This window comes from Cupressus sempervirens, chromosome 7, assembly GCF_028749045.1.
Source record: "Cupressus sempervirens isolate cs-2001-9-10 chromosome 7, ASM2874904v1, whole genome shotgun sequence".
Taxonomy (NCBI): Eukaryota; Viridiplantae; Streptophyta; class Pinopsida; order Cupressales; family Cupressaceae; genus Cupressus; species Cupressus sempervirens.
The window spans coordinates 282656815-282728903 of record NC_143124.1 but is presented as its reverse complement, the minus strand read 5'-3'; positions in this window follow the sequence as shown (position 1 = coordinate 282728903).

The following is a 72089-nucleotide window of genomic DNA, read 5'->3' as shown; positions in this document are numbered from 1 at the left end:
TGACCTATCACCCCCTTCAACCAATTACATGATAACATATGTCCCTAGGACCCCTAGGGACATATAAGAATCATTCTTATGGGTCTAAGGGGGTCATAGGTTGACTTATGACCCCCTTCGACCCATTACATGATGACATATGTCCCTAAGGGGTCCTAAAAACCCTAGGGACATATTAGAATCGTTCTTATGGGTCAAGGGGCCCATAGGAGTACCTATGATCCCCTTCGACCTATTAAATGATGACATATGTTCTTAGGGAAGACCCATATGAATGATTCTTATATGTCCCTAGGGATCCTAGGACCACTAGGGACATATGTCATCATGTAATGTGTCGAAGAGGGTCATAGGTCAAACTATGACTCCATTTGACCCATATGAACAATTCTAATATGTCCCTAGGGGTCTCAAGACACCTAGGGACATATTTCATCATGTAATCTGTTGAAGGGGGTCATAGGGGTCATAGTTCAACCTATGACCCTCTTGAATCCATTAGAATGATTCCAATATGTCTCTAGGGGTCCTAGGACCCCTAGGGACATATGTCATCATTTAAAGGGTCAAAGGGGGTCATAGCACAACCTATGACCCTCTTTGACCCATAAGAACAATTCTAATATGTCCCTAAGGGTCCTGGGACCGCTAGATACTTATGTCATCATTTAATGGGTTGAAGGGGGTCATAAGTCAACCTTTGACCCATATGAAGCATTCTAATATGTCCCTAAGGGTCTTAGGACTCCTAAGGACATATGTTATCATGTAATGGGTCGAAATGGGTCATAAGTCAACTTATGACCCCCCTACACCCATAAGAATGATTTTAATATATCCCTAAGACATATGTCATTATGTAATGGGTTGAAGGAGGTCATAAGTCACCCTATTAGCCCCTTTGACCCATAAGAACTATTCTAATATGTCTCTAGGGTTTCCAGGACCCCTAGGGACATATGTCATCATGTAATGTGTCCAAGGGGGTCATAGGTCAAGCTATGACCCCCTTTGACCTATAAGAACGATTCGAATAAGTCCCTAGGACCCCCTTTGACCTATAAAAATGATTCGAATAAGTCCTTAAGACCCCCTTTGACCCATATATACGATTCTAATATGTCCCAAGGGATCCTAGGACCCCTGGGGACATATGTCATCATGTAATGGGTCCAACGAGGTCATAGGTCAACCTATGACCCCTTTTAACCCATATGAATGATTCTAATATGTCTTGAGGGATCCTAGAACCCCTGGGGACATATGTTGTCATGTAATGGGTCAAAGATTCTAATATCTCCCTAAGGGTCCTAGCACCCCTAAGAATATATGTTGTCATTTAATGGGTTGAAGGGGGTCATAGGTTGACCTATGACTCCCTTTGACCCATATGAAGGATTCTAATATGTCCCTACGGGTTCGAAGACCCCTAAGGACATATGTCGTCATGTAATGGGTCAGAGGGGGTTATAGCTCAACATATGACTCCCTTTCACCCATAAGAACGATTGTAATATGTCCCTAGGGGTCCTACAACCCCTAGCTATATATGTCATCATTTAATGAGTCGAAGGGGATCATATGTCAACCTATGACACCCTTTGACCCATATGAAGCATTCTAATATGTCTCTAGGTGTCCTAGGACCCCTAGGGACATATGTTGTCATGTAATGTGTCGAAGTGGGTCATAAGTCAACCTATGACCTCTTTTGACCTATAAGAATGATTCTAATATGTCCCTATAGGTCCTAGGATCCCTAGGGACATATGTCGTCATGTAATGGGTCGAAGGGGGTCATAAGTCAACCTATGACCCCCTTAGACCCATATGAATGAATCTAATATGTTTCTAAGGATCCTAGGACCCTTATGAAAATATGTCATCATGTAATATGTCGAAAGGTGTCATAGGTTAACATATCACCCCCTTTGAGCTATAAGAATGATTCTAATATGTCCCTAGGGGTCCTATGTCATCATTTAATGGGTTGAAGGAGGTCATAGATTAACCTATGACCCCCTTTGACCCATATGAAGCATTCTAATATGTCCCTAGGGGTCCTAGGACCCCTATGGACATATGTCTTTACATAATGGGTCGAAGGGGGTGATAGGTCACCCTATGACCCCTTTTGACCTATTAAAAAAATTTTAATATGTCCCTTGGGATCTTAGAACTCCTAGGGACATATTTCATCATGTAATGGGTCGAAGGGAATCATAGGTCAACCTATGACCCCCTTTGACCCATAAGAATGATTCTAATATGTCCCTAGGGGTCATATGATTCTAATAGGACCCCTAGGGATATATGTCATCATTTAATGGGTCGAAGGGGGTCATAGGTCAACCTATGACCCTTTTTGACCCATAAGAATGATTCTAATATGTCTCTAGGGGTCCTAGGACACCTAGGGACATATGTCATCATTTAATGGGTCAACTGGGGTCATACGTTACCCTATAACCCCTTTTGACCCATAAGAACGATTCTAATATGTCCCTAGGGGTCCTAGGACCCCTAGGGATATATGTCGTCATTAAATGGGTCGAAGGGAGTCATAGGTCAACCTATGACACCCTTTGACCCATATGAAACATTCTAATATGTCCCTAGGTGTCCTAGGACACCTAGGGACATATGTCATCATTTAATGGGTCAAAGGGGGTCATAGGTCAACCTATGAACCCTTTTGACCCATATGAAGCATTCTAATATGTCTGTAGGGGTCCTAGGATCCCTAAAGACATATGTCGTCATGTAATGGTTTGACCTATGACCCCCTTTGACCCATAAGAACAATTCTAATATGTCCCTAGGGGTCCTTGGACCCCTAGGGACATATCTTGTCATTTAATGGGTAAAAGGGGATCATAGGTCATCATATGACCCCGTTTGAACCATATGAAGCATTCTAATAGGTCCCTAAGGGTCCTAGGACCCCTAGGGACATATGTCATCATGTAATGTGTCGAAGGTGGTCATAGGTCAACCTATGACCCCCTTTGACCCATACGAACGATTCTAATATGTCCTTAGGGGTCCTAAGATCCCTAAGAACATATGTCATCATTTAATAGGTCGAATCGGGTCATAGGTCAACCTATGACCCCCTTTGATCCATATAAATGATTCTAATATGTCTCTATGGGTCCTAGGACCCCTAGGGACATATGTCATCATATAATGCATCGAAGGGGGTCATAGGTCAACCTATGACCCCCTTAAACCCATATGAAAGATTCTAATATGTCAGGGACATATGTCATCATGTAATGGGATGAACCCACAATAATGGGTTCCACTTTAGTGGGATGAACAAAAATGAAAAAAATTGCAAAATGAGAAATTGAGTTTACCATATGTTCGCACGAACACACTTATTGTGTTCGCAAAAACTTTTTTTTAAATCATGTTCGCGCAAACATCTTTCATATGTTTGCGCGAACATATGTGATAAATATGTTCACACAAACATGATTTTCATGTTCGCGCGAACATACATTCGCGCAAACATGGTAAACGTGTTCGCGCGAACGCCATGTTCGCGCGAACACGCAAAATCACAAAAAATTCAACCTTTTTTTCCTTTCTTTTTTTTTTGCTCTTTTGACTGCCATAATTGTAGGAGAATGATCTCCTACTGTAAAATAAAAAAATGTCAAAATGTACTGCTCGGAGCAAGCTTTCCAACGACTATAATTTTAATACATAATTTAATCATTAAGACTTTCAAATATGAGTTTAACTCATTATAGGTTCATTACCGATTGAATATCAACTGACTTTGACACCTCGAGAAAATTAGTAAATTAGGTCAAATTTTTTTTGAAAAATATGGAGGCTTTGGCTTATTGAGATACCTTTCTATTAAAAAAAAACAAAAATGGTTTATGATAAATTGACTTTAAATTATCTGTGTCAAACGAAACATATGTCTGAATTACGGTTCATGTCACTTCAAAACTTCATAAACTATACAATATTCAACAAAAATAAATCAAACCAAATGCAGACACTGGATATTGATGTTACAAATCCAACGCCAAAAGAATTACTTCATTATCATTTCTAGAAAAAAAGTTGTGTGTCAAACAGATTGTCACTCTTTAAAATATTGAATTTTATTGTGTACCACTTTTCAGAGGAGATAAAAAAAAATTGACATAAATAATTGATTAAAAAATAGAGTTATAAAGTAGGAACAAAGTATTCAAAATCACTAGTTTATGTCATCTTGAAATTATTTATAGTTTTGGAGATATAGTCACTTGAACGTGACGTTTGTTGCAAAAATATTAATTTTAGTGTCAAAATTGGTCAAAATGTGGAACCCATTATTGTGGGATCACCCAATGGGTCATGAACAATTTTGAGACATTCCTAGGGGTCTTAGGGAAATATGTCATTATGTAATTGGTCAAAGGGGGTCATAGGTCAACCTATGACTCCCTTTGACCCATAAGAATGATTCTAATATGTCCCTAGGGCTCCTAGGACCCCTAAGGACATATGTCATGATTTAATGGGTCAACCTCTAACCCCTTTTGACCCATATGAACGAATCTAATATGTTTCTAGGGGTCCTAGGACCCCTAGGGACATATGTCATCATGTAATATGTCGAAGTGGGTCAGAGGTTAACCTGTGACCCCCTTTGAGCTATAAAAATGATTCTAATATGTCCCTAGGGGTCCTAGGACCCCTAGGGAGATATTTCATCATTTGATGGGTTGAAGGGGGCCATATGTCAACCTATGACCCACCTTGACCCATATGAAGCATTCTAATATGTTCGTAGGGGTCCTAAGACCCCTATGGACATATGTCGTCAGGTAATGGGTCGAAGGGGGTCATAGGGTATGACCCCCTTTGACCGATTAGAAGGATTCTAATATAAGACCCCTAGGGACATATTTTGTCATGTAATGGGTCGAAGGGGGTTATAGGTTAACCTATGAACCCCTTTGACCCATAAGAACAATTCTAATATGTCCTTAGGGGTCCTAGCACCCTTAGGGACAAATGTCATCATTTAATGGGTTGAAGGGGGTCATAGGTCAACCTATGACCCCCGTTGATCCATAAGAACAATTCTAATATGTCCTTAGGGGTCCTCGGACCGATAGGGACATATGTCATCATTTAATGGGTCAAAGGGGGTCATTGGTAAACCTATGACCCCTTTTGACCCATATGAATGAGTCTAATATGTTGGAGTTGAAGAAAGCCAACTTCGAAGACGCCAAGATCACCTACATGCGAAACCTGTCAAAGAGAAGCCATAGAATGGGAGAGCATGGAGCAAGGGCAAAAACCCTAAACGGACATGAGAGAAAATTATGCAAACACAATAAGAAATGTATTTACAATATGCAATATGATTTTGATGTTGTGATTTGATTGTTGTTTTTTTAAAATACAAAGAGGAGAGCTCGAATATAAAGAGCTCATGGAAGCTTGTAGAACAAGCTGGAAAGTGGTAGAAGATAAGTGTGACAACTAGAAGGGAACAAACTCCCGTGTTGTCACCAACTAACCACAACATGCATTAAATATAAAATATTAAATAAATGCATGACCTAAGTAAGCTTAAGCAATAGAATAAATAATTAACAATTAATTATTTACTCTAACACCCCCCCTTAAGTGCAACTTAGGGAAATGCCTTAAGCTCACAAAGCTAAGATGAATGCATAATGGGTCCCGACAACGAGGCCATTTTAGGTACCCAAGTACAATGCAAGAAGATGCAACCTCTGTAAGCAGGGAAAGAGAGAAAACCACATGGGAAAAACCCTCCCCCAAAAAGAGGTAAGAACCTAGTGAAGAGCTGAAGAAGTCTCCAACTAGGGAAATTGTCCCCTAAAACAGGAACAAGAAGTGATCATGAAGAAGGAGCATCACTGAAGCAAGAAGAAGCCACAAAATCTTCCAAACTGCTAATCTGAAGAACCTCCATGGAAGAAGAAGGCACGAACCGAGCATGTCTATATGGTAGATGATCCATCTCACCAAAATGCATAGGTAGCCAGCCACTGCAATCGCCTTGTATATAGGATCAACCACTGAATGCATAGTTCACACTATCGAACCATCGAACCACGGATGCATTAGAACAACAACATAACCCCCCCCTTAATGTAGATGGGGTGTGATGACAGGCAACTGAGAAAGTGGGCCAAAGTCTCCTGCAGACGAACCAAGAACGAGGAGAGAGGAAAAGAGGTACAGATATCGATAAAGACATGGTCTAACTGACTCTGCATGGGGCTAATGTCGTGGAAGGGACACTCACTTGACAAAGGGAGAATGCCTAAAATAGCAAACAATAATCCCCCCCATGGTGCTTTATGAAGTAGTGCAAGTATAACTGACTCAAAGCAACGTTCATGACTCCTAGAGTGCAAAAGTGACACTTTATCTCAGCGCAAAAATAAAAAATGCTTCAAAATGATAGCTACAATGATCAAAATTGAAAAAGAGCTGAACCAAAAGAAAGTACAGCCGAAAAGAAAGGAAACCATGCTAGGAAAATGATCCTCGGGCCTAAAACACTCAAAATATCCACCATAGAGCAAAAAAGCCAAAACTATGATAGAAAGAGCAAAGGTCAAAAACAAAAAAAAAGGACTACTTTTCTGAAAAGTACACAGAACCAACTTTCCAGAAATATAAAGTTTTCAAAAAACAGACATTGGACGCAAAAGATATGCATGCCGGAGTCAAAAATAGGACTTCGGACTTCAATAGGAAAAAAGAGCAATAAAAAAGCATCAAAACCAAAAAATACCTACACCAAAATCTCTGTCTCGGAACCAGCTTTCCGGCGCTTCTTTCGGATCGAAAAAATACCTCCGTATGCAAAAGTTATGGTCAAAAAACCAAAGGTAGGTCCAAAATGACCCTAGGAGAGGTGCAAGGATGGATGATGCAATGATGACGTCATGCTGACGTCATCAAATCACAAGTTTAAAATTGACGGTTTGGAGGTCGTCTCAGCAAAAAAGAGTGCCACGTGGCAAAACTGACGTGGCAGGGGTGACGTGGTGGGTCCACGTGGCAAGGTGCCACGTGGCGCCCAAGCCACCTGTCACCCCCGCAGTGGCTGCAAAGGTGCTGACGCGGCTGCAGAGTGGTCTACACAGCTGGTGGGCGGAGGCGGCCACAAGGTGGCGGAGGCAGGTTGCACCGCTGGTGGAGGTGGCCGTAGAGCGGCGCTAGAGGATGAGCCGCCGGCGGACAGGAGGCGGCCGGGCCGCGGTGGAGCCCGGGCGGCGCTGCCTGCTGCGGCCGCTGTGGGCGGCGGTGCGCTCGAAAAACTGTTTTTAAAAATTTTTTTACGCTCTGCGTCCATACAATCCGTACAGCAGCAACCCTAGAAGCTTCAAAAAATCCCCAAAATTGCCCTGTGTCCAAAAACGACAAATTTTATATGAATCCTGACTGCAAACGGCCTTCCGGATCCAATGGTGATGTCCGTTTGGGCCCAAAGTGCTCCGAAAATTCACTGACCCCCTGATTTGAAGAAAAAATGCATAAACAAACTAGGGTTTGTGACTTCAAATCACGGCTTCAAAATTATTCAACAAAGCTGCAGCAGGAAGGCTCTGATACCATGTTGGAGTTGAAGAAAGCCAACTTCGAAGACGCCAAGATCACCTGCATGCGAAACTTGTCAAAGAGAAGCCATAGAAGGGGAGAGCATGGAGCAAGGGTAAAAACCTTAAACGGACATGAGAGCAAATTATGCAAACACAATAAGAAATGTATTTACAATATGCAATATGATCTTGATGTTGTGATTTGATTATTGTTTTTTTAAAATACAAAGAGGAGAGCTCGAATATAAAGAGCTCATGGAAGCTTGTAGAACAAGCTGGAAAGTGGTAGAAGATAAGTGTGACAACTAGAAGGGAACAAACTCCCGTGTTGTCACCAACTAACCACAACATGCATTAAATATAAAATATTAAATAAATGCATGACCTAAGTAAGCTTAAGCAATAGAATAAATAATTAACAATTAATTATTTACTCTAACACCCCCCCTTAAGTGCAACTTAGGGAAATGCCTTAAGCTCACAAAGCTAAGATGAATGCATAATGGGTCCCGGCAACGAGGCCATTTTAGGTACCCAAGTACAATGCAAGAAGATGCAACCTCTGTAAGCAGGGAAAGAGAGAAAACCACATGAGAAAAACCCTCCCCCAAAAAGAGGTAAGAACCTAGTGAAGAGCTGAAGAAGTCTCCAACTAGGGAAATTGTCCCCTAAAACAGGAACAAGAAGTGATCATGAAGAAGGAGCATCACTGAAGCAAGAAGAAGCCGCAAAATCTGCCAAACTGCTGATCTGAAGAACCTCCATGGAAGAAGAAGGCACGAACCGAGCATGTCTATATGGTAGATGATCCATCTCACCGAAATGCATAGGTAGCCAGCCACTGCAATCGCCTTGTATATAGGATCAACCACTGAATACATAGTTCACACTATCGAACCATCAAACCACGGATGCATTAGAACAACATAACCCCCCCTTAATGTAGACGGGGTGTGATGACAGGCAACTGAGAAAGTGGGCCAAAGTCTCCTGCAGATGAACCAAGAACGAGGAGAGAGGAAAAGAGGTACAGACACCGATAAAGACACGGTCTAACTGACTCTGCATGGGGCTAATGTCGTGGAAGGGACACTCACTTGAAAAAGGGAGAATGCCTAAAATAGCAAACAATAATCCCCCCATGGTGCTTTATGAAGTAGTGCAAGTACAACTGACTCAAAGCAACGTTCATGACTCCTAGAGTGCAAAAGTGACACTTTATCTCAGCGCGAAAATAAAAAATGCTTCAAAATGATAGCTACAATGATCAGAATTGAAAAAGAGCTGAACCAAAAGAAAGTACAGCCAAAAAGAAAGCAAACCATGCCAAGAAAACGATCCTCGGGCCTAAAACACTCAAAATATCCACCATAGAGAAAAAATGCCAAAACTATGATAGAAAGAGTAGAGGTCAAAAACAAAGAAAAAGGACTACTTTTCTGAAAATTACACAGAACCAGCATTCCAGAAATATAAAGTTTTCTAAAAACAGACATGGGACGCAAAAGATATGCATGCCGGAGTCAAAAACAGGACTTCGGACTTCAACAAAAAAAAGAGCAATAAAAATGCATCAAAACCAAAAAATACGTGGACCAAAATCTTCGTCTCGGAACCAGCTTTCCGGCGCTTCTTTCAGATCGAAAAAATACCTCCGTATGCAAAAGTTATGGTCAAAAAACCAAAGGTAGGTCCAAAATGACCCTAGGAGAGGTGCAAGGATGGATGATGCAGCGATGACATCATGCTGACGTCATCAAATCACAAGTTTAAAATTGATGGTTTGGAGGCCGTCGCAGCAAAAAAGAGTGCCACGTGGCAAAACTGACGTGGCAGGGGTGACGTGGTGGGTCCACGTGGCAAGGTGCCACGTGGCGCCCAGGCCAAGTGTCACCCCCGCAGTGGCTGCAAAGGTGCTGACGCGGCTGCAGAGTGGTCTGCACAGCTGGCGGGCAGAGGCTGCCATAGGGCGGCGGAGGCAGGTTGCGCCGCTGGTGGAGGTGGCCGCAAAGCGGCGCCAGAGGATGAGCCGCCGGCGGACGGGAGGCGGTTGGGCCGCGGTGGAGCCCGGGCGGCGCTGCCTGCTGCGGCCGCTGCGGGTGGCGCTGCGGGCGGCGCGCGGGTGGCGCTGCGCTCGAAAAACCATTTTTAAAATTTTTTTAACGCTCTGCGTCCGTACGATCCGTACAGCAGCAACCCTAGAAGCTTCAAAAAATCCCCAAAATTGCCCTATGTCCAAAAACGACAAATTTTATATGAATCCTGACTGCAAACGGCCTTCCGGATCCAATGGTGATGTCCGTTGGGGCCCAAAGTGCTCCGAAAATTCGCTGACCCCCTGATTTGAAGAAAAAATGCACAAACAAACTAGGGTTTGTGACTTCAAATCACGGCTTCAAAATTATTCAACAAAGCTGCAGCAGGAAGGCTCTGATACCATGTTGGAGTTGAAGAAAGCCAACTCCGAAGACGCCAAGATCACCTGCATGCGAAACCTGTCAAAGAGAAGCCATAGAAGGGGAGAGCATGGAGCAAGGGCAAAAACCCTAAACGGACATGAGAGCAAATTATGCAAACACAATAAGAAATGTATTTACAATATGCAATATGATCTTGATGTTGTGATTTGATTGTTGTTTTTTTAAAATACAAAGAGGAGAGCTCGAATATAAAGAGCTCATGGAAGCTTGTAGAACAAGCTGGAAAGTGGTAGAAGATAAGTGTGACAACTAGAAGGGAACAAACTCCCGTGTTGTCACCAACTAACCACAACATGCATTAAATATAAAATATTAAATAAATGCATGACCTAAGTAAGCTTAAGCAATAGAATAAATAATTAACAATTAATTATTTACTCTAACACCCCCCCTTAAGTGCAACTTAGGGAAATTCCTTAAGCTTAAAAAGCTAAGATGAATGCATAATGGGTCCCGGCAACGAGGCCATTTTAGGTACCCAAGTACAATGCAAGAAGATGCAACCTCTGTAAGCAGGGAAAGAGAGAAAACCACATGGGAAAAACCCTCCCCCAAAAAGAGGTAAGAACCTAGTGAAGAGCTGAAGAAGTCTCCAACTAAGAAAATTGTCCCCTAAAACAGGAACAAGAAGTGATCATGAAGAAGGAGCATCACTGAAGCAAGAAGAAGCCGCAAAATCTGCCAAACTGCTGATCTGAAGAACCTCCATGGAAGAAGAAGGCACGAACCGAGCATGTCTATATGGTAGATGATCCATCTCACCGAAATGCATAGGTAGCCAGCCACTGCAATCGCCTTGTATATAGGATCAACCACTGAATACATAGTTCACACTATCGAACCATCGAACCACGGATACATTAGAATAACAACATAACCCCCCCCTTAATGTAGATGGGGTGTGATGACAGGCAACTGAGAAAGTGGGCCAAAGTCTCCTGCAGACGAACCAAGAACGAGGAGAGAGGAAAAGAGGTACAGACACCGATAAAGACACGGTCTAACTGACTCTGCATGGGGCTAATGTCGTGGAAGGGACACTCACTTGACAAAGGGAGAATGCCTAAAATAGCAAACAATAATCCACCCCATGGTGCTTTATGAAGTAGTGCAAGTACAACTGACTCAAAGCAACGTTCATGACTCCTAGAGTGCAAAAGTGACACTTTATCTCAGCGCAAAAATAAAAAATGCTTCAAAATGATAGCTACAATGATCAGAACTGAAAAAGAGCTAAACCAAAAGAAAGTACAGCTGAAAAGAAAGCAAACCATGCCAGGAAAACGATCCTCGAGCCTAAAACACTCAAAATATCCACCATAGAGAAAAAATGCCAAAACTATGATAGAAAGAGCAGAGGCCAAAAACAAAGAAAAAGGACTACTTTTCTGAAAATTACACAGAACCAGCTTTCCAGAAATATAAAGTTTTCAAAAAACAGACATGGGACGCAAAAGATATGCATGCCGGAGTAAAAAACAAGACTTCAGACTTCAACAGAAAAAAAGAGCAATAAAAAAGCATCAAAACCAAAAAATACCTGCACCATAATCTCTGTCTCGGAACCAGCTTTTCGGCGCTTCTTTCGGATCGAAAAAATACCTCCGTATGCAAAAGTTATGGTCAAAAAACCAAAGGTAGGTCCAAAATGACCCTAGGAGAGGTGCAAGGATGGATGATGCAACGATGATGTCATGCTGACGTCATCAAATCACAAGTTTAAAATTGATGGTTTGGAGGCTGTCCTAGCAAAAAAGAGTGCCACGTGGCAAAATTGATGTGGCAGGGGTGACGTGGTGGGTCCACGTGGCAAGGTGCCACGTGGCGCCCAGGCCACGTGTCACCCCCGCAGTGGCTGCAAAGGTGCTGACGCGGCTGCAGAGTGGTCTGCACAGCTGGCGGGCGGAGGCGGCCACAGGGCGGTGGAGACAGGTTCCGCCGCTGGTGGAGGTGGCCATAGAGTGGTGCCACAGGATGAGCCGCCGGCGGACGGGAGGCGGTCGGGCCGCGATGGAGCCCGGGCGGCGCCGCTTGCTGCGGCTGCTGCGGGCGGCGTACGGGTGGCTCGGCGGCGGTGCGCTCGAAAAACTATTTTTAAAATTTTTTTTATGCTCTGCGTCCGTACGATCCGTACAGCAGCAACCTTGGAAGCTTCAAAAAATCCCCAAAATTGCCCTGTGTCCAAAAACGACAAATTTTATATGAATCCTGACTGCAAACGGCCTTCCAGATCCAATGGTGATGTTCGTTTGGGCCCAAAGTGCTTCAAAAATTCGCTGACCCCCTGATTTGAAGAAAAAATGCACAAACAAACTAGGGTTTGTGACTTCAAATCACGGCTTCAAAATTATTCAACAAAGCTGCAGCAGAAAGGCTCTGATACCATGTTGGAGTTGAAGAAAGCCAACTCCAAAGATGCCAAGATCACCTGCATGCGAAACCTGTCAAAGAGAAGCCATAGAAGGGGAGAGCATGGAGCAAGGGCAAAAACCCTAAACGGACATGAGAGCAAATTATGCAAACACAATAAAAAATGTATTTACAATATGCAATACGATCTTGATGTTGTGATTTGATTGTTGTTTTTTTAAAATACAAAGAGGAGAGCTCGAATATAAAGAGCTCATGGAAGCTTGTAGAACAAGCTGGAAAGTGGTAGAAGATAAGTGTGACAACTAGAAGGGAACAAACTCTCATGTTGTCACCAACTAACCACAACATGCATTAAATATAAAATATTAAATAAATGCATGACCTAAGTAAGCTTAAGCAATAGAATAAATAATTAACAATTAATTATTTACTCTAACATAATATGTTCCGAGGGATCCTAGGACCCCTGGGGACATATGTCATCATGTAATGGGTCGAATGGGGTCATAGGTCAATCTACGACCCCTTTTAACCCATATGAATGATTCTAATATGTCCTTAGGGATCTTAGGACCCTTGGGGACATATATCATCATATAATGGGTCGAAGATTCTAATATGTTCCTAGGGGTCCTAGGACCCCTATGGATATATGTTGTCATTTAATGTCAACCCCCTTTGACCCATATGAAACATTTTAATATGTCACTAGGGTTCTTAGGACCCCTAGGGACATATGTTGTCATGTAATGAGTCAGAGGGGGTTATAAGTCAACTTATGACCCCCTTTGACCCATAAGAACGATTGTAATATGTCCCTAGGGTTCCTAGGACCCCTAGCTATATATGTCATTATTTAATGGGTCAAAAGGGGTCATAGGTCAACCTATGACACTATTTGACCCATATGAAGCATTCTAATATGTCCCTAGGTGTCTTAGGACCCCTAGGGACATATGTCATCATGTAATGTGTCGAAGAGGATCATAAGTCAACCTATGACCCCCTTTGACCCATAAGAATGGTTCTAATATGTCCCTAGGGGTCCTAGGACCCCTAGGGACATATGTCGTCATCTAATGGGTCAAAGGGGGTCATAGGTCACCCTATGAGCCCCTTTGACCGTTAAGAATGATTCTAATACGTCCTTAGGGGTCCTAGGACCCCTAGAGACATATGTCATCATTTAATGTGTGAAAGGGGGTCATAGGTCAACTTATGACCCCCTTTGACCCATATGAAGCATTCTAATATGTCCCTAAGTGTCCTAGGACCCCTAGAGAAATATGTCGTCATGTAATGTGTTGAAGGGGGTCATAGTTCACCCTATGACCCCCTTCAAATCATATGATAGATTCTAATATGTCCCTAGGGGCCTTAGGACCCTTAGGGACATATGTCATTGTGGAATGTGTCGAAGGGGGTCATATGTCACCCTATGATCCCCTTCGACCCATATGAGTGATTCTAATATGTCCTTGGCGGTCTTAGGACCCCTAAGGACATATGTCATCGTGGAATGTATTGAAGGTGGTCATTGGTCACCCTATGACCCCATTCGACTCATATGAATGATTCTAATATGTCCCTAAGTGTCTTAGGATCCCTAGGGACAAATGTTGTCTTGTAATATGTCGAAAGGGTTCATAGGTCATCCTGTGACCCCCTTCGAACCATATAAACTATTCTAATATGTCCTTAGGGGTCCTAGGATCCCTTAGGGACATATGTCGTCATGGAATATGTCAAAAGGGGTCATAAGTCATCTTGTGAGCTCTTTTGACCCATATAAATGACTCCACTAGAAATAATATAGTAAAAATAATAATAATATAGTATAACAATCATATATATATATATATATATATATATATATATATATATATATATATAATTTATAGATTATAATAATAATAACATAATATATTATATATTATAATTTACATATGATAATAATAATAATAATAATATTATATAATAATATATATTATATTTATAGATAATAATAATAATAATAACATAATATATTATTATATATTAATAGATTATATATTATATCTTTACATTACGTTATATATATAATATAATATTATATTATTATATAATATATAGATTATATATTATTTTATATATAATAGTTATGTTATTATATTATATATTTATAGGTTATATATTATATCTTTACACATTTCATAACTCAAATTAGTTATATCACTTACAAATTTATTTTTCCCTCTAATTTTTGTGTCTTTTCCCTCCAATTTTTATGCCGCCGATATCGAATATCGAATATCCGATATGAGATCTGATATCCGATCTCATATCGGATATCTAATCTCAAATCGGATATCCGATCTCAAATCGGATATCCGATAAGGCTTGGGCCTTACTTTCCAGGTTTGGTACCTGGATAGGTGAAAAAAAGTCAGAGCAGATTTTGAAGCGCTTTTAGACGTGTTCAAACTCTATTTTTTTCACATTGCCACTTTTTGGCACACCATGATCCTGCACATACCCGAGTTAGAGTTTTCACACAGATATGCTAAGCGGGGACAGTTGTGAATATTGAAGAGGCAGACGCACAAAAGATTACTGTGTTTCATTTCATGAAATTTCGTTTGTAATTATTGGTCTACGAAAGGAGAACAAAAAATAAAGGAAACTAAGTCTTGTTTGATTTGGAAACTTTTGTTTTTTTTGGTAGTTCAGTAGGTTAATTCTGCACTCAACGACTTTCGACTACTAAACGTGTACGACCACACACCACGCGTCTTCCATAGGAAGAGTGCATTTAATATATTCTGCACTTCCAATCAAATGAAGGGTAGTGACTAATAAACTAAAACATCCAAGATGTAGCCTAATGGACGCTTGCAAAAAATGAAGTGCCTCATTGGTTTTAAGTTTCTTGTTGGGTGTACTATTAAATTTTCTTTGGCCCAGTTCACATCATTTCCATATTCTCGAAGCAATCTCACTTACACAAAAATTATTATTTCTAATTAAGGTCATGTCAATCAAGCACAAATTAAATGGACGTGACTAAATGTATCTTTGATCAAAATTGAAAGTACAATAGATTTTTTTGAAAATTTTAATATTTGTTGATTATGATTTGCATGTTTTAAATATAAAATAATAATAAAATTGAGAAAAAATCACTATATTTTCATAAATCTGGAAAAAAAATTGTTTGACTTTTGGTATATTCTATCTAGAGGATAGTTGACGCCAAACTAAATTTGCATTTCATAAGATGAAATTGTCCCTACGATCCTCTATAATGATCAATAGTGCACTATCTAATATGGATTAATAAACCTGTAATAATATTTAAGCAATAAATGAGGATTGAGGATTTAGCACTTAAATTATTTATAATGAATAATTAGTGATGTTATGAATTCATTTGTTTTACTAAAAAAAAGTTTTTAGCGCAAGTATAAAAATCTTACAATTTAATATCAAGCATTCTAAACATGATCTTAATTATTGCGGATATGAATTAGGAAAAGTTGGAATCTATTAACCTAGTCTCTAATAGTTGAACTCTACAATTGATTTGTCATCTAGGGTTAGCTACATGAAGGGTTCTCTCTAGTTCTTAGTCCTCTATTATCTATGTAATGACTCCTTATACTATCTTGGATACAATAAGTGATGCCACTATTGATCTGGACTCGTTCCCTTATTTCAAGTGTCCTTTGAGCTCTTGACGATTCTAGAAGGGATGTTTCTAAATTGTTAAAGAGTCAAGGTTCCTTGTTCGATGGTAATTTTGACATAGAATTTGGTCTTAGCTTGTTATTAGGAATGTATGTTTGAGTGTAGGCCTTCTATTGTGGTTTTGCCTCCTTTCACTATCCATTTTCATCCTAGAGCTTCATATTAGTTGTAAGAGCTTGAGCTTGAGAATTTTTAATTATCTTTTTGAGCATCTAGAATGGTTGCAACATTCACTTTGAAAGATTTTGAATAAACTTTTATAATATTAACATTGAATCAAAACATGAATTTCTAGAGTTTTGAAACTAATAAAACAAGTCAAGGTGTCTATGATGTCAGGCAAGTATATTATTTTCCCTTTTTTATTATTGAGTTCTACTCTAAGATTTTTTTAAGGGTCCTTGGTTACTAGGATTAAATGGCATCTATCTCTAAATTTTTTTCGTAATATCAACCCCCTAAATAGTATCAACGTCCTTCTTCATATTCGGCTATACTAGGGTTGTCCTTTGAACTTTGGATTGTCAAGATTCTTATGTTTATAGTCAAATATTTTGAGCAGTGATTTGTTATTGAACTATTACTAAATCTATGAAATATTTGTTGCATCTATGCTTTTTGTTGTTGTTGTTGGCTAATATATGTTAAGCTTAGAGAGATGAAAATAACAATTACATGCAAATATAACCAATATTATAAAAGAATATTAAAGCACATAGAAAAATATACCAGATATTTAGCATGGTTCACTCAATTCCTAGGCTACTACCAAACAATAAGTCCAATATTCTTATTATCTAGTGATTACAACCTGATTACTATCTACAATCCCTTGTAATTTAATATCGCCACAAGAAGGTACTAAATTATCATACATCATAAAACCCCTAACCCTAAGCCATTTTATACAAGTTTTTTAATGCTTATAAAATTAGGGCTACATTATTTCATGTTAGAGTAATGCAATAATTTCATTTCACTTATTAAATTACCTTTACTTCCTACTTAAGATTTCACTTTATGTACATACATTCCCATTTAATAAAAAAATATTAATTATTAAATGTTATTTACTTCTTAGGGTTTTCCATTTAGATTTTACGATCTCCTTCTACAAGGATTGATCAATTGTATATCTTTACTTATTCTTTTGGTTGATAATTAAATCTTGGATATTGTGAAAGAAAATTCCTTGTACTTTTCTTCTCTCTCCTTCTTAGTGATAGGTTTTTTGCATGCAAGTTTCTTGAGCTTAGAAGAATTATTTTTTAATCAAATCTTACATGTTATCAAAGCTAGATCTTCTGAAACTTGTTAAGACTTTTTGAAGGGACAGAGATCAACGCTTTGTTTGATTAGATCTAGTATTTTTTTAGCATCTGTTATGGAAATAATGAGGTCTCTAAAATTTAGAGCACTTAAGGTCCAAAAAAACCTCATGGTTGATTAAGAGGATGACAAAACCCTTATTTTCATATAAAGCATGCCTATTTTGAAGTCTACACAATTCTAAGGTAAAAACATTTTGCCTACCAAGTCTATATGGCTCTCGGCATGCAGATTGAAGTGAAAAAATAGAAAGCAAATTAAAAAATAAAGAAAAATTTGTGTTTATTAGAAAATGAAACCTTTATAAAAGAGGGTGCACCACTAAGCAACTATCACCATGCCACCCAACGGTCACTTTCGCACCTCCCCATGGCCTACATGTCATTGCAGCCTACTGCCTCTCACATGCTACTAACCCTCTATTAGAGTGGGGTTGTCATTGCACCAAAAGACTAATCTGTCAATGCCTGGTACAACCACTGAACTTATAGCACACAAGGGGCAGTTAAACCCTTGTCATGAATCCCAAGGGGAGCGCAAAATAAATTTCTAACAATCTCCCCTTTAGCGTTACCTGAGAATCTAAGGATTTGAACCTGTGCCTATGCTTTGATACCACTTGTTATAGTGAGGTTGTCATGGCACCAAAAGATTGATTTGTCAATGCCCAATACAACCACTCAACTTATAGTGCATAGGAGGTGGTTAAGCCCTTGTCATGAATCCTGAGGAAAGTGCTAAACAAATTTCTAACACCCTCCACCTGGGCCTCGTCTCCATCAGAGGAGTCACCCAAGCACCACCGCCACACAACCTGTGGCCTCAATATCCAGTCTGTGGTCATATGTCAGTCTGGGGAGCTTAATCTTTATTCTAAGGGGGCTTTCTTTTATTGGATTTTTAGAGGTACCTATATTTTTTTGTGATATATTGAGCATATGGTGTCAAAATTGGGAAAACAAGATACCGTCGAAAAGCTGATTTTGAGATGGACGTATTGGTGTAGGTTTTACTAGTGATTTTTTCTAGAATGGTACCTATTTTTACTGTTGAAGTCTAATGATCCTTTTTACATTCTAGGGGGGCATAACTTGCTCAATTTTTGTCTATTTTTTAATCTAAAAGAAGTTCCTTCAAACTCCTTCCATATTCTTTGTTATTTGCATCAAAAAATTTCAAAGGTACACATGATACTCAATAGAAGTTTTTTTTTCTCTTACTTGTATAAGCATTCCTTCTAGTATCTAGGGTTCATATTTTTGCATTGTGGGGGGGCATTTTTTTTCTTGTTTATGTAATTTACATCAGTAAACAAATATCTTCTAAAAATAAAATGGCCAAGACCACTTCTTGTGTAGTTGGACTCTACACCCACATAATTATCACACATGGACAACTACCATGACATGTCTTCTCTGTTCAAAGGGTTTGTGGTCTTGTTTAGATGAAATGCAACTAATTTTTTAGAGTACCTATTAGACCTTACGCACAAGAATATAGATGAGGCCATGGGTTTGATTTCTTTCAGTGTTTCAAATAGCTTAAAATTTCAACTTGATGGGCATGATACTCAAACAATCAAGATCATTGTGATAGGGTTGTACAAAGAACAAAATTGATATAAAGTGCATCTATTTGATACTATCAAAGCTTCAAGGAAGCTTTTAGATTTTCTCTTCCACCTTCCATTCCACTATGGATGATTTAGGTCCTAGATTTACCATGTCCACATTTAAGGTATTTTTTGATTAGTTAACTAGAAAAAAGGCCAAGCTTACATACTTGGATTCTCCACCAAGCTCAAAGAACTAGGCATTGGTTTCTTAGACATCTATAGGAAAGTCAAAGCCAAAACCAAAGCATAAAGTAGATTTAGCTCAAAGTGAGAGTTCCTCCAAGCAATCTTCTAGATCAGGTACTCAGAAATCTACTCCAAAGGGTAAACCTTATAAGTCTAGTGAGTCTTCCTCCAAGACTAATAAATTTATAAGTGATCCATGCAATTTTTGTGGCAAGGAAGGACATCCAATTTCTAGATGTTGGAAGCGTCTTGAGGCTTTAGAGGAGGCCATATAGCAACACAATATTTCTTTTCTGAAGCTACCACCTCCTTGTTCATGGAAAGGACATGTTCTTTCTGCACAAGTTGTATCTTCTTTTGTCACTTGGATCATTAATTCAGGTTCTTCTCACCATATAACACACTCACCTGATTTGGTTACCTCACTTTCTTAGAGTGTTACTACATAGATTGCAGTTAGCGACACAACACAACTTTCAATTTTAGGTTCTAGCACTATCTCTCTAGAGGGTTTTTCCCTATAGGATGTTCTATTGGTTCCAACCATTTCCACAAACCTCTTTCTTGTTTATCAGATTTGTCATTTTGTCTCTAGTAAGACAGTTGATTTCTCACCACATGATGTGATTATTCAAGACCCCCATAATCTTGATTTGGCTGATACTACAAGGAGTGTCAACTTATAGTCTCACTTATATCAATTTAATGGCTTTGAGAGTGTTAGAGTAAAGCATTAATTCCATTCCATTTATTAAATGTGCTTTACTCCCTTCTTAAGATTTCACTTTATGCACCTTTTGCATTCTCATTTAATAACTAATTAGTAACTATAAATATAATTTACCTTTTAGGTTACTCTTTTTACCTTTTAGGTTATCCTTTTTAGCTTTCAATATCCTTCTATAAGAATAGATCATTTGTAATTATCTTGCATCTTTTTCATTTTTGAGAATACAATTTGCATATTTTCAAAGCAAAACCCTTGCCTCCTCTTGTCTTCTCTATGACATATTTTTACATGCAAGTATTCTTTAGGCTTTGTGGATTTGTATTGCTCAAATCCTTCATAGTATCAGAGTCAAATCTATTGTAGCTTGTTTGGTATTTGAAGAAAAAGGAGATTGAGGGTTTGATAGAACAAATATGGATTTTTTTGGGCATTCCTTATGAAAATAGAGGGTCACTAATTTTTGGAGCACTTTGAGGCCAAACAGACCTCAGATGGATTCAGAAGGTGTCAAAACCCATATTTTCATAGAAAGTTTGTCGATTTTGGACAACATTGATCTAGAAGGCAAAAAAAGTTGCATAGTAGGGTCATACGACATCTGCACCCAATGTTAGAATTCTTTTAGAATAACTGAGAGGGGGGTGAATCAGTTATTCAAGGTCCAATAATGTCCAATACAAATTTTTTAATAAAATGGGAGTGAATCAAAAGTACTAGCTTTTTTACTTTCTTGTCAAATCCTTAATGGCATATCATTGAAATTATCATGCATGCAATTAAACATTAAAATATCATGAAAAGTAAGCATGCATCACCTCATAACAAAAAGGATTTTGGTGACCCAAAAACCCTCCAGGAATAAGAAGGTAAAACTAGGGTGTGGATGACACCCACAAAATTACTGCGCAATTGATTTCAACCACTTCTAATGGTTTGCCCTATTAAAGGCTTGTCCTCTTAAAGGCTTTACACACTGTCAGATATGACCTTGTTAAAGGATTTCTACACCCTGTTAGGAGTGTGCCCTATTAGAGGACTTAAGAACATTCAACTTAGAATTCCACCCTGTTAAAGGATTTACATAGAGCTATTAGGCCCACCCAAGTCCATGGGATTTACAGCCACCTTCTCAAAAGAATCTTTTATCCCTCTCTAAGGATCTCCTATCCTTCTCATGAGAATCTCTTATCCTTCTCTTGGGGATCTTCTATCCTTTTCTTGGGGCTTACCCACCTAGCTATTAAGCTAACCTAGCAATGTAGGATTTCAATGTCTAATACAATGGTAAGAAAGCATTAGAAAGGTTTTGACCTGATAAAGATTGGAACTCTAACCTTGCAAATTTTAGATCACTCTTCAGTTCTTTCCTTTTCTTGGCTTTTCTTCCTTGTAGTGGTGACAACTTGTCCACCCTTCAAGATCTATCTCCTTGAGTTCTTCCACTCGTTATGCCAATGAACTCTATGGTCACTTGATCAACTCAGAGTCTTGATGCTTTGTGCTTACTCCTCACCATGTCCTCTTCTTAACACTTCACACTAGCCTTCTCTTGGCTTCTTCACATGATCACACTTATGACCAACTCATTCTCCTCACTTATTTGATCTCTAACTTGTGACTTCTTATAAAGAAGTTCTATTCTTCATTTCCTGCTCAAATCTTCCCGCTCATCAATTTGAATTGATCTAAGAAAATGATATTGTTTTCCCTCCTAATTGTTTCTTCCAAAAACTTCATAATAAATCCATCAGCATTTTCCTTGAATTGGTTTTCATGGATTACATAAAATTTTATGACATCTACTCATCGTCCTTATCATCCAACTGATTCACAAAATTCAACGTAACAAACTTATCATTACTGATCTGGATCTTTTTGTCTTATCAATAATGCAACAACTTGGCATCATTGGTTTATTGATGCTCAACTCCTTCTGTATTATTCGACTTCTACTGCATTTACTGGTGCTCAACACTTGAAGAAATTTTCTTGGCATCCATTACCTTTTTCTGATGCTTGACACCTAAAGTCTTTTCCTGAGTTACTCGGCACTTGAACAATCCTGTGTTACGTGGCACTTGAACAATCCTATGTTACTCGGCACCCCAAGGATTGCTCAGCACACACTGAAGTTGAACTTTCTCGGGTTCAACTAAGAATTTTCTTGGCTCTAACTAGCTTGCTGGGCTCTCACAAATGAACTTAGTTATGCTTTACAAATGACTTAGTTAAACCTTTTATTTTGAGTGTATCTAAGTGTGTCCATTCCTTGTGTCTTAGAGTATGTCATCAATACATTATTTCATCATTGTCTTCGCTAATCCTTATACTTCATTACAACATCATAACTTCAACCTTTCTCTAGGTGTTCTAGTTACATCTTGTTGATTAACTCCTCCTTGTCAATCAACTAAGTGATAGTATTTGGATCACTTAAGCAATTGTCATTCTTGTAGTTAGCAAGTTTGACATCAATGACTAAATAATGATTGAAAGAATTCTTTACCAATTCCATCATTCTTCATTCAAAGATCTTTTCAATCATTTCCAACACCCAATCTAAGGCAAGTTTTTATTTTTAAAAAAACATAAAAAATTAGTTTTTTTAGTGCAGTAGTTTGAAAAATCATCCAGTGGTCACTGAAACCGCTAGTGGTTATAGTAATCGCCAATGGTCTCGTAGACCGTTGTGGCTCTGGCAACTGCCAATCGCTCAACTAGCCATTGCTACTAGTGGCACCTCCCTCCTCTTATCTTTTTCTTCTTTATGACATGTTTTTACATGCAGTTATTCTTCAAGCTTTTTGGGTTTGTATTGCTCAAATCCTTCATAGTATCAAAGTTAGATCTATTGTAACTTGTTCAGTATTTGGAGAGAAAGGAGATTAAGGGTTTGACAGAACAAATATGGATTTTTTTTGGTATTCCTTGTGAAAATAGAGGGCCACTAATTTTTGAAGCACTTTGAGGCCAAATAGACCTCACAAATGGATTCAGAAGGTGTCAAAACCCACATTTTCATAGAAAGTTTGTCGATTTTGGACAACATTGATCCAAGAGGCAAAAAAAATTGCACAGTAGGGTCGTACGACCTCTGCACATAATCTAAGGCAAGTTTTTATTTTTAAAAAAATGAAAATTTAGTTTTTTTAGTACAACAGTTTGAAAAATCCTTTAACAATCATTGAAACCACTAGCAATCTCGTAGACCACTACAGCTTTGGTGACCACCAGCTGCTCAGCTAGCGATCACTACCAGTGGCACCTCCCTCCAACCACTATTATCATGGCTTAACCACCCTCCCTCCACTCAAACATTTTTGGGGGCCCTATCATTTTTTTGCAATATCTTGAGCATACAGAGGTATTTTTTTTATCCAAAAGAAGTGTTAGAAAGCTATTTCCAAGATGGAGATGATGGAGCAGGTATTTTTGGGAATCTTTTCCATTTTGGTACATGTTTTTTTTTTTAACTTCATTGATGACTTCTCTCTTTTGTGGGGCATAACTTCTTTGTTATAGCTTTGTTGTCCGATCTGAAAAAAGCATTGGAAAGCTTGTCTCAAGCTCTTTCCAGATTCTGTGTCATTTCACCAATATTTTGTACTGGGTATTTGTGATTCATATCTGAATTTTTTTCTCTTTTCATTCTTATGCATTCCTTTTATAAGCTGGGGTTCAGTTTATTGCATTGTGTGGGGTATTTTATATTACTTTTTGTTATTATATCAACATATTAGAAAACCTCAAAAACCCCTCCTAAAACAATGGCTAAGACCTCTTCTTCTCTAGTAATTCTATACCCACACAACTATCATACATGGAAATCCCATATGCAATAGCCTCTTCGTTCAAAGGGTTTGCGATCTTGTCTAGATATAGTGTAACTAATTTTTCAGAGTCAATACTAGACTTTGCAACATAAGAATAAAATGGATGAAGCTATGGGTCTAATTTCTTTGAGTAATTTAGACAGCTTACAATTTCATCTTAATGAGTGTTCCACTCCTCAAGAAATGAGGGACAAGTTTAATGACTTGTTTGGTACCATCAATGATTTTAGAGCACTTCAGATTGAGGAAAAGCTCACTTCTCTTGTACCTCATGCTTTCTCTTCTATTGAGGACTTTCTTATGAAGTTCAAATAGCAAAGGAATTTGTTAAAGGGATGCAGGAAAGTGAAGATAGATAAGGAGTGCATCTACTTGATTCTCTCCAAACTTCAAGGAAACTTTCAAATTTTCTCTTCTACCTTCCATTCCACTATGGATGCCTTGGGTCCTAGATTTGTTATGCCTACTTTTGAAGTCTTTTGTGATCGCTTGACTAGAGAGTAGTCCAAGCTTACACAATTGGATTCTATCACTGGTTCAAAAACATAATCATTGGTGGCTTAGACATCTACAAGGAAACATAAGTAGAAAATAAAGTCCAAGACAAATTCAACAGATAGTGAGTGTTCCTCCAAGCCTACTCCTAAATCAAATGCTTAGAAACCCTCTCAGAAGGATAAATCTTCTAAGTCTAATGAGTCTTCCTCCAAGACTAAGAATTTCATAGGTGATCCTTGCAATTTTTGTGGCAAGGAAGGACATCTAGTTTCCCAGTGTTGGAAACATCTTGAGGCTTTAGAGGAGGCCATGTAGCATCATAATATTACTTCTTCGAAGCCACCACCTCCTCCCTCAGGGAAAGGACATGCTCTTTCTAGATGAGCATTATCTTTTGTAGCTATTTGGATTCTTTATTTTGGAGCTTCACACCATATGACACACTCAAGAGATTTGGTTGCCTCACTTTCTCAGAGTGTTACTACATATATTGTAGTTGGTGATTCTTCTCAGCTTTTAGTCATAGGTTCACGAACTATCTCTTTAGAAGGTGGTCCACTATAGTATGTTCTATTGGTTCTAGCTATTTCTATGAACCTCATGTCTATATTTCAAATTTGTCATTCAGGCTCTGGAAAGATAATTAAGTTCTCACCACATGATGTGGTTATTCGAGACCTTTATGATCCTTACTTAGTTATTTCTATAGGGAGTGTTGATCTGAAGTCTCACTTATATTAGTTCGATGGCTTTAAGATCTCTGATTCTACAGGTGTTTCTCTCATTGCTCATGTAGACATAGTGAGAAAACTATGGAAAGAGAATTTTGGCCATGTCAACTACAGATATCTATAGTAGATGAGTACACATGAGCTAATGATTATGTTACCTCAGATCTCTTGTACTGATGGTGTTTTTCAAGGTTGTGCCCTTGGAAAACATCATAGAGATCCTTTTCCAGCAAGTAGATCCACATGTGCTAAGGCACCATTGGAGTTGATACAGTGCAGTGATCTTATGACATTTCCCACTCCATCTTTTTTAGGTTCTCAATATGTGCTCACCTTCATAGATGACTTCTCTAGACACACATGGGTGTACTTTTTGAAGTACAAGTTTGATGTCTTTGATTATTTTCAAATCTTTAAGATATTTGTGGAGAACTAGTCTGGTCTTTCTATCAGGCGTATAGGCACTGACAATGGGGGGAATATGTGAATCAGTCTTTCATACATTTTGCACTGAGCATGGTTTATAGTATCATTTCTTCTTTCCCCACACCCGTCAGCAGAATGGGGTTGCAAAGAGCAAGAACAAAACATTATGGGAGATGGCCAATTGCATGATACAATCTCGAGTTATGAGTTCTTCATTTTCAGTTGAGGCTATCAATTGTGCCAACTATATTTAGAATTGGATGCCTCATAAGGCATTGTAACACTTGACTCTTGAGGAAGCTTGGAATCATGTTAAGCCCGATGTTTCTACTTTCCACATTTTTGGTAGTGAGGCTTGGGTATTTATTGCAAATGCTTAGCGAAAAACCATGGAGAAGAAGATTTAGCCACTCATTTTTGTTGGCTACTGTGAGGATGTGAAGGTATATAGGTTGTTTGATCTTGATTCTAGAGATATCTTGTTTCAGTAAAAAACCATGGAGAAGAAGAGTTAGCCACTCATTTTTTTTGGCTATTGTGAGGATGTGAAGGTATATAGGTTTTTTGATCTTGATTCTAGAGATGTCTTGTTTTAGCCAGATGTTCTGTTTGATGAGCATTATCCTCCTATGGATCCTCCTTCTCTAGCTTCTTCCTCACTACCCAATACTTTTTCTATTCCTCCACTAGATTATGCATCCTCTAAGGAAGATCTTGATATTGATCCCCATTCACCACCTCCATAAGTTGTGCAGCGAGTGCCCAAGTGGGCTCATGATATTATTGATGTAGCTAGACCTTTGGTAGGTGATTTTATTGATGCTCATTGCACTTGTGCTAAGACTATAGGTATTGGCCTCTTGATTCATGCCATTTTAGATGATCCACAAAGTTTTTCATAGGTGATAGGACACTCAAAGTGGGATAGGGCTATGGATGAGGAGTACTTTTCTTTGATGAAGAACACACATGGGATCTTTGTCCTCTTTTGAAAGAAAGAAAATTGGTTCAGTGTCGATGGCTGTACCTTACCAAGTATGTTGCAGATGGTTCTATTGATAGGTACAAGGCACGTCTTGTTGCAAAGGGTTTTTCATAGGTTGAGGGTATTGATTACTCTAAGAACTTTGCCCCTATTGCCAAGATGAATTTTATTTGCCTTGTATTCTCTCTTGCAACTTCACAGGGATGGATAGGTTTTTAGATGGATGTGAAGAGTGCCTTTTTGCATGGAGACCTTCATGAGGAGATCTATATCGAGCAACCTCATGGTTTTGTGAAGGAATCTTCATTAGTATGTCAACTTTGGAGGTCTTTATATGGTCTCAAACAAAACCCTAGGGCTTGGTATGCAAAGATGGATTCTTTCTTGCTTTCTTCATAGTTCACTCAATGTCATTCTAACCTAAAATTTATGTTCAACACCATGGGGTTGACTTATTGATACTTGTGCTTTATGTTGATCACCTCATCATGATAGGAAGCTCAATCTCCATGATATAGAGTGTTCAATAAGCATTGCGAGAGAAGTTTGGGATGAAAAACCTTGGACTTTTGCACTATTTTTTAGACCTATAGGTTGTTCAATCTTTGGATGGCATAACCATACTCCAACATAAGTATGCTCTTGATATGCTTCAGAGATTTGACATGCTTGATATCAAGCCTACCCCTACACCTTTCTAGTTAGGTGTTGTTTTATCTACCACTTTCTCTACTCCTATAGTGGATTCCACTTTATATAAATAACTTGTGGGTAGTTTTTTGTACTTGAAACACACACATCCTAATGTTTCCTTTCCGGTTGGACTTGTCTCTCAATTCTCTCATGATCCTCATGAGAATCATTGACGAGATTCCAAATTTATCTTGAGGTATATTAGAGTTACAACATTTTATGGCATTCACTACACATTAGGGGATCCTCACATTGTTGGTTTCATAAATTCAGATTGGGCTAGTGATATTGATGATCACAAGTCTACTTCTAGTTTTGTTTTCTATCTTGGTTCTAGTCCTATCACATGGTTTTGCAAGAAGCAAGATGCTCATGTATTGTCATCTATAGAGGTAGAATAAAGGGCAACTATATTGGCTAGTTAGGAGGTTTTTTGGCTTCGACAATTGATGACAAAGATTGGATTTCCTCCTAATAGTCCCACTTTTCTATGGTGTGATAATCAAAGTGCTATACACATTTCACATAACCCAATTGAACATTAATGGACCAAGCACATTGAGCTTCACATGCACTTCATTATGCACGTGATTCAAGATGACACTTTGAGCTTGGAGTACATTCCTATAGCTCAATAGGTTGTAGACATCTTCACTAGACCTTTTGTATCCCTACGGTATCCTCAACTACATTCTATGCTTGGGGTGAAGGAAGTTGTCCTTGGGGAGTCTTAGTGATGAGTCCTTCCTTCCTTCTTTTTCATGCTATCTCTTTTTGGAGTATATTTTTTCCCATTGGGTTTTCTCTATTTCTCTATTTCATAGAGATTTGGTTGTGATTGGATACCTCATTAGGCCTTGTTGCTGAGATCCAAGTTTTCTTTTAGCATTGCATTGTAGTTTCCTTGCTTTGTCTTCATTGTTTGTAGTTTCATTGTTGCTCATCTTAAGGGGGGTGTTAGAGAAAAGTGTTAATTTAATTTTATTTATTAAATGCACTTTACTCACTTCTTAAGATCTCACTTTATGCACCTTTTTCATTTTAATTTAGTAATTAATTAGTAATTATTAAATGACATTTACCTTTTAGGTTACCCTTTTTACCTTTTAGGATACCCTTTTCTAGTTTTAATCTCCTTCTATAAGGATAGATCATTTGTAATTATCTTACATCTTTTTCATTTCTGAGAATACAACTTGCATATTTTTAGAGAAAAACCCTCGCCTCCCCTTTGTCTTTTTCTTCTCTATGACAGGTTTTTACATGTAGGTATTCTTCAGTCTTTGTGAATTTGTATTTCTCAAATCCTTCAAAGAGCTCTGATTCTATAAGTGTTTCTCTTGTTTATCATGCAAACAGAGTGAGAAAGAATTGACATGAGAATATTGGCCATGTCAACTACACATATCTACAGCAAATGAGTACAGAGGAGCTAGTGACTAGGCTACCTCATATCTCTTCTACTAGCAGTGTTTGTTAAGGTTGTGCACTTGGAAAACATCATAGGGATCCTTTTTCGATAGGTAGATCCACACACACTAGGGCACCATAAGAATTTATACATAGTGATCTTATGTTATCCTCCACTCCATATTTTTTAAGTTCCTGATATGTGCTTACCTTCATAAATGACTTCTCTAGACACACATGGGTGTAATTTCTTAAGTACAAGTCTGATCTCTTTAATTCATTTTTAATATTTAAGACATTTTTGGAGAAGTAGTTTGGTCTTTTTTTTGAGCATATACACACTAAAAATGGCAGGGAATATGTGAATCAATCTTTCAAAAAATTTTGCATTGAGCATGGTATACATCATCAGTTCATAGTTCCTCATACCCCTCAATAGAATGGGTTTGCTAAGAGATAGAACATAATATTATAGGAGATGGAAAATTATATTATACAACCTCAACATATGTGTCCTTTTTGGGTTGAGACTATCAATTGTGTCAACTATATTTAGAATCGGATGCCTCATAAGCCATTGCGATATTTGACTCCTGAGGAGGCTTAGACTCATGTCAAGCTTGATGTTTCTACATTTTTGTATTTTTGGTAGTGAGACTTGGGAATTTACTCCAAATGTACAGAGGAAAGCCATGAAGCAAAAGAGTTGACCACTCTTTTTTTTTTGGCTACTATGAGGATGTGTAGACATACAAGTTATTTGATCCTGATTCTAGAGAGGTCTTGTTTTGGTGAGATGTCTAGTTTGATGAGTGTTATGCTCTGATGGAGCCTCTATCACCAGCTTCTCCCTCACTTCCTAGTAGTTTGTATTCTTCTCTGCATGACTCTTTATCTCTTGAGGAAGATCCTGATGATGATCCACCTTCCCCTCCTCCCCCTAATGTTTCGTGAGTGCCCAAGTGGGCTCATGATACTATTGATGCAATTGGACCTATGACAAGTGATGCTTCATATTTTCATCATACTTGTGCTCAGACATCTAGTACTAGTCTTTTGAGTCATGCCATTTTAGATGATCCATAGTGTTCTTAACAGGTGATAGGACACTCAGATTCGGACAAGGCTATGGATGAGGAGTATTCTTCTTTGATGAAGAACCACACTTTGGATCTTTTCTCTCTTTTGAAAGGAAGAAATTTGGTTCAGAGTAGGTGGGTGTGTTGTACCAAGTATGTTGTAGATGGTTCTATTGATAGGTACAAGGCACGTCTTTTTGCAAAGGCCTTTTCATAGGTGGAGGATATTGATTACTCTAAGACCTTTTCTCTTGTCACCAAGATGGAGTCTATTCACCTTGTACTCTCTCTTGCATCTTCTTAGGGATGGACAGTTTATCAAATGGATGTGAACAATGTCTCTTTGTATGGAGACCTACATGTGGAAATCTATATGGAGTAGCCTCAGGGTTTTGTGCAAGACTCTTCTATGGTGTGAAAACTTTGGAGGTCCTTGTATGATCTTAAACAAGCCCCTTGATCTTGGTATGAGAAGATGAATTCCTTCTTGCTTGCATAACACTTCACACACTTCATTTTGATCCTATAGTGTACATTCAACATTATGGGGCTGATCTCATTATTATAGGTATCTCACCCTCTATGATTCATAGTTTTCAACAAGCTTTGAGATAGCAATTTCATATGAAAGACCTTAGACTTCTACACTATTTTTTTGTGCCTATAGGTTGTTTAGTCTTCAGATGGGATAGCTATACTCTAGCAGAAGTATGCTCTTGATATGCTTTAGAGATTTAGCATGCACTAGTACATTTCCCCCTAATTTTCAACCTAAATTTTTGACCAATGAAAATATTGGCCTATGAATGCTTTTTTTTGGTTTTTTTGCCTGATTTGGTTAAAATTTTGACCAAATTAGGGTTTCCCATTTTTCTCAAAATTTCTACCGAATCATGTTTAATAATGTAGGATGGGTAAAATAAAGAAAATTGGGTTTTACGTTTGGCACCATATTCATGTTTGTTCATTGAGCTCTGTGGAACCATCATCTCTCATCCCAACTAGTACAGATTGGCTCCCCACTTGGTTTTAGATTGAGCATCTTGAAGGCAATGTGTTTAAGACTCACTCACTAGTGTCTTCATGACAAAAAATTACCATTATTGCACTATTTTCTTCATCACTCTTCAAAGAAAATTTGAACATTCTTGTGTCTTTTATTTGGTGGTAAAAGTAAACAGGGTATGCATTTAATGGTATATTTGCAACATCTTGTATTGCTTTAAGTGCTTATATATTGTTATTACCATACATGTGAAAATGCAAAACTAGCACGAGAAGCAAGCCCAATGTAATAGAGCTATCTACAACTCTTAAAACTTTTAATAGCAATATGTCTCGGAGACACATACCCAAGTAGAATAGTCTATCATTGATGTGGAACAATCTGTATAACTTCCAAAAATACTAAAAATCCTATAATGCCTTTGATGGTTTCAAAATATCTCCCCTGTGAAGAAAAGACATCCACATAGAGAAGAAAACCAAAGATGATGGCATGGATGCAATGTTCATGAATCATTGCCAACTAAAAGAGGATAATTTCACTAAATCGATAGTGCCTAAGGTGTGGCAAGCTACAAGTCTTGAAGTCGATTTTCTCTCAAAGTGAATTGAAGCAACAAAATACAATTGCAATCTTGACGCAATGATCTTGGAAACATTGGATAGAAAAACATTGACATTATTCGTTCCAAGTTCAAAGGTAGTGTAGTCAATCATGGACTATAGTGAGGTTATACTCAGTTGAAGGAATTGGAAAATATTGTGAGATACACCATCAACCATTAACATAAATGGAAATTCTGTGGGAAATCTTGTGAGATACACCATCAATCATTAAAAAATTCCATGTTCTTTTCTTGAAATTTCTCTCTATCAAACTAGCATAAAAAGACCTAATTTTATTTCCTCTTATGTTGAAGCTTATACTATAATAATAAAATCATTGGATAGTTCTCCTCTCAAGATGAATACTTTTTTCTTTTTTCTTTTGGACTGTGTCACAATCTTTTTGCGTTAAACTCATTGGCTTCCTATGCACCCAATGCCACATTTAATCTATTTCTTCTCTGTCCAACAACATTGAGATGCACTTTTCAGATACACCTTAGATCTCATTCTTTGCAATATAGGAATTAAGGTGTTAATATGGTAGAATCCAAAGCTTAGCCTTGAGATGATGCCAGTAGTAGTTTTTTTAATAATGATCACCTTTTCTTTTTTAAATTCTTGTGTAACATCTATGCTGCGTTCAAAAATTTATCTATCGAATCCATATTTCACATGGATTGGAGCTCTTTCTCAAGCTTGAAAAAAATCAAACAATACTTTATAAGCCTACCATCTCTTGTCTTAAACTCTCAGCTAGCGATATCATAGAAAGAAAACTAATATTTTAAAATGGCTCCCTTTCATTTTCATTGGTCTCCCGACAACTTGGTTGGAGCTCTTAACCTTGGAATGTTGGGAGTAAAACTATTAAGTTTTTACCTTATGATGACATTTTTCTTGCTGATTATGTTTGTTGAAAGAGATTTTTTGTTGTTTCCTCTTAGTTTTGTACTTCAAAATAACCTATGAAAATTTTTCATTAGGAGACGTAAGGGAAATTTGATGTTTATTTGTTTCATTTTCTTAATAATTTTGCTTAAATAAATTTGATGTTTATTTGTTTCAAGCTACAAAGACTTTCTTTAGCAATAATTGGTGTTATTTATTTTTCATGAATGTTTAAAAAAGCATTAAAAAAATAAAGCAGAATATAAAAAATTCACAACTGAAGATTACAAGTATACCTATCTTAGAACCATTTTTTACTGGAAGAATATTTTAGATAAGAACTCAAGGACATAGATTAACAAATAATCTACATAAATGTCAAGGTCCCAACCTGATTCAACTTTGGATAGGTCAAGAATGTCATTTATAAGTTGAAGAACCAAATCCCTAGAGGATGTCATGACACCTAGCAACTTCTGTTGTTCTGGATCTAATTTGGTTGTTGAAAGTATTTCAACCATGCTAACAACACTAGTTAATGGTGAACATATCTCATGAAACATGGTTGCTACCATTTGTTTTTCCCTCATGGTTTTCTCTATAGACAAAAATTATACAAAAAACCATTCAATTTTAAACAACAAAGTGTTCAACATTGTTCTTGTACAAATAATGATACCATATTATAAAGTTGAGACAATAAATAAAAACAATACTCTTCATACTAAGTATTCTAGATCTTTTGAATTTGAAATAATTTTCCTTTGTAATGCCTCCTAGATTCAATTCTCCTTCTTTATGCATGGATGTTATTTTAAATGGATTAAGCTATACTTAATAAATCTCACTTATTATAATTGAAATGATAGGCATTAAATAGGAAAATGACGAGATCTCTAATTCATGGATGGCTAATACCTCAAAAATGTTTTCACAACTTACTACACAAAAATGAATAATCCATAGATCTCTCATGTAGTAGGCATCATGACCTAATAAAAGTAAAATCCACCTCCCAACTCCATTCCACATATTTAAAAGTTATATCTATGGTTTTTTTGAGTTTTGTCTCCATAGAATTTCACACTTCTATTTTCTCTCGAAGCTTTGCCAACTTCTCTCTCTTTGTAACTTGCAAAAATTGCCCATACAAAGAACATTTTTTAGTGACTTGGAGAACTGTGGCCTAGCATAGCAGCTAATTCTTTCTATTGGTTCCAAGTGCCATAAAGTTTTGAAAAGGTAATACTAGAAAATTTTAATGGCAAAAATCACTTGAAATTATATCCTTCATCATCATTTCTGCTTGAAGTTAGCTATAAAAGTAGAAAAAAAATGTTTGTAATGACAAGAAAACCTTGTTGTAAAGAAATATAGGTTATGAAGCCTCTGTAGCTATCTTCATTTTTTTCATCCACGGTTAAAATTTTCTTGTATGTTCTTTCTCAAGGCCTTTGTTGTTGGTTGAATATCTTTATTTTACATTACCTAGATCATAGTATCTATATCTACATCTATACTATTCTTGTAAGTATTGAATGTTCTCTACCAATATAGGATTGTCTATAAGATAAGGTGATTATATTCAAATATAAGATTATATCATATATTTCAATCTTAAAATTAATGCTCATTCTATATGTTACAAGAATGAATTTCCCCTGATCCAACAAGTAATTAATAACATGACCTACATAAAACTATAAACAAGCTAAGTTGAGAGACTCAACCAAAACTTGGCACCTCAAATTAGTTCAAACTCAATTAGTTTTCCATGTACATGGCATGTTGCAAGAAACTTGTTAGTTCATAAAATACTCGTCTTATAATTCAATTTCAAACATAATATAGGCTAGATGGTTGTTAGGCATAAAATAATCTCATTAGTTTCAGCTATATGAAAGTATCTAGATTTTATTTCCAATTCACCATTAGAAACATAAGGAACTACATGAAATAAACAACTTTCCAATTGGAAAAGAGGCAGAGGGTGAAATTGAGCAGTATATTTTCTAATTAGCACCATCCTCCCCATACTAACAAATTCTTATAGATAGCATTATTTGAAAAATTATCAACTAAAAGGAAACTAGAATGGTGAACTAATCAGCCCAAGACCTTGCATACAAATTCAAAAGGAAATTGAAACCAATTTTTTTTTTCTTACAACAATATTTTTGGCTTTTAATTATATAATTGTTATTCTACTAAGTTACTAGAAAGAAACTTGCAACAACCTTGTTGCTAACATATCGATCTGGAGTCGGACCATGTATATCAATACTTCCACAATTTTTTATATGTACAAGTAATGGATGGGACTGTGTTGTGTCCAATTAGAAAAAGTTGTGTTCATAATACAAGATTTAGATTACCTACATAGACAGAGTTGTATGGAGATAATTTTTTCCTAAATACAAATGTATCTATCTGACATTAACAACATAACATATTCTAAAGCCTTTATAAAACTCAGTGTCCTAGAAACTTAGCAATTTTGTTGAATGCAAAACTACTAGCAGGTGACGTACCTTTGCTCCTTATACCTTAATTTATTTTTTCAGAAAAAGGCTCAAGAGCTTTGTATTAGTCTATGTAGATTTAATAAAAATCAAGGCAAATCATGAAGAAAACAAGTTGGCAAGCTATCCATTAGCCAAAACAAAGAGTATATCCCTAAAGAGCAATATCAACTTTGATTATATAAGGAACTAAATCTCTGAGCATCTATCTTGAGATATGTGTAGCTTAGAGATTAATAATATTAAAAATACCAACATCTAGAGTACTATAATAAGAATGTAAATGCTGCAAATACATAAGGACACTTTATAACTCTACAATATTTTCTTTAGGAGAAATAGGTCCATTAGCTGGGGCCTACAACATGTCTTTCTACTTTGATTCAGGCTCCTTCCTTGCTTACTATTGTCGTTTCACAACGTACACCCCATCTCATCTAGAAATGGAGACCACCTACTTAATTTTTTCGGCCTTTCAAAACTCTAGTTTGAGGTCCGAGTCTTTTTAGGGTTTTATCTCTTGTTTTTGGTCAAATCCAGGTCTTGGTTTGGAAACCCAAAGTCTAGATTTCATCATCAGAGGAGATAAATCATTTTTGCAAATTAAAAAAGCACACCAACGCACCTCCCCAAGTGCACTAGTGTGCTAAAATTCAAAGGAAAGAACTTCCCTCTTAGAAGTGCACAGTTGCACAACTGCACACCTCCAAGAGGTACACTAATGCGCCTCCTCTACCTTCCATTCCCCCTGCCATCTTCAAAGAACACATTTATAACACCAGAAAAGAGATGCACATTAGCGCACCTAATTAGGTGCACTGATGTGCACCTTAATTTTTTTTTGCATCCTTGGCAATTAAGTCCAAATATGAGGTGCACTGATGCACACCCCATTTTATAAAACTTAATGAAAAGATGAAAGCACACTAGGCACACCTCTAAGGCGCACCAAGTATGCTCCTTTTTTCTTATCAGAGGTTTGAATGAAATTTTCATGTGTTTTGTGTTCTTGGTCTCTTTTTTCATAATTAGGGTTTGTTTAAGGTTTGATTCTCAACTCTCCAGATTAATTTTTGCTTTCTCTGTGCAAATGAAAAAGTATCCTCAACTTGTTGGGGTCATAAATTTTGACCTAGAGCTCAAAATTTAGAACCATTTACACCTTTGGAAAGAAGAACTAAAAATCTAATTTTAGTCCCTAAAATAGTGAGCCTTTGGTTTCCTAGTTTTAGGGACCGAAGAAAGTTTCAACTTGAGATTTTGAGCAAAAGACCTCTAAAAAAGCCAGTTAAGAGGACCTAGAAAAACTTTAGAAAAAATATGGAAAAGTTTCAAACATTTGATCAATTTGGATGATTTGGTCTCTCACCAGGAAGGATCGAGCAGTCGAAGAGAAGAAAGAATTAAGAAATTTATATTGAAAATCAAAGATACAAAGGTTGGATACATTACCAATAACAGGTTCTTCATCTTATGCAACTGTTGATGACAAGATTCAACACAGGTGCCTTGGGATTTTTGAAGCACAGGAGTTCTAGTCTATGAAATTTTTTGGCTAGAAAGAGGGTATAAATCATCAAAAGGATCAAAGTAAGTGTTATTCTTAGAATGGTTTTCACATTTGAGTGCCAACACACTTAACCACTTTCTACATTGAAGCCGAGTACACTATGTATGCCGAGCCATAGCTTGTGTCGAGTCAGGAAATCCATCAAGTGCCGAGTGATCTTCAGGTGCCGAGTAGCTTTTAGGTGCCCAGTGAAGAATCAAATGCCAAGTGACTTTAGGTGTCGAGCATGATCCAAGTTCCGAGTGATATTTAGGTGCCAAGTCACCTATGCTGCCGAGCAAGACAGGAACGCTACAGGAGTCGAGTTACAGATGGTGCCGAGCATCAGAAATTAGTAAGTGCTGAGTAACCCAAGATCAACATATGAGTTTGTGACTTCAAAAACTCTGATGTAAACCACTTTTATGGCTAACATATGATGAATTTTGATGGATCTAATAAATAAGATCAAATCTTTTATTTCTCCTATGTAATCTACATGCAGCCAATAAGAAAAATGAAGAAGGCATGCAACCAATAACAAATGTGCAAGAAATGAGTGGAATTAGAGATTCAATATGGATCATAGATCCATACCTAACCCTAAGTCATTGAATGTCTTTATAAGGAAGATGAAATCTCATTGTAAAAAAAAAAAATGGATCAAAGAGCAGAAGGTGAAAATATAGTGAAATTCAAAATGATGAAGAATTAAAGAAAGTGTGCAGCAATCAAATATCGTTAATCAGAAAAAAGAAAGAGATATGAACAAGATATCATATTTCAAAGAATCAAGATAAGAGAGAGCAGATCAAGTGCCTAAATTTAGCAATCAAGGATTGTAATTTATCAGGTTTATCACATCTAATACTCTCTAGCAATTGTATTAGAAAGGACATCTTATATTGATAGGTTAGTTTAACAACTAGGTAGTAGATCCTTAAAGAGGTGACTAAATCCTTTAATAGGGTGACACTTAATAAGTGTTTCTAAATCCTCTAACCAGGTCACTATTGACATAGTGTAAAGCCTTTAATAGGGTAGGCCTTTCACAGGGCAAACCATCAGAAGTGGTTAAACATTATTACTGCAGTGATTTTGTGGGTATCATCCCCACCCCAGTTTTACCTTCTTATTTTTGAAGGGTTTCTGGGTTACCAAGTTCTAGTGTTATATGTTGTTGATGCATGTGTTTACTTTATGTTTATCTCATATATTTACATGCATGCAATTTACTTTCAGTTAAAATTTTTACATAGGAAAGGTGTAATACTTCTTTTTCACCCCCCACCCCCCCCCCCCCCCATCCCCTCTCAGAAGCATTCTTCCCATTTGAATATTCGAACAATTGGTATTAGAGCAAGGGTTCTCACAAGGAGAAGCCTAACAACTTGGAGAAAAAGGTCTAAAAATGGAAGTCTTTAAACTTGGAAATATTATTGACAATCAAGTAATTGATGTGCAACTAGCTTTAATCAAGGTAGAGGAAGCCAGGGAGGAACTAAGAAAATCCTTGAAAAGAAGGAAGGAGATAGCCATAGCTGAAAATGATATAAACTACAATGAGATTGATACCACAAAACTATTTGCCAATGGAGATTCTAAAGAGTTTCATGAATCAATAGTATAAATGATGGAAATGAATAGAGCTCAAGCAGAAGAAATCAGAGTCTTGAAACTTGAACAAGAATCACAAGCCATAATACTTTGTGAAGTGACTGAACAAAAGAAAAGAGCCATTGAAGAAAAAATCCTGATAGAAGATGACAAGAGAAATCTTACAAATAGATTGGATGAAAAGACAATTGAATTTGAAAGAGTCTCAAATATGCAGCTAGAGACATTAAGCCAAATGATGAATGCTCACCATGAGCTGAATATGAAGGACATTGAGATCTCTACACTGAAGATGCAAAATGAACAATTTCAAAATGATTTAAAGAGAGAAAAGGAAATAGTAGAAAGCTACAAAAAACCCAATGAAGCCATCAAGTACTTTGAGCAGTTACTGAAATCCCAAAGGGCCAGCCATGACACTCAAGGACTAGGATATACCAGCAATGAAGAAGGTGAGTCATCCAAGATTGTTGAAGAAAGGAATAACAAAGGTAAGAACACCAAACCTACCTATCACTTCTGTGGTAAGAAGGGCCATACTTCTAATGTATGTACAAGGAACAATGCTCATCAACATGATAAGGCTAAGAGTGCAAGCTACTATCTTAAGTGCAAGAAGCAAGGTCATCAAGCATATGAATGTAGAACTAGGACTATCAAGACACCAAGATTTGAGGGTCACTGCTACAATTGCAAGAAGTATGGACATAGAGCCTTTGAATGTAGATCAAAGCCTAAGTGGACATCAAATCAACTAGCAAATACAAGAGGAAATGAAAAACATCACTATTGGGATTACAACACCAGGTATAACTGCCATTATTGTCAAGAATATGGACATATCCCTAAAATTTGTATAAGGACACACTTCAAAGGAAACTACAGTAGATGGTTAAATCAAACCACTTGTTTTAGTTGCTTGAAGACTGGTCTTATAAGAAAAAATTGTCCTACAATGTCAAAGGCATCAAAAACTAAAGCCAACAAAGGAAAAGAAAATATTGATGTCGAGCAAATAAAAAAGAAAATGAATAAGACATGGAAGAAGAAATATGAGTGCAACACATCAAGTGCAGTGATCACTTTACCTAATGGGTCAAGTGATGACACTCCATCAAACTAAGTATGAATAGGTGTATGGGACTGATATACAAAGTTATATCATACATCAGTCTCAAGATAAAGAAGTACTGCAAAGGAGAAATCAACATAAGCAAAGATGCTAAGTCAAAATTTGAAGTTGTTGTCGAGTCATCCTCAGATGCCGAGTAAAAAGCCCCAATGCATCCTGAGTTGCAAATAGAGACCGAGTTGAAAAATCCTTCAAAAGTCGAGTGTACAGTTGAGCATTTAATGCGATGGAAATAGGGTATATTATCATGATTTTAATCACTTTTTCTTCATCACGAACTAGAAGCAAAAGAGAAGAAAAGCAGAGCAACTTCATAGCAAAGAATCTAGTGTTTCAAATAGATTTCAACCTTTTTCAATAGCAATTTAGCATAAATCTCATCGATCAAAGGTATTTCACTCAAGTACCGAGCTACATAGAGTTTGAAATCTTGTTTATATTTTAAACCCTAGTTTTGAAAAAAATGGCATCTGGGTCAAAAACCACTAAAGGGAAGGAAAGTCATGAAGTATAACTGGTCAGTAATGAAGTCAAACAACTTGAATTTAGGCCAATTCCAGAAGTTGCCTACAAAAATGACCCTACCACACATTATCCATTATCCCATCCAAAGTAGTTATGGTGCAGGATGTAAGGAAGTGTTATAAATGTAAAATTGGTGCCATAGGTGATCTCAAAATTTTCTAGGCCTATGAAAAACTATGCGAGAATAAGATTTTGAAGGACAAATACAAGATAGTCGAGAGAAAGGGTTTGACCAATGCTCTAGTTTATCCGATAGTATTCAAAACTGAATGGATATGGATTATTCTAAGCAGAATCAACAATGGATGTTTATGGTTGGAAGCAGGTCTAGTTAAAATTACAAAAAGGATCATACATAGGGTTACGAGATTCCCAACCCTAGATCAGACTAAGAACCTACACAGTGATTCCAAAGAGATCATTGAAAGGAATACAAGGGCAAAATAGAATAAGAGGGGTATGACTATTGATACCATCACATATCCTCTCCTAGATTTTGTTGTGAGAATAATATCCCACAAATTCTATCAATCGAGTAGACTGAACAGTGTGCCATGCATAGCTGTTGATGTAGCATACAAATTGGTAAAGAAAGATCATACATATGATTTGTGAGAACTTATGCTGCAACAGATAAATGAGAACCAAGGAGCTATAAGGAGATCAAAAGGTGCTCAATGTAAATTTCATTCAGTTCTTATGTGTATATTCTTCTATATAATGGAAGAGTTTCCCTTCATAGGAAAGGTGAAATGGGACCCTAACAAAACTAAAATAACACAAATCAATGAGCTCATTGATCAGATGGGTGATAACTTTCAAGCCCAAATGACAAGCTATTTTGAGGATTTCAAGAAATCCATGAAATAAAGGGTAAGAATACCAGTTTCCTTAGTAGAAAAACACATCGATGACACATGTTTTCTAGTTGATATTGACTTCACCTATATTCAAGCAGTAGTTCCAAGGGTGAGATGGCTAAGGCCATTTGGTTATGAATTAGATGTGGATGAAGGATCTGCAGCTATCATTGCTTTGCTTTTAGAAGAAATAGACAAGTCTGCCAAGTCTTTTGGCACTTATGATGTTGTTAAATCCAAAGTTGTAACAGAGTTGAAGACTGCTTCCACAATAAAGAAGAAAGATAAATTGGTGAAGAAAATTAAGAAGAAAATTGGTGAAGGAATTGAGGCTGAAGTAGAAGAAGAAGATGAAGAAGAAGATGAAGAAGATGATGATGATAATGTGGATGAACAAGAACAAGGCCCAATGGAATTAACTCAAGGCCTAGGTGAAGATAAGGAAGAAGGTGATGAGGAAGAAGAAAACAAGGAAGCACCAACTCAAGCTGAGTCAAAGAAAAGAAAGGCAATAGTATAGCCTCTAGCCTAGCCTAAATCAAAGAAAATTGCAATGCCAACACCTCAAAAGCCAACAACCAGAGCTGCAACAAGAGCCTCCACACAAAAGGCTAAAGAGGAAGCTATAAAGGATAAAAAAACCAAGAAGGGATAGGATGACCCAAGGAAAAGAAGAAAATATGTGGCTCAACTTGATACGGACAAGGAAGATCAATATGAAAAGGTAAGCCATTCTCCTAAGTCTTCAGTTGACATATTATGTGAAAATATTAGAAATGGAGACTTAAGTGGCATGAATAAAGTTGATTTCAATAAGTTCAACAAAGAGGAACAAAATAGAATAGAAGACTCTATGTATGGAATGATGACACAGTTCAAGTACACACCTCTTGAACTAGATGGACAACTGCCAAAGGGACTGTCTAAAAATGTAGAGGACAGATGACATTTTTGTTTGAAAATGGAGAAGGAGATGAGAGAATCAACCCTAGCAAGCATATTGCCTGATTTGACAAAGGGAAAAATAACTAAAGTAGTCAAAAGGCATAACACTAGGTTTATACCTAAGTACAAGGCATTCTCCATTTTCCAAAACAAAATTGAATAAATTGTACAAAGAACAACAAGATCATGGAAGAATTTGTACAAGAAGGTTGAAGATGTTCTTGAAGAAGAATACAAGGAAGAAGCTATGGCTAAGCCAGAAGAGAGAAGAAAAAGGAGAGAAGAGAAGATAGAAGTAGAGAAAAAGATTGAAGAGGAGGAAGGAAAAGATGAAGATAGGGGTATTGATGAGCAGCAAGAAGATCAAAGTGTGTAAGACACACAACTTCCACCTCCTATTCCTCCTCACTCTACTGCCACACCTATAGAATTCAAAAAGATTAAGGATGTTGTTGACACATTAGGTTAGAACATTGACCCATTAATTGAAAAAGATCTTGCTAAGATCCTTGACCAAACAACTCTACAAGAAAAATTATGTACAAGTTCAATTTTGGTCAGTATGGATGAATTACAAAAGGTTGTAGATGACACAACTAAAGATAAGGTGAATCCACAAGAACCACCTTCCATCATCTCTATAGCTACTAGTGCTCAACTTAAAATGTCAATAGAAGTTACATCAGGAACAGTTGACACTACAGTGCAAAAGTAGAGTGTAGAAGGAGACATAAATATAGCACAAATAGGACAGACTATTGCTTCTGATCCTACAACACAAACACAAGGTGCACCTCCTTACACTCTTACTATTGATCAAGGTAGCAGACAGGAGGAGAAGGAAGCAGAGAAAACCCCCAAAGAGAGAGAGGCTATACAAGCATTGATAAATTTGGGTACCTCAAGGACTCCTCCAAAACAGCCTAGAAAAGATGCAATGCCACTACAGATGTCTACACCAGGATCGAGTTCTACAAAAGTTGCAAGGGTGCTTCATTATGGAGACCCTGAATTAGATGAGGAAATAGTCATACTAAGTTATGACTCAAAAATAATGAACCTTGAACAAATCACTAAGATGCAGGAAGCCTTGAATAGAAGAAAAAGGAAAGAGATACTCAGGCAGGAGTATAAACAAAAGCAAGCATTACATGAGATTAAGGACATCTTTATGGATGCATTCAGCTTGCAGTCACTAGATGAGTCAAAGAACATAATGGAACAATTGTCAGATATTGTTGAATAGGTGACAAATGTAGACCAAGAGACAAATGTAAAACTTATGGAATGGTCTAAAAGGAACTTCTGAGGGAAAGTAAATGAGAAGATATCTAATGATATTGCACTTTCCCAAGTTGAATTGGAAAAGGTGATAGATAAAGTGAAAAAGGTACTTGAGAATATATTCTCATTGTACAAAAAGTTGTATGACTTTTCATACTTCACACAAGAGACAAGCCAAAGAATAATGAGCATGGAGAGAAACCTGAATATTTCAAGGATGCAACTACCCAAGGATCTTGCTCAAAGCGAGAAGCATTTTTCTCAAACACCTCATACCCAAAAGGAAATAGTTGTATTAACAGCAGAAGAGGCTACTATCAAGGCCAAACTGATGTAGCTCCAATCTTCCATTACCACACATATGGAAGTACTCCATAAAGAACTAGTTTATGCTGAAGCTGTTGTCAAGAAAGATCTTAATCTTTCTACTTTAGATGGACTTGTTCACCTTGCTGTCGAGACTGCCATCTAGCATAAGTCATTAGAAATTGCTTTGAATAATTGGGATGCAGCTCTCAAGATGATTATGGAGGTAAATAGTGCATTTTTGGCAAAATATGCACTTAACCCTTAGTACCCTTTGACATTTGTATCAAAAAGGGGGAGATAAACAAAATGGGGAGATATATATATAAATAAGTCAAGGGAGATATAAAGTTGTAAGGGGGAGACAATGGACAACAAGGGAGCTATAATGTTTTGGGGAGCTATAAATAGACAGAGAATAGACAAAGAGTATTAGTTATATCAGCATAAGAGACATATTCAACACAGATTTTTGGTTGCAAAGACATAATAGATAATGGCATAATCAACTCAGGGGGAGTTATAATAATTTTGAGGTATATATCATTTCTTATAAAAATTTTGATCAAGTTTTTGAACTTTTGTGTATATACTAAGTAGATTAGAGAATGTACTCATAAGGTCAGACAAATAGTGCTTAGATAAGTGTTTTTGCCACTCATGTCAAAGGGGGAGATTGTTAGTCTCAGAATGGTTTTGAAATTTGAGTGCCAACACACTTAACCAATTTCTACATTGAAGCCGAGTACACTATGTATGCTGAGCCATAGCTTGTGCCAAGTCAGGAAATCCATCAGGTGCTGAGTGATCTTCAGGTGCCGAGCAACTTTTAGGTGCCAAGTGAAGATCAGGTGCCGAGTGAAGAATTAGGTGCCGAGTGACTTTAGGTGCCGAGCATGATCCAAGTTTTGAGTGATATTTAGGTGCCAAGTCACATATGCTATTGACCAAGACAAGAATGCTACAAGAGCCAAGTTACAGATGGTGCCGAGCATCAGAAATTAGTAAGTGTCGAGTAACCCAGGATCAGCATATGAGTTTGTAACTTCACAAACTCAGATATAAACCATTTTTATGGACGACATATGATGAATTTTGATGGATCTAATAGATAAGATCAAATCTTTTATTTCTCCTATGCAATCTGCATGCAGCCAATAAGAAAAATAAAGAAGGCATGCAACCAATAACAAATGTGCAAGAAATGAGTGGAATTAGAGATTCAATATGGATTGTAGATCCATACCTAACCCTAAGCTATTGAATGTCTTTATAAGGAAGATGAAATCTCATTGTAAAAAAAATGGATGAAAGAGTAGAAGGGGAAAATATAGTGAAATTCAGAATGATGAAGAATTAAAGAAAGTGTGTAGCAATCAGATATCCAGTTAATCAGAACAAAGCAAGAGATACAAACAAGATATCAGATTTCAAAGAATCAAGATAAGAGAGAGCAGATCAAGTGCCTGAATTCAATGATCAAGGATTGTAATTTATTAGGTTTATCACATCTAATGCTCTCTAGCAATTGTATTAGAAAGGAAATCCTATATTGATAGGTTAGCTTAACAGCTAGGTAGTAGATCCTTAAAGAGGTGACTAAATCCTTTAACAGGGTGACACTTAATAAGTGTTTGTAAATCCTCTAACTAGGTCACTATTGACATAGTGTAAAGCCTTTAATAGGGCAAACCATCAGAAGTGGTTAAACATTATTATTGCAGTGATTTTGTGGGTATCATCCGCACCCCAGTTTTACCTTCTTATTCCTGGAGGGTTTCTGGGTTACCAAGTTCTAGTGTTATATGTTGTTGATGCATGTGTTTACTTTATGTTTATCTCATATATTTACATGCATGCAATTTACTTTCAGTTAAAAGTTTTACATAGGAAAGGTGTAATACTTCTGATTCACCCCCTGCGCCCCTCTCAGAAGCATTCTTCCCATTTGAATATTCCAACAATAAGTACACAAAAGTGATCTAAAACCCCATTTGAGCAAAACCCAGAAACCATTTTCAAAATTGAGAACTTTGATTTTTTGGCGAATTGAGTTTTTGAGGTGCACTAGTGTATTGGTGCGCAGGTGCACTTTTTTAGTGATGTTCCAGAAGTTTTGACAAAGTTAGAGGTGTGCCAAAAGTTAACTGATAGTTCTAAATTTAGAGCTTTCCATGCATTGGAAACACATTTTGATAGTAGTTTAACTCCTACAAACACCTAGTAAAGATGGAGCATCTATTTTTGGCATCTCCAGAGACTCCTACATCATCTAATGGCTTTCCTTTTCTTATTTTCTCGTGCTTTTTTTATTTTATGACATGTAAATGCTCATGAATCTAATTAATGATATAATATGGATGGAGTCCTACTTAGCACTAGTTAGATAGATAGTTTGTACATAAATAGATTTGCTTTATTCATTTAGAAGCATATGATTGCATAAAGATATCTCTCACTCTCAACATAAATTGAGTAGAAGATTTCTTATAAATTTAGGAATGTAACATGTATTTTGGGTCCCTGCCATTATTTTGCAATAACATATGCCTTTGGTGCTCGCATTTGGACTGTAGTGATTCTTGCCTAAGTGTGTTATATTCTATGAATGTATGTTCATGGAATGTGATTCAGCTGGAAGTTTTATTGCATTATTTTTGGTTGTGTGATCTTTTAATTCTAGTGTTTGCTACGGGTTTACATATTTCACTAACATATCTAGTTCAAGAAGAGATCACCCATCTTTGTTCCTTCATAGCTTTTTGTCTTGCATGAGCGCACTTTCCATGGCCGCATGATCTAATGAAGTGTGAAACATCATATGGTTACTAAATTATCATAGATGATTATGTTAGTGGAATTAAGGAAGCACTACTCCTATTTTCATTGGTTACCCACTAATTTTTTCGAAGGCTTAAGTTGTAGACACATTGTTTCTATAGTTTATGTCTGTTAAGATTTACTTTTCATGTTATTTGCTTAAATATCTTGTTACCCTATCTTTTTTATTTTCTTTGTTAACTCCTTGGTTAGATTAGGAATTCATATGGTAACATTATTAGATTGCATTCATTTAAAAATAGAAAAATACAAAAACATAATTCTTTTGATAGTAAGTAGATTCCACATCTCATCTAAAGTTTTCAAACCAACAAAGGCCTCCTTGTGAACATTCACATTTATCTTCAACTAAGTAGATTCTAGTAGGTCACAAAATCACTTGAAACCTTGGAATTGATCCTCAAATTATCTTTTCAAGAGAGGAGTTCGAAAGGATTCCTATTGTTAAGCATTGTGAAAAATGATAGCTCAATAGAAGTGGCACTAGAAGGAGGGCCTAAAAACCATTCAACTAAAAAAACCCAAGTTGTTGTTTGAAAATTCTACAAAAAAAAAAACTAAGCCTATGAACTTTTAGCAGGTGCACAAGTGTGTTGGTGCACTGGTTTGAGAAAGTGTACTTCTTCAGAGCTGTGCTTTTACAAAATAAACTCAAGCTTCTAGAACTCAACCACTTTCATGAGCATCACAATGATAAAGGGATATCAAGAAATCCACCCATTCATATTACAAATTCCATCATCATCATTCACTTTAAATTCTACTTCACACATTCCCATCATTATGCACCATGTCTTTCTTCAATGCCCAAAGTTCAGCTTTGAATCTAACTAGTCCATCACATGACTTGACCAAAAATCTTGAAAAGTTTTTCCCATGATTCATGTATGGAGAATCACAAATAGCAGAAGATCATCTTGAAATTTTCAAATAAATTTGTAATCGAAACCAAATCCAGCATATGGATGTAGTATGTCACCTTCTTCCTTACACTTTGGGGGAAACAAAATTCAATTGATACCTCAATCTTCCACTGGCATCAATAAGGGATTGGAACTCTTTTGAGAGCAAGTTTCTAGAACAATTCAAGATCTATATTGATCCAGCTATCCTACATCATTAGTTCATCTCAATTATGAGGGATCCCCATGAGACTATTTCACAATTTGATCACTGCTTCTATAGGATGTATCAGAGAAAGGAGTTTCCTTACATTGTACCACAAGAGGCTACCATCTAGGTCTATTTTGGAATAATGGATTCATTAACTTCTATTTTTCTAAAAAGGTTCCCACCTAGAGGCATTGATACCATTGAAAAGGTCTTCAAAGAGGCTGTTACATTCATGAATCAGGTTAGTACTATTCCAATGTCAAAAATTACATATTTAGCGTATGAGTCTCAAAAGACTTCTTTCTTTGAGCAAAAGGAAACCACATCCATTGAAGTAGAAAATATTATGGCTAGAGAGTTTAAGGCCACGAAGGAGACAATGTCTCTTTTATCCAACGAACTTGTGAGAATAAAGTTGAATTCTTCAAGAAACCAAGGTAATCATCCAAGGCAACTTGCTGCCCAAGACAATTATTCTCAAAATCAAAGCAGGAAACAATATGGCCCCTATGATAACATCAACAATGAGAATAATGATATTATAGGTATGAGTCCAAGTGAAAATGGATATGCACACAATGATGTTTTGGATCAGCCTCCCCAAATCATGGAGGAACAAACTTTGCAATTTTGTGAAATGGTGTTTGAATCATATGATAAATCAGCAAGACGATAAAATGATGAAGATGATCAAGAGGATTTTGTGTTCCCATTTAATGAAGAAATTCTTCGAAGTGTTGATGTTTCAAAAAGTGTAGATATCCCAAAAAAATTTAAGGGTGCAAAATTTTTTTAAGTTCCAAAATTCCATAGAGTTAAAAAAATTCTCAAAGTTGCAAAAAGTGATGGAAATGTAGAAGATCCCGAGGTTGGTAAGATCTTTGAATCAGAAAGTCATCAAGAAGAAGATACCAATTCTTCCTACTGTGATATTGATTCCCCATTGGATAATGATAAGATACCTCCCTCAAAACAAGATTTGTCATTAGAAGAGGTGGATAGAGTGCTCAATTTGGTCTCAAGCTTGATTGAGGAAATCTATAGTTGTGGGTATTCTACACATATATCAAACCATGCAATAACTAGGTCATGTAGAATCCATCCTTTTGGGTTCCATTCAGAAGAAAGTTGCCTTGATTTCTTGTTAGCTTGGGAGATTGCAATGGAGGGAAAGCATGATTTTGAGTAGGCTTCTTTGGGATATGAGGCAAAAAACATCTTGATCGATGATATTAATGAATCCTATAATTTGAAAGGAAAGCTAAAGATTGATTTTTTTAGTCTGAAGGAGCCTAAATCAAAGGAACCTAAAGTGTTTCCATGTGCGGGTGAAGTTGTGTACCATGAGATAAGACCACCATAAGGGGAGATTACAATGTGTGAGTATACCCTTATGGTGTGGGACTTGCTAGATTAGGTGATATTTTCCCATTATCCCTCTCAATTTGATGATTTTCAATTTGAATATGATGCTAAAGGTAAGAGAACTTGTTTGTGGATTAATCATGGATATAGAGAGTTACCACAACTTTTTATTTTGTGTGATTTGTGCCCAAAATTTGAACCAAGATTATCCAAATTTTATTTTTTTGGAGTACAAAGACAAATCAGCTTTTCTTAGGACTATATGGGGTGGTTCATTAGTATTGTACATAATAAGAAATCTATTGAAAACTACCCCACATGCTTATTATTCAAGGTTCTTTTGTTTTTGTTTTTTATAGTCTTTTTAGTCTTTCTAGTTAGGTGTTTGTTTTCTTTGAGTCAAGTCCTTTTGTTTGGTTTTTGGTTTCTTTTTCTTTTTTAGTTGCGTCAGTTGGGCGGATTAGGTGCAATCGAGGCTCATTTTTCACACATTTCATAAACCACTTTTAGTTTCAACTTTTGGGAAGAGGTATTTCTTTGTCAAAATATTTTGATGATTTTGTTTCTTATACTAACAGAGGAATGGATGTTACTTGCATTAATAGAGGACTTTTAGTCTTGAATTCAAAATTGCAGATCAACAAGCTCTAAACACTTTACAAATTTTAAGATCAATTATCTCAAGTGTTTTCAAACCAAAATTGAAGACAATGAGGGATGATCCAAACTCCACTGGTTCAAATAGAAGGGTCTTCTCAAAGGAAATGCTAAGATCATTATTTGGCATGAGAGCTTTTAAAAGGTTCTTAAAAGAGGAATGCAAGAGATGTTCACTAAAGATTGAATTTGAGAAATGACACCAATGTCTTGGCCACACAGTCTAAGCATGGTCAAGGTATAGAAAGAAAATAAAAAAGAAAAGAATGGTGTTAAGAATGAAGGATTCTAAAAATTTTGAGAAAGGTAATTTGATTATATGGATATTCTCTCTAAATAAGCTATCCAGTATCAAAACCATTGCTTCATTGAAGAATCAAATGGTGACATTATGAGCTACGTAAAGCAAGTATTCATAAGATTATCCAAGACTTCAAAAAGAAAAGTGACAAACTGCTAAGAGCCCTCGAAACTAATTCTCTCATTTGGTTAGACAAGGGATTGATAAACAAATTTTGTGAAAATTTCCAACAAATGGACCAGAAGGGGTGGAAGATTGTTTCCAAGTTGTCAGAAATTTTGATAGACTACATCTTGAGATGTCGAAGGGAATGGATACACTGAACACATATTGAAGTTGGAGATTCGAGATTCTGAGGTTTTGACTAAAAAGTGATTCGAAATATGCTTGGAATGTTCAAGATTTAGTTTGTGTTTGACACATATCAAAAGGATGTTTGTTGGTGAAGAAATGCCTTCATTATTTCTTCCTTTTCATACAAGCTATTTGTTGTGGTTTTACAATGTACACCCCATTTCACCTAGAAATAAGAACCCCCTACTTTATTTTTTCAACTTTCTGGAACCCTCGTCTAGGGTTTGAGTCTTTTTAGGGTTTTATCTATTATTTTTGGTCAGATTCAGGTCCCAATTCAAAAACCTAGAGTTCTGATTTCATCATCAGAGGAGATATGTCATTTTTGCAAAGAAAAAAAGCACACTAGTGCACCTCTATAGGTGCGCTAGTGTCCCAAAATTCAAAGGAAAGTACTTCCCTCTTAGAAGTGCATAGCTATGCACCTCTAAGAGGTGCGCTAATGCACCTCCTCTACCTTCCATTCCTCCCTGCCATCTCCAAAGAACACATTTATAACACTAAAAAAAGGGGTGCACATCAGCACACCTAATTAGGTGAGTTGATGTGCACCTTAAAAAACTTTTAATCCCTAGCAATTACATCCAAATATGAGGTGCGCATCAGTGCACCCCATGAGGTGTGTTGATGCACACCCCATTTTAGAAAACTTAATCAAAGGATGAAAGCACACTAGGCACACCTCTGAGGTGCACCAGGTGTGCTCTTTTTTACTTATCAGAGGTTTGAATGAAGTTTTTGCATGTTTTACATTCTTGGTCTTTTCCTTCATAATTAGGGTTTGTTTAAGGTTTGATTCTCAACTCTCCAGACTAATGTTTGCTTTCTCTATGAAAATGAAAAGGTATCCTTAACTTGTCAGGGTCATAACTTTTGACCTAGAGCTCAAAATTTAGAATCGTTTACACCATTGGAAAGAGCAACTAAAAATCCAATTTCAGCCTCTAAAATAGTGAGCCTTTGGCTACCCAGTTTTAGGGACTGATGCAAGTTTCAACTTGAGATTTTGAGCAGAAGACCTTTGAAAAAGCCAGTTAAGAGGACCGAGAAAAACTTTTGAAAAAATATGGAAAATTTTCAAACATTTGATCAATTTGGATGATTCGATCTCTCACCAAGAAGGATCAAGAAGTTGGATACATGAACCATAACAAGTTTTTCATCTTATGCAACTGTTGATGACAAGATTCAACATAGGTGCCTTAGGATTTTTTAAGCACATGAGTTCTAGTCTATGAATTTTTTTGGCTCAAAAGGGTGTATAAATCATTAAAAGGATCAAAGTAAGTACACAAAAGTGATCTAAAACCTCATTTGAGAAAAACCCAAAAACCATTTTCAAAATTGAGAACTTTGATTTTTTCGGTGAATTGAGTTTTTGAGGTGCGTAGGTGCGTAGGTGCGCAGGTGCACTTTTTTAGTGATGTTCTAGAAGTTTTGAGCAAGTTAGAGGTGCACTTACTGTTAATTGCTAGTTCTAAATTTAGAGCTTTCCATCCATCAAAAACACATTCTGATAGTAGTTTAACTCCTATAGACACCTAATAAAGATGGAGCTTCTATTTTTGGCATCTCTAGAGACTCCTACATATCTAATGGTTTTTTTTTTTCTTATTTTCTCATGCTTTATTTGTTTTATGACATGTAAAGGCTCATGCATCCAATTAATGATATAATATGGATGAAGTCCTACTTAGCACCAGTTAGATAGATAGTTTGTACATAAATAGATTTGTTTTATTCATTTAAGGGCATATGATTGCATAAAGATATCTCTCACTCTCAACACAAATTGAGGAGAAGATTTCTTATAAATTTTGGAATGTAACATGTATTCTAGGTCCCTACCATTATTTTGCAATAATATATTCTTTTGGTGCTCGCATTTGGAGTGTAGTGATTCTTGCCTAAGTGTGTTATATTTTGTGAATGTATGTTCATGGAATGTGATTGAGTTGAAAGTTTTATTGCATTATTTTTGGTTGTGTGATCTTTTAATTCTAGTGTTTGCTACAATTCTACATATTCTATTGACATATCTAGTTCGAGAAGAGATCACCCATCTTTGTTCCTTCATAACTTTTTGTCTCACATGAGCATACTTTCCATGGCCGCACAATCTGATGAAGAGTGAAGCATCATACAGTTACTGAATTCTCACAGATGATTGTATTGGTGGAATTAAGGAAGTGCTACTCCTATTTTCATTGGTTACCCATTGATTTCTTCAAAGACTTAACTCGCAGATGCATTGTTTTCATAGTTTATGTTTGTTAGGATTTACTTTTCATATTATTTTCTTAAACCTCTTGTTACCCTATCTTCATTATTTTCTTTATTGACCCTTTGGTTAGATTAGGAATTCATATAGTCGCATTATTAGATTTTATTCATTTAAAAATAGAAAAATACAAAAGCATAGTTCTTTTTGTGTGTGTTTTATTCTTTTAACAATAAGCAGATTCTACATCTTATCCAAAGTTTTCAAACCAGCAAAGGCCTCCTCGTGAACATTCACATTTATCTTCAACTATTCCAATAGGTCACAAGATCACCTAGAACCTTGGAGTTGATCCTCAAATTAGCTTTTCAAGAGAGGAGTTCGAAATGATTTTTGCCATTACGAATCATGCAAAATGATAGCTCAACACTTACATGATCCAAACAGGACCATTAGTTGGGGCCTGCAATAGATCCTTTTGCTTTGGATTAGATTTTGTCCTTCCTTCCATTGATTCTCCTATGATTTGAAATAGGGGAATCTTCTAATTTTTTTAAAAGTAGAGCTGCTGTTGATAATAGTTTCTCATCAACTATTGGATACCTTCTTGTTCCTTAGTGATATAATTGTACAATATGAAAAATGCATTCCAACTAAATACTTTGATTCTCACCACTCTCTATTTTCCTAGCTAGATACAAGATAGTTCCCTCCAATTTAATGTTTTATTTCTTATGCTTTAAAATTTGAAGTTAGCTATCTTAACTTAAATATGAGTAAAGTTGGCCATATTTTTTTAAAATCTCATAGCAATTTCAAGATGCAAGTCATTATTAATGTTTATGTCCTCTTTTTGCTACTTTTAAAAGGAGAATTTTGAACTATTATGGTTGTATCATATGCAATCTCTTAATATAATAATATGTGGTCAAATAAAATATATCATGATAGTAATAGCTCTCTTAGTTGCACTTAATTGATTTTTTAATGATTCAACTGATTTAGCCAAGTAATGTTTTCTAAATGAAGTGAAGGAGCCATTACTAGGATGAACATTAAATCATGATAATAGCTAAGAATATAACAAGATTAAAAGTCCAAGGAACAATAAATTACATATTCAATAATATTCATTCCCATATAATTGACTCCAAGCATCTCTCTAGTTTTTCTGAAAATAGGCTATACATAAATTAAGAAAGTCTTGATCCAAACAACTCTATTTCAAATGTAATTTCCCACTTCACTTGTAATCCACATTGTAAAACTTCTTCCTTGAAATCTCAAGATTCTTTTACACTAGCCCTCATAAATATCTCAACATCTGTTCTCCCTATAATGTCTTGTAAACAAAGAATTCTCTCCCAACAAACAACTTGCATGTCAGATTATTTTCCAACAAGTGAAAAAGTGAAAAAGAAAACAACTTCATGCCAAATACTCCTTTACATGAAGTTGAAGTAGAAAATTTGAAATGTAAAGAAAAAGTTGTCATTCAAGCATTGCAAGCTAAGTATTTTGAAATAGCTTTTAGACATTCAATAGTTCTAAGTTGGGACCTTTATGTATGTGTGTGTGTCAAAAATGTTGTGTATTTGTTTATTTTTTCTCCATTGCATAACAAATAAAGTCTATAATATATTGGCATGAAAACATAAAAATAACTAGCAAGATCTTTTCTTCTTGAATAATTTCAATGTAAGAACAACATCACACCTAGAAAGGTTTTTAGCTGAGATTCGAAGGGCACCTTCACTTGGAGGTTGAAATTTAAGCTTTAAAAGGTCATTAAAGAGATAGTTCTAAATATTGGATTTGCAAGGCTTCTTAGAAATGTTAGACAACAAACAATTTCTAGATGAAACTGTGTGAAGAAAATGAGGTTAACCCAAAGATGGATCACAAGGTTTGGCCCAAAACATTGAATCTAACATTTCCAAAAAATGTTATTAGTGTGCCTTAATGTAAGTGTTAAAGTGTGTGCTTTCATAAATATTCACAAGAATAGGAAGAGAAAATGAAAATGGATTGAAGAGTCATCTTATACTGCAAGTGATTATGATTTTAAATAAATTTATGACAAGTTTAATAAAGGAAAGGGTATTATACAATGGCCCTTCAAAAATTGAAACTTCATTAAATTTTGTCTTTTTAAATCATATTACTTATGTTGCTCCTACACACCATGTTCTATCATGATAGAAAAGCCATGAAGGCTTGCCTCTCACCCAGTCTCAATATTCAATTTGAAGAATTTCTTGTGTAAATCCTAGATTTGTGTCCATAGATTTAATTTTCTTTCAACTCCAAGATTCTTTATATTTGTTCACATTCCAGTTATTGAAGAACCACGAGTGGAACTTGAAATATATTTCTATCCTAACACTAATACATTAGGCAGTGTTTTGTGACGTCAATTTGTGACATCAATGTGTATTTGGCATTTTTTTTTGTTTCATATCCCGACGACGTCGCAATTGCGACGGTAATGTCGCAATTGTGACATCGTCGAAATATAAGACAAAAAAAAAAAGGGCGCGTTTCTCACATTGTTTGCGCCCAATGAATCAGATCTCCTAACAGAGCGAAAAAATACCTCCGAGCAGAGCGAATCAGCGAATCTGACCCCGATCGAGCACAGAGCACTACAATTATTTGGAGTAAATTTTGAATCCAAAGACTACATGAATTTTATGCAAGACAAAGGAAACAAACAAATATTCATTAGACTTCAGGTCTAAGGTAAAATATCTCATTCTCTGAGGCATCCTCCTCTTGAAGATGAAGGAAAGAAACAAATCTTGATTGGACTCCAGGTTTGATGTGAAGAGGTAAAATATCTCTTTCTCTAAGACATCCTCCTCTTTGATCTCGCCTTATTCAATTCATTATCTGGTCAATATAACGTTTAAATAGAACAGATTTTGGGAAATCTTTCAATGGTACAAGGTGTTGTAGTGGACAGTTAGTTTGAGTATTATTTTTGGGGCTAGATGTGAACGGGAATATGAATTTTTGATTTTTTGATTTGGTCCATACCCCCACCATAACGCTCGGTTCCAATCCCGAAATGGCTTAGTCCCCAGAACTTGGCCCATTCCTGAATAGCCGTGTCTAAAGAGGAAATGGATATCTATGAGATGGAAATGGAGTTTATTGGGTGGCTAGTTAGATACTGAAAAAAAGCCAGCCGCCCTGATGCCCTACTATTCGACGGTGCATGAACCTGCAGGGTGTGCATGCATGCATGAGGGTTGGGTATTGTTTCTTGTATAACCCCCTCAATCCTAACAATAACATAAATAATTAATCCCTTGTTGCCTATAGGAATGCCTCTTTCCTAACTTGGTCTAGGTTTCTGATTATCCTAAGAAGGAAATAAGAATACTTCCCCCATGTCTCAAATTTGTTTCAAACAGCGAGGATTGGGGTTCAAGGATACATGCTAATAGAGGTAGTAGGGATGATGCTTCAGGGATACTTGATGTTGGAGAGATTAGGGTTGAGGGGGCATGCAGAATGAAACAAAGGCATGACATTATGAGAAAGCATAGAATGCCATTGAAGGCTATAATCACACTTTCATATAGAGGATTAGGGACAGTACATGTCATACTACATATCAATTCAATTTTGTAGGATGAACAAGATTCAATGAGGACTCTATTATCCTTAGAGACTGGTCAATCAACAACATTGAATGGAACAAATTGAAAGTCATTAGACTTGCCATAACAAACTCCACAACCTATGAAAGCCTGCATGTCTCAAATTTGTTTCTAAGTTCTTGGAGATAAATCTTTGGACTATTGATGGAGGCATGAACCTGCAAATGATAATATGGAAAAAATAGTCTTTGTGGCTGCAAAATATTAAGCTACCTTCCAGCTTCTTCAACCGTGAGTAGAAGAAGAATTATAAGAGGCTCTCAAAGAATTGGGAGCTTAGAGATAAGTTTAAATCAATTGTAGGTTTCTCTTTTGTTTACTTACTCTAGTTCACTTTAATACTCTTACCGGCCTCCAAAACTGGTAGAGTATCAACCAAATCTAAGAACAACCTCTCACTTCATCGTTATTGGGCTCAGCCTCACATGCACCACTATGTCTCCCTTCCAAGTCGGGCTTTCACTTTTTTGCTATCCTGACATTTCTCAACCATTTTTCACAGTGATAGGATGAAAATTGATTGTAAATCAGAGTAGATACAATTCAAAAATGTCCTTCAGAATTACATAATCATGAACGTTGGCAATTAGTGATTAATCAAAAAATCACATTTTTTGGCTTCATCAACACATTCCTCGCAACATCATATGAGGTTCCTTACACAATTGGCAAATGTGGGCTTAGTAAAAACTTTGGTAAATTAAAAATTGCTTAAGTTTATTTAAAAACAACTTTCTGCTATACATAACAATTTTTCTGCTATCCAATATTTTACTTGATGTTGTTTCTAGAAGAGATTGTATATGTTTTTTGAATCACAATGTTTCAGATCTCACTCTATGATCTATCATCTAGATGTTAGAGAGTAGAAGGTTGTTGTGCTTGCTGGCACATTTTGGCATGAGGGAGCAAGTACCAAAGTGTTGGGCCTATCCTTCTTGCAGAGGGTACTCCTGAGCTTCCCATTTCTACAAATGGTGTAACACTTGTTTAATTGCATGTTTAGTTTGGCATGCAGATGAGCATGTGTAATATTTTTCTTGTAGATCTATTTATTTTTCTTGCAGGGAGACAGCATAATAAAAGGAAATATGGTTAAAAGTATTTGTTCAGATCTCATTTTCAAATTGTTTGAAAGATCACTCAAGTCATTCTTTAAATGTATGGATTTGTGGTTTTTTCTGTCAATGCAAATCATGTTGTTGTTAGTAGGCTTAATTCCTTTTGATTACTATCTATGGCATTTTTTCATCTTCTTCACAAGGGCAGGAAAAGCCATACAAAAAGTTTCAAGCAGTTAGCGTAGCTTCTGTTATTGCTCAACTAGTTAACAATATACCAAACAAATGCATCATTTATCCATCTGTATATTTTTAGTATTTTTCTTAAGTTGAAAATGCTTCCTTTTGAATCTATTTATGTTAAAGCAGGATGTATCAGCATTGACTGTAGTAGAAAAACAAGTTACACAGATGGAAACTTGCATTGTTGCACTTACAGCTGACATTTGACACTTGGAGTTGATATGCACATTTACATGAAATGCTGAAGTAAGATGCATATCAAATATATTGTCTTGAGTATTTCATGCCAAATTATGGGCTCTCTTGTTAAATGAGCATACACAGTTTAAATGGTATACTCTTAAAAAATTTTAGCTCTTTTGTTGCTCACTTAGCTAATTTCCCTACAGCTACGAGCAGAAATTAACAATACATATTTGACATATTATTAGTGTTGATCTTCTTAAGTTGGGCACTAATTTCAACCATTCTGATTGATTTGTACAAATTCTTATAACCAGTTCCATATATTTAATTACATTTAGACACTATCTTTTAATGCTTTATTTCAGTGTGCTACATATTCTATTTCATATTTGTGATATATGATGAAAGTATTATAACATATGGAGGAACAGTCCATGAGTGGCGTGGCCAATTGAAATGGTTTTAGTTTCAATTTTACACCATTTGATACAAATAATCAGTTTACCAATCCACCCCTAGGTTCATTCCATTTGCAGTAAAATCTTCATTACATAGAAAATGTTCACAAAATCTATGTCAATGCTAACACATCTTCTTGGACTTACGCAAATCTATGTCAATCCTCACACATTTTCTTGGACTTACGTAGGAACTATGCTGCCCTACAGCTCTTGTTAAATATGTTATCAACTTGACTTTTCTATTAAAGGCTCTCATGCTGAATTGAAAGCCAGGTAAAGAAAAAGATATTATACACTATTTTGTTGGTACCCTGTGTAGTGCAACAAACTTGTTCTTACTATAAGAAAAGTTTCTTTTCTTTTGTTTAATTGCAGATCTTCTGCTTGCACAGAGGTCTCTCCCCATCATTGGACACACTTGATAACATTCAAGCTTTGGATCACATACAGGAAGTGCGTCTATACACATAAGTATAAAATTCTTCTTTTCTCGCAACACATATAACAACAATTTTAAGTGCTTGCAAGGTATATACTTATGAATAAATATTACATGCTAATTTAAATGTATGAAAACAATTTTCATTCTTTTTAAGCTTCATTCATCTCGAGGTGCAATTCACAAACTCAAGAATAGTGGCTTTTGTTCTTCAAGATACCTTTAGGGGAAGTGTATGTGAATGCCCCCTCGTGTTTGGAGTCCAGTTTAGAGGAGATGGCTATTTACACTACTAAGGTTTGTTGAATCTAATTCTGAATAACATTGCTTTCTATTGTTGAATCTAATCTAATGTATATTTTAACTACACTTGTAGCTTAGATTTTTTGAAATTCTTGTTAGGCCTTGTAGTTTGTATAATTTGATTGCTGGAGAGCTTCTACAGCTAAGCAAGAAGGCCGTTGCACGAGTTATAGCCGCGATGTAGTGCCTCTCCCATTTGACTATTGTAAGTTGTCCTGATGGATGCAACCTTGATGATCTTTTGTTGTGATGGGATCATGATTGTGACCCTGAGTGGTCTACACCGTTGAGGTGTTTGGATTTATGTTTCTGTATCAGTTGCTTTGGTTATGCTTTTGACTGATCTTTGAGATTATGATGTGATTTTTGGTTCACTGAGGTTTGTGCTAGTGGTTACCAGGATCGATGTGGTATCATGAGGTTGTTTCATGATTACCCTGAGATGTGTGCAAAGATTGCACTATGTTCTTTTACCATGCTACACTGGACTAGGGTCTTGTAGCAGTGGTTAGTCATGTGTATGACTGTGTTCGCTTATGTGTTTTAAGTGCCTTATTAAATGCATTAATGATTAGAAATGGATTATTCTTGTTGGATTCTTTGGTTATGTGTTGCGGACATTTACCTTGTTATATTTTTTATTAGAGAGATATTTGTTACTCATGTTATGTTTACATTTGAAAGGACCCGAGGATTAGATGTTATACTTTGATTCCAGTATCATGGATTTTAGACTACTATGTTGTTCAGTTAATCATATTGCATGATGATGCCATTTTAAGATGACAGTGTATTTTATGATGATATCTAGTTATCTGGTATTTGGACATACCTCTGATTTTGTTATGTGATGGATTTAATGCTATGGTTATTTACTTCATTCCTGCGTTGCTATGCCTTTTGCGAACGTGAGTGATGTAAATAGATTATTTTAATATAATTAAATAAATGGTTAAATTAGGTGATTTAATGCATTTATTTCTTCGGCTATGTTATTATATGCAATTGCACTTGATCGTGTTGTTTAGTGTACAGGATTTATATCCCTGGTAGTGGCACATGGAGTTAGTGATTCAGCCTTTCATATTTTACCAATGTCGTCCTTATATGGTCGACGTATCCTTTATTAAAATGTTTAATTTAAACCTTTTGATGATTATTAAATCCGAACTCATTTGCATTATGTGATTAGACCAGTAAGCGTCTCTGTGCATTAAAAGGTTCGCATTGTCGTGAAAGTTGTTTAGGTGATTTCTGTGTTTTTGGGTTTTCGGGCTTTTTATTTGATTTATTTTAATTTTTGGTAGCTTTTCCATAGATGAATTCCTATTTATAGGAATAGCCTATTTTCGTTTGGGTCGATTCGAGGTTTAACTAGATTGGCTGGTTAAATGCCCTGATTGATTATTCACCCAAAAAGTGAATAAATATCCAAAGAGGAATTTAATTCCTCACTTCTCACTTTCAAACTGGAAAGTTGGAGAGTAAAACCCAAAATCCTCTTCATGAGGATTTACTGTTTTGTTCGTTGTGGGAGCTACGGACGTAGGATCATCGCGAGGTTGGGTTCATTGGATCCAGCTCGGGGAAACCTTGGATTGCCACAATTTTTAGCTACTTCTGCGGGATATTTATTTTATGGTTCAGATTTCCGTTTTGCCGTTTTGGCTATGAGGTAGGGCTTTCCTATTTTATTGTTTCTGCTCCGTTTCTGCTTTTTTTTTTGGTAGCCGTTTGTTTCGAGGCTGAGAACTAGTGTTCCCCTCTGTTTTTGTATGTTAGTTCTACCCGGTTGGGCGAGTACGAACATTTCCTTTTTTTTGGGATGAGGGTTTGGGATTTTACGCTATTATGCTGGCCATTTTTGCATACGGTGTTCGATTTCATTTATTTTTGGATTTCTGAGGTTTTTGAACCCAAAGGCCAAATGGGTTTTAATTTCGTAGTTTTCCAATTTTTGGGGTTTCTACCTCATTTTGCGTGTCGCCCTATTTTCTCAGGTTTTCTTGGCATAATGTGGGTCGTGGACCTTGATGATCCATTTGGATATCAGTCAAACCACTTTTGCACTTTTATGTTGCATTGGGATGCATGTTGCATCCGTACTCCCGACGTTGTGTTCGGTTGAGTGATTTTATACTTGTTATGGTTTTTGTTGGACCTTTGCTTTTGTTTTGTGAATGTTAGGATTCGTGTAGAATTCATACTCTCGGATTGAGGCCGATTGAGTGATTTCATGATGTTTGGTCTTGTTGCATCATTGGGATTCGTGTAGAATCCATACTCTCGGATTGAGGCCGATTGAGTGATTTCATGATGTATGATTTTATTGGCTTTGGGATTTGTGTAGAATCCGTCCTTCCCATGTTGCTTTCAGTTGGGTGTTTTCTTTGCATTGTGTTCTCATTCCTGTCTTTGTGTTATGATCTTCATGATGGTGGTGCACCACACACGAGTACGTCCGCGTACATTTGTTGGGTGAGTTGCGAGGCCCGATCTTTCGTAAATTTTCTGGAACTTATGATCATTGGGGTTGGGATGGGAGTATGCATGCCCATGGACACTTGTCGTAGGATGAGCATGGGTAGGGTAGGGTAGCATATGGAGGGGGCTTCTATCTCGCAGCCTGGTGACCTTAGTCCCATAGGGTTGGCAAAGAAAGTTTTAAATAAGTGATAATTAAAGAAAATGTGTGACTGATAATAAAACTTAAGATAATAAAATGTGTGTTCGGGGCCCTCCGTTGAGGAGTTGAAACGCACGATCCGAGCTTGGGCTTGTCGATGCCAAGTGACTCTCCATGATGTCAGCCCCTACATAGTAGCCTATTAAGTGTCTGACCAGGACCTGTACTCCTTGCATTGTCTTAGGTTCTTGGTTGCAACCATCATACTGTCTGGCGTGAGTGTCAGCCTTGGATGTTGTGCTTTTGTGTGTTTGTGGTTGGATCATTATCTCCATCAGCACGGCGGGTGTGTACCTATGGGTGCCATGTGGTTGGGAGGCGTAGCTACCTTCACCACTGCTAGGGATCGGTGTACAGAGATGATCTCTTATCCTAGTGTGACCGTTGCTAGATGTTTTCACTTGGTACTTCGGGTTCCGAAGTATGCTTTCTTTTTATTTATGCTTTCATTGAGATGCTTGTATATCATGTTTAGATTATGTTAGTTTACTTGATGCATTTCCTTATCATGATGTTTAGCATATGATTAGATGCTGTGAATTATTGTATTAGCATATCTGTTGCTTATTCTTGTTTAGCGTGTGATAGGTGATGTTATCTACTGTAGGATTATCTTATGCTTTTCTACTAACATGTTATATTTCCTTATGCTTATATTGTTGCATGTTTTTAGTAGTGACGTCCCTATTATGACAGTATCGACGATCTAGTCGGTGGCTTGGGATGTTACGCGCGGGGGATGGCTAGGATCCATGATGGTCTTATGATGCTATTGACGGTTGAGAGGAATCGCATACTTTGGTTGTTTTGTTCCTGAGATGTATTTCTTTATATTGCGATGTTTATTTCAGTATGTGCTTTGCTATTATGGTTTAGATGGATAGATGTTCCTCTTTCCTTGCTGTTAGTGCACTCGAGTGTTCATTCCTCGATTTACGTGGATTCAGTACTCCCTGGTGTGGAGGTTCTTTGCTCTTTTTTAGTCTTTTGTGCTTCTGGGAGTGTTTTTACTTTCTATGGGCGACATTTGTTCAGCATTGTGCGACACTGATAAAGTATCGCACGTCCATAGAAAGAATGTCGCACAAGACTGTAAAGTGTCGTATGCATTGCTGGAGAAGTGTCGTACGACATTGGAAGAGTGTCGCACGACTTTATGAGAAATGTCGTGCAATACTTTTCCAGTATCGCATGCCTTCTTGAGAAGTGTCGCACGCAGTAAGGGAGAAGTGTCGCCCTCCCTTAGTAAAAAGTGTCGCACGATTTTTGTGAAAAACATGCGCGTGCCATCAGCGAGCACTTTTCTTCGTGATCTGATCTATTTGAGAGTGGTTTTGGATACCCTTTTGGGCATTCTTCGAGCCTATGTTGTTGCATTTTGAATTCGGGAGGTTTGTTTTGAAATTCAATTTTTGGGTTTCTGTTGTAGTCCTTTGGGGTTTAAAATATATTGTTTAAGTATAAGTTGACGTATATATTTTAATATATTTTAATATATGCGACAAATAGTTTGAGATAGGTTTCAGACCTCTCAGAGATAAGTTATGGATTCTAGGAAATTTTAGGGCTTCAGAAATCCAGACTTAGCCAAGTTTCAGGGCTTCAGGATTTCAGGCTTAGCCAAATTTTGGGATTCTGCATTTTACCCCAGCTTGGTGTTTTGTTGATGAGTGGTTGTTTCTTGTGCCCTCATCATGTGCGTTGTCTTTGTTGGCTTTGTTTTTGTGTGTCAGTTTGGTAGTGGCGTTTGGGGATTCGTTGGTTGCCGAGATTGTGTTGAAGTCTTCCGTTGCGATCTTTGTGATCCCTGTATGATGTTGTCTTGTGCATTCATACTTGTAAAAAAAAAAAATATCTTGGCTTGATTTGAATCCTTGTTTCCAAGGATCTCTGGGCGGGGCATTACATGCACGCTCAGGTATGAAAATTGTTTCTTTTTTATTCTAATGTATATTTTAACTAGACTTTTAGCTTATATGTTTTGAAATTTCTTTTAGTGGCTTAATGTTGTAAGGTCTCTTGAAATAAGACCTTCAGGCAGTTGGTCAAAGTTTTACAAATAATCTTAGGAATAAAGTCAAAGAAAGTATTTTTAAAATATTAAAGTATTTAGCTAGGTCTAAGAAGATTTGTGTACTTTCGACAGTTTTGCTTAGTTTTTGAAAGTTGCAGTAGACCGAAGTTTTCATAGCCCGATTTTTGCTTCCTGCAAAGAACGATCATGTCAGATGATATAAGTGAAGAACAAAACAGGGAGACAATTGCTGGATTGTGGTCTAACTTGAAAAGAAAAGGTGATGGAAAATGTTATTGTCCTTGCAATATTTGTAAGGGCTTAAACCGTAGAAGACTGCTAATCAAAACAGTTAAGAGACATTGTAGGGAGAATGGTCACATTGAAGGGGGGCATGACTATCATCCACTGGTAAGTCATTCATTATATCATTTTAATAATTTATATACATATGAAATCACTTGATGATGAGTTGATGATCATGGTTTATTTATGTTAATCAATTTTATATAGGTTGATCTTTCCAGGGAAGTACATGATATGAACCACAACAATCCGAAGAATATGGTTTTCGAAGTGGAGGAACATGGAGGTGCAAATATCCAAGGTGAAGATAATGATCCCATGGAAGATGACGATCATGCGCCAGAAAACACAATTGAAGAGGATGGTATAAATACATTGATCCATGACACATCTAGTCCAAGCGTATCTGATGATGATGATGATGATAGCCTCGATGTACCTCTACTACAAAAGGCATACGAGCCCCTATAAAAAGACTCCCAAACAACTCTTCTCTCTGCTATATTGTTGTTGTTGAACTTGAAGGTTATGAATGGTTTATCCAACATAAAAATGTCATGTATGTTAAGGTATGTCATATATGTCTTTATAGTTAACAAAGGGTGAATAATGTACCACTAATATTGTTTATATTAACAACTTATATTTTTTTTTGTAGATTGATAAGCGAGTTTCTGTTACCATCATCAAATATTCTACCTCGCTCATATCGAGAATTAACTGCTGTTATCAAAGATATTGGAATGAGTATGAAGCAATACATGCTTGTCCCAATGATCATATTATATATTATAAAGAACATGAATTTGCAACACAATTCCCTGTATGTCATACGAGTAGATATCGAACAGATCGACTAAGAAAAAAGGTGCCTCAAAAGGTTCTTCATTACATCCCCATTATTCCACAGATGCGACAATTATTCAGGTGTAGTAGCTTGGCTCAATTTATGGATTATCATGCATGCAATAGAAGTCGAGATGACATTATTCGAATCCCTGCGAATGGTTCGACATTTATGCACATAGAGGAAAAGTGGCAACACTTCAAAGAAGAACCTCGTAATCTCAGGCTTTCATTGGTAGCGGACGGTGTCAATCCATTTGGAGAGATGAGATCTGTTTACTCGGTGTGGCCTATTTTTGTTATCAACAATAACATTCCTCCATGGATGTCAATAAAGAGGGAGCACATTATGTTGGCAATGATTGTTCCAGGTATCTTATCATTTGATAGTTATTAATTTACACGTACTTACAAATCTTGCAGTAAAACGGTCACAATAACTATGTAATGTTACTGTTCATTCAAGTAGGTAAATATCAAGTAAAAGATATGAATGTATATATTGAGCCTCTTATTGATGAGTTGGTGGAGTTATGGAACGGTGTCACTATGTATGACGTGTCTAGACCAATACGACAAAGACAATTTCAATTACATGCAATACTTGCATGGACAATACATGATGCCCCAGGGCTAACACATTTTTGTGGTATGTTATAGTGAATTCAAGTTGCGCACAATAATTCTAATTATAAAAATCAACATATTTAATAATCCAATTACATCATTATCTTGTAGGTCTTCAAACAAAGGGAAAATTTACATGTCTAGTTTGTGGTCCAAAGATGAAATCTCGTCATTCAAAAAGTTTAGGAAAGCAAGTGTTTGATGAGTGTAGACACTTCCTCCACAGGAATCATAAGTATCGAAGTATGAAAAAACATCTTTTCAATGGGAAAGAAGAGACTACATCAAAGCCACGAAGAATGACACCTCGCCTATGGAAGTTGAAATATAATAGAATTAATCGTCGAGGTAATGCCGTTCCACCTAATGGTTTATGTTTGTAATTTATATATTTCTATTGTGATTTTTGTTGACTAATTGTGTAATTGATGATCGTGAAGGTCGTCAAGGCAATACTAACAACCTTCCAAAGGGACTAAAATGCTATCCCAGAAAATTTAGTAGGTTGCCCTGCTACGAGCACTTACAAATTGTGCATTTGTTTGATACTATGCATATTGGAAAGAATATAATAGAGACATTGTGGAAAATATTGGATGGAAGGCGTGACAAAGAAAAAATTGTCAAAATTTGTAATGACACACATGAATCCAATCATGCATTGAAAAATTTCATTCACTCAAATAGCAACAGAGATCAGATTAATATAAGTGCCCTTCCATGGTTATTAATGAAGCAACAAAGTGATGCTATAAAAGAAGTCATACGAAAAATTCGATTTCCCACAGGATTTGCTGCGAACATAAACAATCTCATATCAAAAAAAAGTGAATTTGGGCCAGGGCTCAAAATGCATGATTGGCATACTTTCGTCAAGGTAAGTTATGTTCTTCTATATTTACAATATATTCATAAACTACGTGAATTTTTCGTTATGTTATGTTAGAAAACAATGAAATGATTGGTTTATAATTACTGCAGTACGTGCTTCCTCTATCTCTCCCAGAGCACTTCAACAATAACATCAAACAAGTGATATACGATCTTGGAAAATATATGAGGTAAGCAGTAATATCTGTTCAATTTGTTGTATATATTTATTATATTCATGATTTGTTATTCTTGCTATGTAATCTATTGTATATTATTTTGTAAAGTCTCATATCTATATATTTTTTGTGACTTGAATCTCTTAATGCAGGTTGTTGTCATCTAAAGAAATCCATAAAGAAGATATAAACTATTGGAAGAGAAGAATTCCTCATTTACTGTGTGAAATGCAAAAGTGTCTACCTCCAACTTTTTTCAATGCACAAGAACACTACCTCATACACCTAGTTGAGGAGATTGAATTGTGTGGACCTGTACAAACTAGGTCAATGTGGATGGTTGAGAGGCATTTGAAATCTTTGAAGGCTTTGGTTCAACAAAGAGCACATCCTGAGGGTTCTATGGTAGAGGGATATATGGTATACCAGACTATGGTGTACATTACTGAATATCTTCCTAAGTTTGCATCAAATATCCACGTAGATCGCATTTGGGATCTTGAGCCTTTTTAAAAATTAGAAGGGGAGTACTTGATGGGGAAAGGTACATTGAGGAAAGTGAGAGGTAATAAATTATAAGATGTTATTGTAATAAATTATTTCTTAATCTTCAAAATAAATTAGTTGTAAGTTGTCTATTTTTTTTTTTGTATAGGTTCTCGAGAGTGGGATGCACTACATGTGTATATTGCAAACAATCTTGATTGGATGACGGTATGGATTGAACGATGTCAACATTCTGGTCGCACATTAACATGGGAAGGTGTATCTTCATTGGTTAAAGAAGCTCATTGTAATGGAGATTCTAGGTACGTACAAATTTATTAATCACCCGTATGTTTATCAACTCACGATACAATAATTTTGATATGTTTCATATATTATTGCAGGTTAAACACCACAAGGCTATGTTCTGTAATGGTCAAAAATTTTGCGTCAAAGTGTTGGATGACACGAAGAAAACTTGTGATTCAGGAATAACTGCAATCTTTCAAGTGACTAATATTTCATCTAGAAATGACTTACATCCTCAAGAGTCTGAAAATTGATACTATGGCATTTTGGATGAGATAATTGAGTGTGACTTTAGTTCCTTCAAATTAGTACTCTTCGTTGTCAAATGGTACAGGCTACGACTTAATCCAAATGATCCTGATAGAACTGTTATTGAACATGATAATGGATTTACAATGGTTAATACAAGGTCATTTGAGCCAGTTGGGGATGAGCCTTATGTTCTTCCAAGCCAATGTGAGCAGGTATTTTACTCAGAGGTTCCACATAAACTGGGTTGGTCATTTGTTGTTAGACATGAACCGAGAAGAAGGCCAATAAAGTATAATGCAATGCAAGAAGAAGATACCAAAGAAGTAGAAGATGATGTAGATGGTGATCACGATCGACAGTTATTGGATGATGTTCCTGACACAAATTTTCATGAAGAAGAAGAAGATGATGATGATGATGATGATGCTACTACTGATGATGATGATGATGTTGATGTTGATGTTGATGATGATGTTGATGATGACGACGATGACGACGACGATGACGACGATGGCGAGGAGGATGATGATGACGACGAAGATGATGATGATGAGGACGGTGATGATGATGATGATGATGATGACGATGACGATGAGGATGATGATGATGGAATTTAGAGGCATGCCATCAATCCTTAATCTATTTAATATTCATTTCTTGATAGAAATATATTTGTCTTATATATATGGTTACATAGTTTATTCATTATCTATTTAAAAGCTACAAGTTTCAACTACAAATAGAATACTGCTAATCTAAATTAACTATTAATCTAAATTAATTAAATAAAACTATTTAAAACACATTGATGCGTGAATTTATTGAGCCTTATTTTCTTTCAGATCAAAAGCATTTGTAAGTGTTTAGTTTAGAAAAGGGAATTCATTAAATATCTATAAAAGGGAGTTGTACCTAGAATAAAATTCATAGGGAAAACATAATATAAGTGCTTACCCAATTTGTTGGTTGATAATTCAAGTATCTCTAACATTTCATTTTAGAATAGGAATAACATTGTATCAGTATGTTGATTTACAGACTAAAACTAGAAAACTTATTTCAGCACATGTATTTGGATCTATGAGATTTACACGGTAAGTAAAAAGAAACCAGTAATCCATTTTAAAATTATTATAATGGGTTTTGGAAGAAATTACAGTTATCTTAATTAATATAAAATATCTAACTGAATTTCAAAATTTTATGCAAGTGGCTTTAGTCTAGGTGTTTCCTCCACCTCCACACACATCAAACAACTTCAAATAGCATGTCCCCAAGGTGACTAAGCCCTCAACTCACCAGCTGATACAAAAACCCAGTTTTAGCCCTTCACTAGGCCTACTTCCCTAGTAGGCTTATAATGTGAGCCTGATTTAAGTTTTTATTGTGTACCTTTTAATGTTTTTAATTTTTATGTGATGCTAATGATGGATGTGATTATGATTATGATGTGATTATGCTCACGATAATTGAATTACATTTCCAGGAAATTGAACCCCTTTTAGGAGCATCCCGCATAGTCTCATGGATTGATAGGTATAAGTCAATACTCCTTATAGACAGTCTATTTAATACACTTATCCATAGTAAGATTGATGTCTTCTAAGATCTCTCCCATTTGCAGGTACCAGCAAATAGGTATTTGTCAGAAGTGTCTTCCTCGAGTGAGGGAAATATAGGAATAGAAGAGGAAAGTGAGACATGCAGTTTATCTAGAACAGGGAGATAAACTAGAGGTCAAAGGACTAGAAGGAAATTCAATAAATGCATGAAAATTTTCCTTGCTCAAGGGGGGTCATGTTCTTATGATGATGAGACGGAAGGTGACATCGAGGTGCCCTTGAGGTACCAACATCTACAGAAACATTGGGTACCCAAGGAACTTCCTCCAATAAACATTGATTTTTGTGTTAACGAGAGGATATATCACATAGCACCATCATCACTAGATGGTTTGGGCCTATTTTCTATGGACAGCATAAAGGTGTCTTACAACAAAGTTTTTGAATTGATGGAGTATGTTGGACCATGTTACGATTACAAAAGTTGGATGCATATTGTTAAACATAAAAAAGTATGCGTAGGTATGCCCTCTCCACAAATTATATACAACAGCAAGACAATAATCAAAGTAAAAGTGTGGCTATATACATTGATGGAAGGCCAAAAGCAACAGGAAATATTGCGGGTTTTATAAATAGTACATGACCTGGGTCAACTATAAAGCAACCCAATTGCATATTTGAGGCGTGCGAGGGAAATCGTGTATTCATCTGTGCGATAAAATCAATATGTGCAGGGGAAGAGCTTCTTATTGATTACAATCTGAACCACATAGATACAAACGAGGCTACTATCATGGGGGTGGTACATACTATTAAACCAACTTCTAATCAATGACTCCAACATACCATTTAGTCAATAAATTTTTGGCTAACATTTTTATACTTCATCTTTGACAAAGGGGCACAATATGGAGCAACCGCCCGGAGGGGATACTGACGATGCTCCCGACTCATCTACACATGAGCAGGTAAAACTCATTTGTAATTGTGCAAACTAGATAGAAGCAAAATGTTATTTTTTTAATGTTGTTTTCTTTATTGTTTTGGAGTAATTTTGATAATACTAATACTATTGTTGTCACAGAGGGCTAGTGGTCGGAGGGAGGGAAAGGAACCTGCAGTCGCTCAGCAAGCCCCCCCTGAGGAGGACCCTTTCTATATCGATTTAGCAGAGACCGATGACCCGATCGGTTTGATTAAAATTAATTTAAAGAAAATTAGCAAAGAAATTCTACGTTTGGCAACCATAAAGCCTATTACTCAACAAATAAAAGATAGGGCATCTGAATTGTTGCACACCTCTGAGTCCTTAAAAGTAACTATTAATGAAATTTTCAATTATAACAAGAGTTCAATAATGGTTTTTATGTTATGCTCTTTTATGGCATTAATTAAAATATGGATGCATTGTCTTTACAGAGTTTTTTGCTTGATTTCGAGCCCCGTTCCCATGATGAGGGTGCTGCAGGTGGTTCAGGTAGATAGCATGTTCCATTCCCCACTTCTTTTTTCCACTGAATATATATAGGAATGAACATAATCATTGACAATACATGCTCGAACATTCCTTTTTTTTAATGCTCTAACAATCTTGTCCATGCTAGTCCACGCGTTCTATATTTATGCATGCTCTAACAATTTTATTCTTCAGCTTCACATCAATTGAATCCTACGATGACGCCGCCTCCATCCAAGACAACCACAAATCTCTTTTCGACTGCTGAGTCAGCAACACGCAGCTTACATGCATCGACTGTTGCACCATCTGCTAGTACACAAATCCCTCTTTTTCTCTCTTATGACAGCAACAAACAGTTTCTTTTTTACAACTTTATAACATCAATTATCATTTGTTCTTTTATACTTTGATCGTGACAAAGACTTATGAAACTTATGAAACTTTTTACAATAGGACCTGCAACATCATTTCCTGGATGTTCCTATGTTCCTAGTATGGGAACAGTGAAGGATGTCACATTGATCGTCAGCGACGATGAAGGCATTCCATTAAAAGTAGCCAAAGTTCCAGGTACTTTAAAGTTATTACTATTCTATAGTGATATAATAGTAAGTTAGTTTTTGATCACTCTTCATCGACTAATGATCCCATGATTGTTTTGTAGGGAATGATCTTTTTTGGAGAAAACTTGGTGATGAGTGTTTGCGAACATTTGGGCCCACCATGCGTACCTGGTGGAACATCATATCCTAACTAAAACCCCAAACCACTATTTTGATTTCATATCATTGCTATAATAGTTTTCCTTTTCGTCCATTTCTTGAACTATATTAAAGGTAGCTTCATTTCATTTATGAGTGTAACATGTTTTTTTTACTTAAAAGGTTGAATCACCAATGCAAACCGTTGAAGGATGATCTTATAGAGAGCATGACCCAACTCTTTGGACCTCGTACATTCGAGAGAAACAAGCTCCTTGAAAAATTTGGTTTATGTTTGAAGTATATTAGGGACCAGTACAGAAAAAATTTACAGGATAACCCCAGGTACGAGCGTTCGCCCTATGTTCCTGAGGCTGAGTGGCAGGCTCTGATTTTGGATGGAAAGTATAAAGCTGACAAGAAAAATAATATTACACCAGTGGAGAGTACAGCAAGGTATGTGATACTATTGAGAATCTAATTATGTACTAATTAACCTCCATATTTATACTATCTAACATATTTCAAACTTTTCATAGATTTCCTGACACATCAAAGGCAACAAAGGTAAGACTAGAAAAGCACGGGACACACAAGCTCGGCTCTGGTGGTTTTTCGAAACTTCAAGCAAGAGTTGTAAGTATTAGTAAATGGAAAATTGTATCAAATTTTTTATATAATGTGAAGGGAAATGCTAGGACTCCCTTATTTAGCTCATCAATTATAAATAGGTCAATAGAATATAATTACAGTAGTGGATTTTCATATTCAATATAAACAATTCAACAATTGAAGTCAAGACTCTACAATCTAGATTAGTGAAGAAAACTTGTGATTCACTAATATGACATTATTTAAAATCTCACCCTTGATTGAATTTTCCTCCAATAGTTGAGAATAAAGGCAGTGATTGAAAGAATGAGGGAATGCAATAGCACTTGCAGCCATTTTTATTTCCAAAGAGCCGAACTAACTCTTACCCAACTTAAGAATTTGGAGAAAATATGTTGGTACAAGAAAAGCATACAAACACGCAACATTTATATAGTAGATTGCTCCATCAGAACTGCTCAATTTTTCTCCTATTATATTGTGATGGATATAGATGATTTGCTATTGATATTTTAACTACCCTCCATTGGTTGATGAAACAATGCAAGTAAAATTCACCATAACACGCAAAAATGCAAGGTTCAGAGTTCAAGAGATGCCTCACAGAAGACGATAAGAGAATTGGCTTCCAACAATGCTATAGAGCCGTGGCTGAACGACTACAAGCTGAAATTAGTGTGGAAGGTTCTAATACTGATGCATCTCAGCCACAGGTAAATAAGCTAAATGAAATTTATTTCAAATTGAATACTTTACCAATTAGTCTATTTGATGTTAAGTTCCAATATAAAGTGAGTATATCTGTTTTAAGCAAGCAATGATAACAATGCGTAGGATGTTGGAATGCAGCCTGACAATCCTTCTACACAATCTGTGGATGTCGAAGGTTTGCATGATGTGCATCCCAGTGGTGGAGGTATACATTTGCTATTAAATTTTTTATATGTAATTGCAATTGGTGTTTGGATTAACATAACATTTTGTATAGCAGCTGTAGAGGATCGAGGGGTCGATGTTCATT